A 61718-nucleotide genomic window follows, 5' to 3' on the forward strand; every position below is an offset into this window, starting at 1 on the left:
AATTTTTATTTTAATGGATTGCCATAATAAGAAATTTACGTGATTTATATGCAACTAATGTAAAAATGAATTAAATTTTTCCCTATATATAATATATTTACTTAAAAACCCTAAGAAATTAAACGACAAAATTAAAGATATTACAATGATCTAAGAGAATGAATTTGAAAGATAAATCTCAGAGAGTCAGAAGAATATTTATTAAATAATTATTATCCTAATTTCTAATACCCGAATCACCATATTGTTATGATACATATAATACTTCACTTAATAATCATGTAAAGATAAAACTTTATCAGTGTACAACTAAAAAGCTAGAACATTAATTCCCTTAGATAAATATAATTTAGTTGATATTATTTTTTCGAGTCTTTTCTGCTTTAATTCTACGTCGCTGATGTGGCTTTTTTTGAGCCTTTTGGTTTTAAAACAGATAAAGTTTTATCTAATGAATGTAATTTATCTTTGTTTTTAATATTAAGTAAATTATTTAATGTATCATGACAATCTATCGATTCGGGAATTAAATAGTTATGATACTCATTATTTAAAAAATATTCTCCTGTTCCTGAGAAGGATCTTTCAAATTCTTTTTCTTGTAACATTGTTATATCTTTAATTTTTTCAATTAATTCTTTTAAAGGATGTTGTTTCCAGTTTATATATGATTTTAAAACGTGATTCATAGATTCACAGTTGTTATTTGTCCATAAACAATTTATTATTTTATTTTTTAGGGGAATGTAAACATGTTCATATATTACTTTTTGAAATTTATTTTTTATATATGGCAAAAATACATTTCAATTTTGATTATTACAATAATTATATAAATCATTTAATTTTTCATTATATATTTGGTCGTTCCGAGAAAATACAAGCCCATTAAAAGAAAAAATATCCTGTATAATTTTTTTAGACATAACAGCATTTACACCTTGTTTTTCCGACAAATATTTTCTTATATTGTCTTTTAAATGACGCGTGCATATTAAATGAGTATTAAATTTGAATATTTCCGAATCGGTTTTACTATAGCCTTTTCTTGGTCACTACCAAATATGATAATTTTAATATTTATTTTATTTTTTAAAAATACAGAATGTAAATGAGAAAAAAAAGTATGATATGTGGTCATATCAGAATCCCCATGCAAATATATTGGTCCTAAAAATATTGGGGATTCGTCTGTTTTATATCTCTTAACTGCTATATGTTTAAATACTATAGCAGTAAGGTATAGATCACCCAAATTAAATGTTTTATCAACGCCTAATATACAGAAATCAGCTTGGTTTGACGAAAACTTTATAGTTTTAATAATAAAATGAGTATAGCAAATTATCGATGGTGTTTTGTCTTTGGTATGAATTATTGATTGGATAAATGGCGAAATAGGTAGATCATTAGTAATGTGTAAAATATTATCCGCGAAATTTAGAGGTACTTTTGTATCTTTTTTAAGCTTATAATTTAAGTTATAAATTTGTTTTAAATTTTTTGGTTTGATAGGGTCTTTTTGAAATATATAATTATTATAAATATTGCGACATGTTTGATTGTCCTTTATTTGATTTTTAATATTCGATAATAACTGATTTGATGTCCGTACATAAGGATTTACAATCTTTTTGGAATTCCCATGGCAAGCGGGACCGGGCCATTGCCCTACATATTCTACTAAATATATATCTTTAACATCATGATTATGGTTTTCAATAAAATTAATTTTTAAAATGCTGCGTTTATACTCTTTACTTCTCTTTAAAATACTATAGTATTTATAAAGAATTAAAGAACAATAATATTTTTGGTTAAAGGTTGAGGTTATATTTTATTTAAAATTCTAGAACCACCTAGGTGAGTGTCCTGCCTAAATAGGCCATCTTTAAAAATATATGGACCTTGAACATTAAGGTTATATATATTATAATATAATTTTTTTGAGCTTGATTTTGAACCCGTCCACGGTCCACAATCATCTATATATAATTTTTTATTATTATAATTTGTAAAATTCTTATGAGAAATTAAAAAATACACATTATATTTTATACCTAAAGGTATTTCGTACAAAATATTATTAGGAGAAAGCAAAATATTTATGGATTTTACAATGTTTAAAAAAAATCGTAGTTTGGATGACCTCCTTCGGCTATAATATTGTTTGAAAAAAATGGTAAAGATTTTATTCGGATATCTTTGCTACATGGTTTTTTTAGAATATTTTCTATCGAAAATGATAAATCTTTTATAGTATTGTTGTATTGGGGTTTTATAGTTAATGTATTATTATAATTATTTGGTATAAGAGATTGATTCTCAAATTAGATATATCATTTGGACATATGGTAGATGTCCACATGATTAAAATATGAGGCTTTCTCTGGCTTACTCCCCTGCCATAAAGGATATCGTTAAAAGCTTTTAATGATTTTGATGGGCAAAATATATGAATTGGTTCGGCAAGAGCTGCACATATATGCATTTGCTCAGCCCAAACATTTATACTCAGTGCCGAATCGAGTAACTCATGATAATCACTAACCCATATATTTGGATTAATTTTATAGATATTGAAAAAATCCGAATCATTTTTATCATAATATTGTGGGTTCAAAATTATTTCGATAGCCGTTATTAGTCGTAAAAAAATATGATGCATTTGAGTTTTATATAACGACATTGAAATCGCCCGGTAAAAGCAATTACCGTCAGATTCAATTTCCTGTGGAATATAATTCTTTAGGATTGGTGATTGTGCCATTTGTATTATTTTTTCACTTATAAGATCTTTTGATATTTTCTTTAGCGTCATTGGTTGGGGCTCTCTTAATTTATTTTTTTCTCTTAGGGCCATAGCTGGATCCATTTTTAATCTGCAAAAAAAGAAAAAAATAATTTCTTTTCTAGAATCTTAAGTAAATATAAAGATTGATGAGAACTCTAAATCCAGGGATTCGAATTGAACCCGAACCCAGATAGTAAAACCCGGGTTTTTAGAATAAAATCTAATGAACCAAACCTGAAGCCCGTAAACCCAGAAAAGAATCCGGAAATTTTATTTGAACCCGGGTTCAATCGAGTGTTTTGTTTAAAATCATATATTAAGATATTTGTATAATTGTAAATACAAATATTTATAATTTAAAAATTTTTTAATTTATTCTCAAAGATTCCTATTGGAATGTTAATAAATTTTAAACAATTAAATTTATTTATGCCATTTTTTAAAAAATTTTAACTAATTTTTAAAGATTATTAATTAGAGGAAATAAAAGTGAACAAGTCAAAGTAAAAATTATTATATTGGATATTGTAATTTTATTTTTTAAACCAAATTTATGTTTAGTTTTTTTAATTATGATTTAAATATTTAATTTTTTTTTTATCAATTCAAAAATTCCTAAACCCGAGCTGAACTCGGAACCAAACTCCACTTCAAAAATATTTCCCTGAACCAAACCCGCTTATTTTTTTTACCTTAAACCGAACCCTAACCGAACTGGGGCAAATTTTGCCGGGTTCGCATCCCTGCCTAAATCAAATAAGATTATAAAACGTAACAATATCAAGGTTTTATTAAAATTGACTAAATAAAATTTATTGATATCAAATAAAGTGACCAAATAATAAAAAACTTTGATTTCAAGATTTATGAAAAAGTGAGTTCCCTGAACTCTTGTGCGAATATTCAGAGTCGGCATACAACACTGGGTAAAATTAATATTTTTTAAATTCATAAACTACCCTATGAGTCTAATTTCTAAAAACAATGCGATTTTTATTCAAAATATTCAAAAATCTATTTGATTATATCATTCCTGAAAAATAATTTAATCCCCTGGTATTTATCTAATAAGTAGGGCTACACCAATTCACAATTATTTCACCAATCTAATTACCCCAAACGTCCCCGATGCCTATATTTACATTGTCATAATTTTAAGATAATGTAATAAAAATCTGTTTATAAATAAGCGTTTTAATCAGAATATTCATTAATCCTCGCTCTTAAAATTTAGAAAAAAGCTCAGATTTTTTAAAATTCTTAAATTAATTCTTATTTATACATAAATAGTAGATAAAGGTTTATATTTATAAGATATAGAGTAAATAATGTCCAATTTTATTAAATTATCGCCCTAGAATGTAATATATAGTTCTATTTTTTTTAAATGATGATCATCAAAAACTCCAAATGATAAATATTTTTATGGTAAATTCTAAAACTAAATATAATAAGATTAATTTAAAATAAAATTATGTATCTGTTATTTTAACTAAATTTTACAAGTCTTTATTTTTCTGGGCACCTAACCTGAACCCGAACTTCAGAGATTTTTTGCAACCTAAACTCGAACACTTTTTTTTAGGAGGGTTCAAAGCCCTTAAACTATATTATTTGAATGAAAAATAGAAACCATAATAAAATTTATAAATCACATAGTGAAAGAAAATCTGAAGAGTAAATGAATATTAACCTTAATAAAGCATCCTCTATTGAACCTGAATTCAAAAAAAATTGGTGATATGTCATAAATGATTTTATTTTGAAATAAACTTGTTTGACGCATCTGTCACTGTTATTTCAATTGATATATTTTATTTTAAGTTTCTGAAAATTATTTATCTCTGTTATTTCAATTAATATATTTTATTAAGTTTTTCTGAAAATAATTTATTTCATTCCGAGAATTAGCCTTATTTCCTGAAATCAATTTTTATTATTTTTTTTATTTAAGATATTTCGCGGAAAAACCTATTTTAAAATTTAGGTTCAGGGTCCAAACTTTTTTTTAAAATAATTTTTGTTTAATTAGCAAAAAGGAATCTTTGAGAATAAATTATAAAAATTTTGAAAAAAAATTTATTATGGAATTTTGAAAATATTATAAAATTTCAATAAAATTTTAATATTTGTATTAGTATTTAGAATTTATCTCATTAAGAAAAATTTAATAAACCCATTTATTATTTTTATAATTTTGGTAAAAATAAATAATATTGACGCCATCTAGCGGACAGAATATTATTTTTTTTACTTTTATAAAAAAAAGGATTATGATTAAATTAAATTTTATAAAAGTATTGAAGCTAAAATATCTAATAGAAAATTTTTTATACCTGTTCAAATACTTATTTTATTTATAAAAATTAGTTTCTCAATTAATATTAAGAAAATGAAAGCTCTTTAGAATATTATTGTAAAATATATAAAATTTATATATTGCTTAATGAGAACTTAAGGTTCTTTAATGTTCAATCTAAAAATAAATATATAAAATTATAATATATTTATTATTAATTTTTACTTTAGCTTCTAAAATGCTCAAATAAATCTTTAGATTCTTGAATGCTTAATGAGAAATCTTTAGGTTCTTTAATGTTCAATCTAAAAATAAATATATAAAATAATAAGATTTATATTTATTATAAATTTTTACTTTAGCATCTTGAATGCTCAAATAAATCTTTATATTTTCTAAAATAAAATAAAAATTATAGTGTAAAATATATTAATATGAATCTATATTTATTTTTTAAAATGGAGTTTTCCGGTATCTCAGGAAATTAATAATTAGATCGATCTGTGGGTGTTAGGTAGTGTTAACCATCACCCAATATTATATTAATCATAACTATAATATAATATAATCTTATAACCAATAACTCATAATGTAAAATTTTTTATAAAAAATATTAAGGCCCTGCCCGGGTTTAACAATCAGGCCCGGCCAGGATATATTTTTAAAAAAAATTTTTAGGCCCGGCCCGGATATGTTTAAAAAAAAATTTTTTAGGCCGCCCGGCCCTGCCCGGGTATATTTAAAAAATTTAAAATACGGCCCGGGCCGGTCCGGGCTTAGGGCCGGGCTTGCAAATCTCTGATATAAATAAAGGATTATTTATAGCGAAGCTATATAGCGATATTTAGTAATAAATGATTTATTATGTGGTTAGCCGAGAGACATTTCTCAGCCGAGCGACATTTCTCAGCCGAGCGATATTTCGTAATAAATGAATTATTATGTGGTTAGCCGAGCGACATTTCTTAGCCGAGCGATATTTAGTAATAAATTATTTATTATATGGTTAGCCGAGCGACATTTCTTTGCCGAGCGATATTTTCAGCGAGCGATAAATAGACCCACCGTTTCATTGTAATAATATATACATTTATCTAAGTCACGACTCACGAGGGTATATTGTATTGGGAATTAATTTGTTTAAATATGTCTTTATTATAATATGCGTTAATCATAGTCGATTATTAATAAATCTTTATTTACACAGAAGGAAAAGGGGCTTATAAAAAGAAGAAAAAATGAAGAATTATATTATTATTATTTTGTTAAATTATTATTTCCCATCCAAAAAAGGAAAAGTCCCATTCAAAAAAGGAAAAGTGTCAAACAAAAAAGGAAAAAGTTCAATCAAAAAAGGAAAAGGTCCGATCAAAAAAGGAAAATTGTCAATCAAAAAAGGAAAAGTCCCAAAGGTTAAGGAAAAGAGTCAATCAAAAAAGGAAAAGTGTCAAACAAAAATGGAAAAGGTTCAATCAAAAAAAGTGTCAAACAAAAAAGGAAAAGGTCCAATCAAAAAAGGAAAAGTAAGAAAATTCCCAAAAGAAAAGGAAAAGAGTCAATCAAAAAAGGAAAATTCCCATTCAAAAAAGGAAAATAGTAATTTTTTTAAAAAAATATATAAACTTTTCAATTTTTCTTAAATTTATTTATTTTTGTCATTCCTTCTTATTTTATTTCTAACTTTTTGCGATTTCTTTACTTTATTTGTATCTTTTCTCACTATATCTTTTCTCAATTTGACACTTTTCCTTTTTTGATTGAACCTTTTCCTTTTTTGTTTGACACTTTTCCTTTTTTGATTGGACTTTTTCCTTAACCTTTGGGACTTTTTCTTTTTTGATTGACAATTTTCCTTTTTTGATCGGACCTTTTCCTTTTTTGATTGAACTTTTTCCTTTTTTGATTGAACTTTTTCCTTTTTTGTTTAAACTTTTTCCTTTTTTTTGACACTTTTCCTTTTTTGATTGAACCTTTTCCTTTTTTTGATTGGGACTTTTCCTTTTTTGGATGGGAAACCCTGTATTATTAAGTATTGTTAGGTTTTAAAAAAAAAATTCTTAGATTATTAAAATATTATTCTTCGACTTTTATAGAATTATTATAACCCAAAAATCATTTAACAACGTAAAAAATAAATAAAAGATTTCTTATTTGCGTATATTAATTATTGCATATTTTGTGGTCTCGAGTTCTCGTGTGTTTCGTCGTATTTTTATATTGGTGGCTAAGTCGTAGTGTATGGGATATTATTTTTTGTGTAATTTTGAAAACTAATTAATTGGGAAAGTGTTGTGTATTAACGTTGAGAACTAATCAGAAGGGAAAGCTTTGTATATACGCAATAACGTTGAAAGTTTGTATAAAGCCTGGGGTTTTTTTTAACAAGGGAAATGCACCGTACGGCTGAATTACACGAAAGTGCCGCCCGTTTTCGCTAATTTACTTCTAAATAATAAATTTTATCGTACGGAAGTGCTGCCCAAATTTTTGTAATATATAGACCTATCGTACGAAAGTGGTATTTTTTTTCATCCTTCAAAGAAAGATATTGGGAAAAACCGTCGTATATGTGAATTATAAAATTTAAACGCGTAAATTTAACCACATCTAATCGGAAATAAGATTATTTTGCTTTTTAAAAAGGGGTGGATGTATAAGTGCATCATTGGACTATTTACGCTATCTGTTGACAATACAAATAACAAAAATATTTATTTTGAAGTTGATTATATAGCGTGGTGATGAATATAAAATACTGGGAAATTCAATATAATATTTTTGAGGCATTGATTGTGTTACTAATATGGATGTGTAGCTTAGTCCTGGGAAAAAGGATTAGAAAAAGCCGAAGCATTAGGAAAAAGGGGCAAACTTTGACGATTAAAGGACACGATGGAGAAGAAGATATAATGGGCCGGGTAACATGGTTAGAGGTGCAGGAATTAATCAAAGGGTAGATTGATAGTAATGTCGAAGGATTAAATAGGAATGAAAAGATAAATATCCAAGATAATGAAAATCGATATAGAGGATCTGAATATAATCAAAATGTTGGGGCTAGAGGACGGAGAAAAAATTCACAGGGAAAATAGATGGAGATGAGAAGGGGTTTCGATGCGCGCAGAAGAAGGAATATGAATTTGAATTGTTATAATTGCGGTAGACAAGGACATAGGGTCCGGTATTCTCGGGAAACTAAATTTTTTGGATGTGAAAAATTTAGTCAGGGTAAACGAAAAAGTTTCGCTGTGCGGGTTGCGGGAGATCACAATAAAGAAGAATGCAATACTGGAAATTATGACACAAGAGGAGGTTTTCCACAGAGAGGAATGGGTCAAAATACTTCAAATGTGCTGACTATTGGGAGTGGAAAAAGTGCAAGGATCATTGTGCCTAATATGAGCAAAATATGAATGCTTTAGATACCGGAAGAGGGGACATGTGGTGAGGGAATGTGGAATTTTTTGACTATATGATGGCATTAAAAATACACGGGTCAGGGCGAGGAGGTTAAAGGAGATAGGCAAAGGATGTTCTCACGAAAAAATTTAGGGGATACAAGAAAGAATAGTACATGACCTTTGTCCTAGAGTAATGATAAATTTTAATGGGAGTATGGTGCCAATTATATTTAACACGGGAGCGGCTATTTCGGTAATTAGATGATAGATATCGGAATCTATGGCGCGATGAGATGAGAATACGGCAATTCAACTATTCCCAAGTATCGGTAATGGGGATAGTTGAAATAAAAATAATGGTGGGAGAAAGATAGGAGATATTAGATTTATGGATTTTTAATCGAAGAGTTGAAGCGGTGATAGGGTGGGACCGGATAACCCAAATAGGGCCATGATATAGTTTTTGGGGAGTATTTGCTTGGTGGGGCATGTTTGTACCCATAACTAGACAATAGACCTATTCAAAAATAATTCGAATATTCGATTCGAATAATTCGAATCTAGTTGAATAATTACGAATACGAATAATAAATTATTTGTTTTATCATAAAACGAATTATTCGTAATATTTAATAAATTGTTTAATAAATCGAACATTTGTCATTTCTATTTGTTGACCTGCCAATCCTGACAGGTGATGTGTTTGTGTTTATAAAAATTCTAGCACAAATTTAAAAATTTCTGAAGTGAAAATTTAAATTTTTATTTGCCTCATTTTTTGAATCTCATAATAAATTATATTAAAAATTAAACAAACCAGAGGTATATAAAAATATATTACATCTCTACAATAATTATTGTTAGCTAGCCTAATTGTGTTAGAGGAGAATGCTTCTGATGAAATTATGATTGATGTTGAAGATGAGAAAATTTCCTCACAAAAGAGAGCAATCATATGGGATCAATATCAAATCCTTAAAGACGGTGAAAAGGCTGCTTGCAATCATTGCAAGTGTATTATAAAATGTAAAGGCAAAACAACATCTCCTCTTATTAATCATTATAATAGATTTCATTCACACCTTAGTAAAAAAAATAATAAAATTGACATTTTTTGTCTACATCAAATTCTTCAAAAAAATTAATTTTAAGGATAATTTATTAAAATTATTCATCAATAATAATATACCTTTTAAAATTATTAATTCAAATGAATTTAAAAATTTTTAAAGTGATCTTGATTGTTCTGTAAAATCAATATGCTCCAATACTCTTAAATTGCACATGTATAATACATTTGCAGAAAAAGAACAGTTGGTAAAGGAAATAATATCAAAATATAAAAGTCAGATTAATTTTTCATCTGACATTTGGACTAGCCCAACACAGGTTCCCTCTTTAGGGCTAACAGCCCATTTTATTGATGATAATTTTAAAATAAATAACATAATTTTGGATGTCAGTCCAATAAATGAAACAGATTCAGGTGAAAATATATTTAAAGCCTTTGTTAAAATAATTAAAAATTATAATTTAGAGAATAAATTTTTTTATATAACTTTAGATAATGCAACTAATAATAAAACATTTATTGATACATTTCCTTTAAAATATCCATTAATAAAAATAGGGCACATCGATGCTTTGCCCATGTAACTAATTTAATATCCAAAGAAATTTAAAAAATTTTAGATCCTTCAATTCTAAAACTAAGAAACATTATTAGAATGATTCGTAATTACCCTAAAAAATTAAATTTATTAAAAAATATATGTAGTTCCCTACACCCCTCCCCTAAATTTTTTAAAACCAAAATTGGATTGTGAAATAAGGTGGAATAGCACCTATCAAATGATTGATAGGGGCTTATTGTTAAAGCCTGCTATAACAAAATTAGTTAATGAAGTAATAATTAATATTAAAATTATTCAAGAAAAACAAATATCAGAGGTAAACTAATATTAAAATTATTCAAGAAAACAAATATCAAAGGTAAACTAAAATTTATAATTAGGTAATAATATAATACTTTGATAACATATAGGAAGAATGGGAGGATCTTATAAAAATTAAAGCTATACTATTGCCTTTATATGAAACTACAAATATGGTATGTGGGGAGAATTATCCTACTTATAATTTGGTTATACCTTATTATATTTTAATTCTTGAACATCTAAAAAATGAAATGGTTTCCATAAATCCTTTAACAATAGTTTCAAAGTAGCATGTGATAAATTGTTGGGCTATTATAATTTAACTGCCGATGATGCAATAATAACCACAATATTAGATCCTAGGCTTAAAGTAGAATATTCTAAATCAATATCTGTTGATTATGATATTGATATATCCAAGTTAATGGACAAATTTAAAGAGATTTACAATAGATATACAGGTATTTAATTTACCTCCATTTAAATATGATTTTATTTTATAAGATCATAATTATAACTGTCAAACAAATAAGGATAAAATTCAACAAAACAGGCTAGACATTGTTTTTAAACAAAATAATATCCAACTGTGTGAAATAGATTTTTATCTGAGTGAACCAAGAGCAAAGAGTGATACTGACCCGTTAATGTGATGGAAGGCAAATGCATATCGGATCCCCATACTCTCGAGAATGGCAAGGGATTATCTATCTATACAAGAAACATCAACTTCATGTGAAAGGCTTTTCTCTGGAACTAATTTATTGTCAAAAAACCGCATGTCATATAAGGAAGAAAATATAAGAAAAACTCTGCCTTAAAAATTGGATTAAATTATAAATTAAATTAATAATATACATTTTAATTTTGTTTATAACTTGATTATATATTATTTATTATCAGATTATTGATTACATATTATTATAATTTTCTCAGTTTAAAATCAAATTTGTAATAAAAAAATTTGTCAATATATTTGAGCATGATTTATTTTATTAAAAAAATTTATTCGAATAATTCGAATCGAATACAAATAGTAGATTTTATGTACGAATTCAAATAGTAAATTATTTGATTCGTTTATGAATAATGCACTATTCGATTCGAATTCTTTTTTGAATAGGCCTACTAGACAAGATGTGTATGGAGACTTATTGGAGGAATACGTGCAAGCATTACCAGAAATCGAGGCAGCGTTTAGTGAGAATAGGGAGGGAAGAGAGCAAGGAAGTATCATAGAGCTAAGGGTATAAGCTGCGAATGAGAGGAGAGTATTCTTAGGAGATGCGAGAATAAGGGAAGTTAATTCTAAGGGGAAATTAGGGGGGCAACATTCTAGGGAGAAAATAGGGGGGAATACTTCTAAGAGAGAAATCGGGGAAAGTAATCGGAGAGACTCAATGGGGAGTAATCGGGGGGACTCATTTGGGAATATTCAGGAGAGAAATTGGGGGAACTGTTGGTGGGAAAATAGGAAAGACCTTTAGGGGACAATACGATGGGAATTCTTTAAAGGAAATAGAGTAGTCAGATGAATGAACGGTAAAGACCGAGGAAATGGAACGAAAAGGTAAACGCTGGTATTCGAGGAGGGGAGATGGAAATGAATCTGTATAACGACACGGAATTGCGGAATAAAATATTGGAATTAGAAATGATTAAAGTGCAAGAAGGAGTGCGTAAATTTGTGGATAATTATAAAGAGATTTTTGATAAAGGGTTGGGGTGTCTGAGAGATTATAAAATAGATATTAAAATGAAGGAGGGCTGTGTGCCAAAATTTTGTGGATTGCGACGAGTACCGTTCGAGTGGCGAAGAGAAGTGGAAATAGAATTGAATCAATGTGTAAAGAAGGGAATTGTGTGTACGGTGGAATATAGCGAGTGGGCAACGCCGTTGGTGCCGGTGAAGAAGGCCAACAGAAACCTCCGTTTGTGCGCAGATTTCCGGGTCACGTTAAACCCGTGGGTTGTCGAAGTGAAATATCCCTTGCCGAGAATTGAAGAGATATTGGTCATTTTAAAGGGTAGTGCATATTTTTCAAAGGTGTGTATTTCCAATGCCTATTTACAATTGCGGGTGAAATCAGAAGTACAAAAAATACATACTATTACTCCGCTGAAAGGGTTATACGCATTTTGCAGGTTGCTTTTTGGACTTAGCGTTTCGGGGCGAATTTTTCAAACGAACAATGATAGCCGTTTTCCAAGGTCTAGAAGGGTTTTTTTTATATGGATGATGTATTGGTGACGAGATAAACTCCTGAGCCACATAAAAATAGGTTGGAGGAGATGTATGGTAGAATAAAAGAAAAGGGTTTAGGGGCAAGCGCTAAGTGTGTTAGGAGTGTCGGAAGTCATACATTTGGGGCATAATAACACTGAAAAGGGGGTCAGGCTATTGGACATAAACATGACTGGGATCACGGGCATGTTGAGACCAATTACTAAAGTGGAGGTGCAGGTCTTTCTTGGAATGGTAAATTATTATCACTGATTTGTGGAGGGTATCGCCAAAATTAATTGTTATAAAAAGGAGAAAAATTGGAATGGAGGAATAAACAGAAGAAAACCTTTGAGGGATTGAAATCTAGGATCTAGAAAGAACCAATTCTAGTGTGTTTTAATAATAATTTAGTGGTGTTAGCCGTAGATGACTACAATTCCAATAGAGGTGTAGGAGGAGCGTTATTACATTATGTAGACGACCTGAAGAGACCTGTTTAATTTTTCTCAAATATTTTTAGGGCGGCAGAAAGTAGATATTTGTTTAGCGAGCAAGAAGCGTTGGTTGCCATTTTTGAACTGACAAAATGCTGAGAGTACTTAATAGGGCGTATTATAGTATATATGGATCACAAACCGCTGGTGCATCTTTTTAGGAATGATAATAAAGAGCTAATGTCGCCTAGACTGCTGAGATTGTTATTAATGATAGGCAGTTTTGATGTCCAGCTGAAATATCGGCGATGAAGGGAAAATTATTTACCGAGTATTCTTTCTAGATGTGGAGCGTGAAAGAATATCTAGGAGAGTAGGTCAAAAGATATGGATAAAGAAGATGAGCACGGATTGATTAGGGCGATGGTATATTTAATGAAAGACCGGTCACGTTAGAATAACTTAAAAAGGCCACTTTAAAAGGTCGCGAATCGTGTCGAAGCATGCATGAAGGGGTGGAAAACATGGCGAGACGGTGACAACACTTTTAAATATATAGAAAAAGAATGTGTGGTTGGTACGAGCGAATAGAGGTATGGTACAGCTCAAATTAAGGGATGCTGCATTGACAATGATGTAGGGCACCAAGGAGTGGAGAAGATGAAGCAATGGGGCCGAGAATATGTGTAGTGGCCGGGGTGAATAGAGATATTGAGTTTGATATGCAATATGTGGGCCAAGATGCCCCATAAAGACAAGAAAAATGTTTGGCCAAGGGCTACCCAGCCATAGGAGCAGATACACATTGACTTCTTCGACTTTGAAAATAAGATTTAAATACTTGTGGTGGAAGTTTACTCAAAATGGGTGAAGTCGAAGAAGTAAGAGGGCTAACGACTCAAGTAGTAGTGAAAATGTTTAAAAATCTAAGGGCCAGGTTCTGAGTAGCTCGAACGATAGTATCGAATAGAGATCCAACTTTTATCAGTGAACAGTTTAGGACGTTTTGCGTAGAAACCGGGGTAAAACACACTTTAGTGCCGTCCTATCTTCCAAGCTCAAGTGGTCAGGCAGAGAAGATGGTGTCGATTGTCAAAAACTGGTTAAAAATCAAAATATGGAAGAGGGAAAATTTGGATAGCAGTGGCATATTACAACAATAGTCAAAAGGGGGAAGAACAATCTCCAGCAGTTAACATTTAAGATAGATAAGGATTAAATATTTTAAGATATACCCTGATTCCCCTTAAACTCTAAAAGAATTGACACAAACTTCAAACGAGCCTGGAACCTAAACAGATGTGTTATAGATCATGGCACAAAATAAAAGTTTATCAACGGGAAAGTTGCTCCAACTAGATCTCAAGAGTTCCTGAATAAAAAGTATAAATTATTATATTAATAACACATGGGAAAAGAAGGGAGATTGCGTAAAAGTACACCGAGATTTTTATCTAAATTTTGAGGAAAATCTGTATATTTTACCATCATTGTTAATAAAGATTTATCACTGTTTTATAAAAGTAAAATATTTTGTTAATTCTAAGATAAGAATCTAAGAATATTTAAAAAAATTAGAACATATTAAAAATATAATTTTTTCTACAAAATAATGAATCCAAATGATGTAAAAATTATGAAAAATTATGTTTTAAAGAGTTTGGTAAGAAAGATAATATTCTGTCAACGAATGATAAAATTTTTGGTGCGTATCCGTATTGGAAAAATAGAATTTCCGAATTTTGCTCTCGAAGTGGAAAAAACAAGAATGTTCTTGCTATCAAAATCAAAGGCGACGTCCATGGCAACCAAGTCTATAAAAGCTATTCAAAGTGATAAAGGCAACAAAAAATTGACCAAAGGAAATGTAAATGAAGCATTTGCAAAAAGCAAGAGCGAAAATACGATTGCATGGAAGGATAAAACAGAGTCTCCGTGTCTTTCCCCTTCTGAATTAGAAGTAAAGAAAGAAGAGTTTGCTGCTGAGCTTACAGGGTTTGACCAACCAAAAACCTCTATAGATGATAAAACATTTTTCCAGCGAAGAAGAAGCAAAAAGGTTGAAGCAAAAAGAGACTCAACATTACCCGATATGAATGTAAGTAACTTTACTGAAAAAGAAGCCGATGCTGGGAGACAACGAAAATTATTGAATAACCTCGTTCAAATTACCAAGACTATATCTAGATTTAAGCATTTATTATCTAAAGTCGCATCAAAAAAAAGTTTCTCTGAAGAATTAAGTTTTAAAAACACGCCTAGTCCCACTTTATTCGGCGGTCGAACCAGTCCCAATTCACCTGTCAGAAATTATTCACCCATAATGCAAACTTTACTACCAAATATACATGATAAATACAATTTCGATTCCGATTATTACAAAAATAAGAATACAAAACAAGAAAACAAGGAGGTAGACGGATCATCATCTAGTAGTGGACGTTATTCTCCCCGTAATCAAAGTTCTGTTCCTACACATATAGATGATATTGTTCCCAAGGACGAGTACAGAATAGAAGAAATTTTGAGGAACGATTTAGTAGGCAAGTTGATCAGTAGCGATACATTCAAATGGATCACTCTAATAGCCATCATCATAAACGCGTTAATCGTGGCCCTACAGACAAATGAATCACTCGCGATTAAATACCACGTAATATTTTTGATGGTAGATTCATTTCTAGTAGTATTGTTTGTGTGGGAAATTCTTTTGAAATGGTATTACAGTTTTTCAATTTTTTGGTGTGACGCGTGGAATGTTTTTGATTTTATAGTTGTGTTTTTTATGGTCATAAGGCCTATCGTCATTGAAATGCCTGGGAGTCGCTTATTCCTCTTTTTGAGAGTATTTAAAGCGGTCAGAATCCTGAGAATTATAGGAATGGTTGATGGACTAAAGGTTGTTGTAGATGCTACCGTGCAATCTATACCTGATGTATTAAGTGTGGTACTCCTCATAAGTTACTTGATCCTCATCTTATCTATCTGTGGGGTCAAGTTATTCGGTGAAATATTCCCACAAGAGTTTGGTGACCTATCAAGTGCGGCATTTTCAGTTTTTACGGGAGTGACCCAAAATGGGTGGTTAGACCTATTGACAAAATTTAAAAATGAAACGGAGACCGGGGGTGTTTCCAGTATATACTATGGAGTGGCAAAAGTTTATTTTGGAATAGTAGTAATTTTGGGGGGTTTTATCCTAACCAATTTATTGGTAGCCGTTGTCATAACCAATTTAGAGGTCGCTATAAAAGAACAGAATGATCCCGTTGTCATTATGGAAAAGGATACGACAAAATCGGATATCAAAAGCACTTCACGTTCTATAACCTCTCCCGTTAACCCTAATAACAAATCTCAAGCTAATCCTACGCAATTTAACATTATCCCGCCTACCCAACATGTTAAATCGAAAGATGAAACTTTCTCGGTACACACTGATTTGGGAGACAAATTTAAATTTAATAAAAAGTTTTTACAAAAATATCCGCATTTTAGTTCGAACCTCAATACTGATTTGATTAAAGTTCTAGAGGTATCATTAAATGCTTTAGATGAAAATAAAAAAGAATATTTTAATATAATGAGAGATTTTAAGAGAATTTATGAGTTGATAAAGAAGTTAAATATTCAAAAACAATATTTGACTCCTCAGTCTCAAGGAGCTAGACTATCACCGCACGGGAAATTATTGTCTAAACAGCAATCTGCCTCTTCATTATACAAAACAATATCGGCCACTCACCTTTCCTTGTCACCTTCCAAAGCCAACGTAAAAAGTACATCTAAAGATAGTCAAGCCTCCAACCATTCAGCACAAGGAACCGACGTCTTATCTAATTTAATGATTCAACTCGGTAAAAGAAGGAATAGCAGATTAGGGAGGCCCGAAAAATTGAAAGGAGATATCACCCCCAATCCTTTTGATAAAAATGATAATCAATTTTAAATTATCATGTTAGTTATTTTATATTGATTAGATATTTGGTTCATTATGCGATAGATGTCGAAAGTGGTAAAAACTGTTCAGCAATTTATAAAAGAAATTCTGCCTTGATCTATATAAAATAATATTTGCCTCATATTTGATAATTTAATAGAGTTTCGAAGAAATATTCATATCCTTTTAATTTAAAATAATGAGAGTAAGAAGAGGCTCTTTGTTTTGTTTTCAGCTTATACAAGATATCTACTAAATCCAAGGCCAGCATACCAAATTAATTATTATATTTGGCTCATGATTTTTTAAGCCTGTTCTAGCCCATCTCATAATTATTTAGATAACCTCAAAATATAAAAATATTTTGTATTTGGTTGTTTTCAAATCTTATTTTAATCATATAGAATACGTTTCCAAATCCAAATTATCAAATAATCAAGCATCAACTAAAAATATGAAAATTGAAAAACATCTTAGACTTATACTCTTGCGGAAAATCTCAAAATTAAATTAAATTTTTTTTTATTGCATCAGTGCTAATTTATAAAATAGTATTAGAAAAGCGTCTACATGACAGTATATTCACTGGATGCAAACCCCCCTCAAAAATATATATCTACCCCCCTAATATACCAAAATGTTATCCATAGATAATTTAAAATGTAATGGAAAATTTTCTAGATCATTATAGCCTACATCCTACCCCCTACCCCTTTATAGATATTAGGATGCAAACTGTTCCTACCCCCCCCCCCCGTTCATGTAGACTCTGATTAGAAAGTATGTGACATTTTTAATATTTATCATTTCTTTCTATCATATGTCGTTCATAGCAGTCGGCGAAAAATAATTCCCCGAAAAAATAAACCTCTAATTTTTCTTCTTCTTGTAATAGAAAGGGGGGAGTGGGCTCTTTTCGATTTTTTTCGGATAATTATTTTCCGTTATTCGCCACAGCAAGTTTTAAAGTTTTTTTTATGCATTCCTTGTTTTTTTATCATAATATTTCTCATCTGGCATCAATATTTGTTAATCCCACTCCCTTTTAAAAAATATCTGAATATATATTATATACGGAAAAAATATAATCAGATTAATGTTTAATTTCCCCAATTAAATATATTTAAAATTCAAATCATCTTGACATCGAATTTTATTATATTTCAGATTTCGATTAAATATGGAAACATATTTTTTATATAATTTTTTAAAAACTCAATTTATTTTATAAAGCATTTTACCATCTAAATTACCTATATATTTCAACCCGATTAAATGTTAGAACACTGGGAAAGAAGTCAGGTATAGCGAGAGGGGAAAAATAAGGCGCTTTGGTGGTTAATGGATTGCATTTATTTTATTTTACCCGTTTTGAGTGAAATTCTTTTTTTCTAAGACGGGACTGGACCGTTAAGTCAGATGGAGCCAGAACATGGAACCATCAGTCCAGTTCGCCCGGTCTAATCTAATATAAGCTAAGCACGATAAAAATTAACGTTTCTAAGGAGGAATTAAATCAAGGCTATTGTTGTTACACAATGACTGTTAAAAAGAACATTTTTTTTTACTCTTTTCTCTTCTTTATTTATGCTTATTAAATTACGAAAACCAGGAAGGAGCTAACAAAACTAGCTTGTTCTCATATTTAACAAACAAACTAATGTCATACATATTATATAAAGAAACATACTAAAATACCAAAAAAATCTATGGATTCTAAAAATAATCATTTTAATTCAAGACCATTCCTTTATCCTATAGATAAATGGAACAATAAATTTAATATTGTGGCAAAATATACAAAGGAAATTAATAATTTGCAATTAGTGAGTAGTGGATAGCAAGAGCAATTATATGATTAACAACTTAAATTTTATATTTGTAATAAATTTTTCTAATGATCTTAATCGGTATTTGGTTGAACCAGACCGAACCGAACCTTTGCGTTAGTAAGAAGAAACCGCATTAGACCGAACCGTCAGTCTGACCGGGTGGTTGACGAAACTACCTATAGAAGTTTTCCCTGAGATATATGGAAGCAAATAACTCCTACCAATTATGAAAACTGTAGATGGTGGCTTGTCCGAGGTCATCAATCATTTCCCTAAATTCCCAATATATCTAAATACTTCCCTATCAAGCCTTGTTTTTAATCTTAAAATGATCAAATTCAGTGAAAAAAAGATGCATATAATCTAAAGATAAAAACAAATTATAAAGTAAAATGTCATTATAAAATAGGCAACTGGTTGGGTAAAAATCTTAGTTTTAACGATGCCTAAATTAAATTATGGAGGAGTTATGTCTACGATATTAAATAAATTTTAGTGTTATATATTTTTTTATATTTTGATGGGTTCGGGAATATGAAATTAACTTTGTTTAGGTTGGAATAGTAAAAATACTTTTTCCCTATAGGTTGCATGGGGAATTTTTTTATCTCATTCAAGGCTAAACTCTCACAAATGAAGGAGTGGAGACTAGATGTCTGCATTGAGCGGGTTTTTAGACCACCCGAGGCGAACGGGTTAAATTTTTTAAAGAACGGGCGGGCGGGTTAAAAAATTTACAACTTTTATTTGTTAATTAAAATCATTTATGTAAATATTAAAAAAAATGTCCCATTAAATTTCAACATTTTTAATACCAATCGATATCTGAGGATGTGTTGATATCGAAAACATGTATTTTCATGGAAGAATATAAAATCAACGTGGATGAAAATCTAATTTTACCCGTATCTCTAAAAGCTAAGAGAATTCAAAAAGGTATTAAAATTATAAATGCAATGTTTGAAATAGATAGTATCCACGTCAAAATAGAGCAACAGATGGGAAGATGTGCATGTTACAGAGGAGAGCACCTTACCTAAAAACATAAGAAAATAATTAAATCATTAAGTAGCGAGATTTTGTATAATTTAGCAAGGTTTTAGACTGTTAAGTTTAGTCGTTAACCATTTACAAACAATTAATTTAAATTACTTTATTTATTTATCATTAATAGTTTTACTTTTTATTTAAATCTCACTTAAGTAGATGATATACTTCAAACGGATATCCTACTTTGGTGGAAACGACAAGAAAAATATTTATCGAAGCAATCAAGATTAACCAGTGCTTCTTCTGAAAGAGGAATTAACAATACTGGAAGGTTTATAAAACAAAATGGAATATACGTGAATCCAGGAAATGTGGATTCATTATTTTTATTGCATTATAACTAGAAATAATAAATATTAATTTTATATTTTTTATATAAATAAAATATATTCCTTAGCCGCAATTTAAATTGAATATTTTTTTTGCTTAATATAGCATTTCCTAAATTATAAAACTTTTTTGGGTGTAGCGCTTGAAACTGAATCATTTTATAATTATATTTTAAAAAAATTATAAAGAATGAGCTTATTTAAATTTTATGGGCGGCATGGGTTAAAAATTTATAATGGGGGGGCGGTTAAAATTTTTAGACTAATGGGTGGGCGGGTAAAGAATTTATAATCACAGGTTGGCGGGTATCTTTTCTTAAAAACTATGAGCGGGTTAAATTATTTTAAAAATATTGGACGGGTGTGTTTGTGGGCTAAAAACATATGCATATGGCGAAAACGTTTTTGAACATAGTTGCCATTGCGAAAAAAAGATACATGACTATTTGTTGGATATTCTCGTTAAATTAAGCAGTTGACTTTTATTTTTTTTAAAAATATTATTTAAATTTTGGGGTTGCTCATAAAAATGATGTTTAAAAAAAAGGCTTAAATTGCATATTTTTTGTTTTATTTATAAGTGTTAATAAATGTTTTGGCCACTTTACTTTCATTTCAATTTATTTAAATTCAGAGTTTGCAAATGATTTCATCTTGAAGGATTTTTTCCTGCATCAAAATTTGCATATAAAACGTTTTTTAAAAAAGATTTTGGCCATTTTAGATAAAATTTGATCATAAATCTCTATTCCTCAAAAAAATAATAGAAACTTTATTCAAACTCTAAATCTGATGGGAGCCAAGAGAAGAGATAAATTTTTTAGACGTGCTGATTTTTATTGTAGAGATGCTAAGCACCTATTTCCCCTCCCTTTTGATGCAAATGGAATGAAGATATTCATCGAATTGTGAAATAAATTTTCAGAATAAGAGGACTAAGAAAGAGCAGAGAAAAGAATTATACAAAAGGATTCTAATTTATCCAAAATTATAATTCATTTTATTTTTCAACAAATTTCCTTAAACAAGTTTTGAAAAAATTATAATGTTCAAGCAATAGTTTAATAAAAGCTGTTTTTTCCTAGTACAAACAATTAAATTCCAAAATCGCTGAACTATAAAAATTATAGGGCTGTGCCAATCCACAAAGTTTTCGAGAAATCCAATCTTTCTACAAAACTGATCTTTAGATTAATTTTTATTTACCATATATCTTTGAATCAAATCAATACCATAAAATATCTTCTAGTCAAAAAAAAATATTCATGATATAGTATTTTTATATTCTCCAAAAGTTAATATCTCATTTAATATATGGGATGTATCAGTTATATATAACCTATTTTTAAAATGCCTAAATCAAGTTTAAGCAAAGAATTACTACCTTAGCTTCGAAATTTCCCTAATAGATGTTCCAAACCTTTTTGGCATCTTTATGATTAGCTGCTTGACAAAACTTACTGAATGTGAATAGTTAGATATTTTAATATCAAATTTTTAGCTACTTATCTTTTAAAATAATTCAATTTTTTTTAAACATTACAAATAAATTGAATTTTGGTTCCTACTATTCTAAAAAAATAATGCAAAATCCAATCCATAGTTATCTAAAAATAATTAAATTTGAACTATAATAAAAGTGATGATGCAATACTATATATAACCAATTTATAACCATTTATAAAAATCGATCGTATCATTCATTTAATATCAAATATATTTAATTTAATATTCTAGGAAATAATAATGTTATAAAGCGTCAAATTATATTATACAAATATCATGTACAATTTAAATGACCAGTGCTTTCTACTAATTTAGACACTAAGACAATATTTATACAATATATTTGGGTTATATATATTTAATTATAATAAATGGAATCTGCCAAAACCCCGATTAATCTATATTATGAGCTTCTATGTCATCTTCCACATCAGAAATAATTTTTTGACTTGCATTCTCTAGAATTTCATTTTTTCCCAAATTATCATCCAGGGGAGAATTGGAAAAACTTGTATCTTCCTGATTTAAATCCTCATTGGCATGCACCATAACTGACTCCAAATGTTGTTCCCTCGTTGTAGTAATAATTTCATTAGTAGGGGATAACTGAGAATCTTCTGTGCCATTGGGGGAACCTCTATTTAATTCACCTACTTCTCCAGTTATATTTTCCTTGCTAATTGTAGTTACAGTACTTTCTTTCAATCTTTCACTTACAATATCCACCACTTTTTTATCCTCACCATTAATGTGTATCTCCTTCAGATCCAAACTGACCCCATCTTTTGATTCTATTTCCACCTTTTTGGTAGTTTTCAAAGTGTCATCAGTTTTATTTTCCTGGATCTTTGTGTTTCCTTTATCTTGATTTTTCGTGACCACCACTTTTTCATCCCTCTTTCTCACAATTGGACTTGCATGGCTGCTTCTACTGGACCCAGAACTATGGCTGATACTTCTTTTTCTCCCTGAATTTTCATGTGTCTTCCTTCCCTCTCTTGAACGTTCGGTTTCAGTATCCCTACGTCTATCCCGTCTCATTCTCTCTCTATCACTTCCACTCCTGTCGTCTCTATGTCTATGAGAAGAATTTCTGCTATATTTATCTCGATAAGAATTGCCCCTTGACTGGGAACGGGAATAACTATTGCGATTAAAGGATCTAAAATACAAAAAGAGTTAAGAGAACGTGATTTCAAAACGAGCCAATCCTATTAAAAATTTATAGATTAATTATACAGAGCTATAAAAAGTGCACAATAAATAGGCCTGGATGACAATTTGCTATTTTTATTAACTCAAAGTATAAATATATTTAACTCAACATTAAGAATTAAATTGGTCCTTGAATAATTTTTTTTGAAACATTGAAAAAGAAATCAAATGTTGTTATTTAAATTAAAATAACAATTATTAGATTTCTTGCCAGATAAAGTTACAATATATTATTTAAAACTTTTGAAAAAAATAATATAATCAGCTAATCATTATACTATCTACATCCACAAAAAAATAGGTAAGATATAAATTAGAGTCAACACTACTAATAGAAATAATAAGATACAAAAAAGACATTTCCTAGGATTCCCAATATTAAATTGTTTACCTATTTATATTATAACTGTTATGCGTTTTTTAATGAATATAAATTTGGGGTAAAATAAAGGCATCTACAATTAAATCATATTTTTTATGTCATATATTTTAAAAATAAATTTGGAATTGCTGATTTTAAATGTGGAGATAGAATATAAGACAATTTTTTTAAATTGTATATCTTCGAAGTTTAGTAATGGATAGATTGACAATTACTAATTTTTGATGAAATTTTAAAATAAAAATTCCTTTTACCATTTTGAAAGTAGGATATTACTTCTTAAATCATGTTTGTAAAATTTTTTAAAAAATGAAGAAATAGAATAGTATAATAATTTGTTGATAATATCTCTATATTGCTAATTTTGCATTCTTAAAAAATTGTTGTCTTTAAAATTTAATTAAACACAATATTGCATTGTTTAGCAAAAGGATATTAATATTTTGGGGTTATATTTTAAAATTTATATAAAAACAATGACAAACCTTTTGTATACTTTAGAACATTCCCTTGAAAAATGCCCTCTTTGCCCACATGTATAACATCTCATATTAGGATCAAACATGCTGCCTCTTTTAGTGCCTCTAGTCCTTGGTCTAGCAATTGTTACTCTAATTTTATTGCCAGCTATATACCTATAGAAGAAAATAGTTAAAATTTAAAAAAAACAGTGTTTATCTAATCTGGCATATTTTATAATAGAAAAAGTAATAAATATTAATAAACATGCTATTTAATAATCTAATGAAGCAAATATATATAAATAAGTTAATAAAATAACTATATTTTAAAATGCCTTTAGGCTACAATTAAAATTCCATTACGTATTATCTAATTTCCTTATGGCTCTGTCTGCTTCTTCCTTTTTCTTGAAAACAACAAAGGCAAAACATGGTGGATTTCTAGCAACCCAAACTTCTCTCAGAGTTCCACATTTTCCAAATACATCTTCTAATTCCCTTTTAGAACAATCTGCAGTTAAGTCTGAAACATGGAGCCTTATACCATTAACCCGTTCATCCTCCAAGTCACGACTTCTTTCTCTTCTTCCCCCATATTGGTAGCTTCTACTCCTCCGCCTTTCTCCTCTGATCTGAGGTGATATGGTAGATCTAGAAGCTTCTGAGCCAGATTTAGAATGTGACCTTGATAACGCATTTTTATTAGGTCTACCTTGTTGTTTATTAAACCTATCCCTTCCCATTGAACTGCCTCCACTGGAATATGAAGCTGATGAGGATCCTCTTCTCATTCTTTTGTCTTTAAAATCATCATCATGTAAATCTGATCTATATCTAACAGAATTGTAGTTATCATCATCTCTAGGCATAGTTTAAATCTGTAAAAAAAATTGTTAATGAATTTTCAAATAATAAAAGGTTAAAAATTATATAAAAGAAAAAAGTTATAAAAAAGGGAATAAAAGAGATATTACAAAAATTTTAAATTATTAAAGTGTATAATTCAAACATTAAAAATCAAGCCAGGATATTTTATAATAAGTTAGCTTATTTTAATCATATTGGCCCCATATCATCCAATAAAATTATCACCATTTTCCAAATTTAGCTGTTCCTACACTACATGCTTACCATGACCACTGAAACCAATACCATAATCCTAATTACATATTTATCAGCGAGCATTAAATTTAAATTTTATATTAGATGCAAAATTTAAATAAAAAGCTATAAAGGGTATAAAATATTTACCTTGTTCAATAGTGAAATAAGAATTTTAATCACGTGATAAAAATATAAATTTGTTTAAAGCGTTCTAAATTTAATTTCTAGAATTTAATTTTTTTAATAATAAATTTCGTTAAATAAAGTTGTTTTTATTTTTAATATGGATATGGCTTCTATTTAAAAAAAATTTATATACGAAGCTTAATTTTTTATAACTATGTGATTACTACTATTAAATAAATCTAGTAATTTGTTTTATTACAATTTGTTACACTTTATTAGTTGCTCTATATTATATTTATATCTTTAGGGCAATTTTATAATTTAAATTTAAATTTATTTTTATTTAATAAAATTATTTATAGTTTTTTGATCCTAACAGATTTTATTTTACTTTTATTATGTAGTAAACGGAATCGCTTTTATGTCAAAACATTTAATATCAAAATCTCATATAATTAATTATTTGGTTATATCAAAAGAATTGAATACTCAAATATGGTAGAGAATAATTTGCTGGGTTTTCAGAATATCAAAAAAAAAGATCGAAGATAGTAAAATATATATAATAGACTTCTACAAATATACGTTTAGGGTTAGTGCCACCCTATGGCTTACTTTAATAACGTATTGCCCATTGGCAGATAAAAATAACTTATGCCACAAAATAAAAAATTTTCAAAAAATAGAATCAGTAAGAATATTTTTTCGTAAGACTTTATTATTAAAATAATACATTATCCATATATATATTTTAAAAAAAAAAAAAAACCTGCTTATAAAAAAAATAAACCAAACATAAAAACCAACAATCCCTTATTAATATCAAAAAAACAAATATAAAAAATTTTAGTGTTTTTAAAAAACCCGTATTTGGGTCTATTTTTCAAAATGGTCGGATTAGTTTTATCTAAATAATAATATAAGCATCAAGATTTGGGAAATAGATATCCAAGCATTTCTGCCATCTATGAGCAAAATTTTTAGGCTTACAATGTTATTTTGGTTAATGGGGCCGTTTTTTAAGACTCGAATCGGGCTTTTTATAACAAAATATAAAGATTTACATATGAGAGAACATAAAATAAAACAAAAATATCACCCCCCTCCCCCGGAAGAAGCGACTAGTAGATTAATTAAAAAATGATTGCATAAATATGGAATCAATTAATATAAATCTAAAAAATATCAAAAATAAAACACTGACTTACCCTCCATTTATGAATTAATAAATAGCTTCAAACTATTTTTTAAATAAATGAATATAAACAACTTTTTAAAATTTTATATTTAATAAATTTTTTTAATAAAACATGTGTCTCATGCCGGAATTCTGTAAATTGAAGGTTAAGAGGGCGTTTATAATTTATAACTTATTTTTAAAGTAAACGGAAGAATTTCCAATAAATGATATAAATATTTTAAAAAAAATTAGGATGAATAAATCTCCAACAAGCAGTTATCCGAAGCATTACCTATAGCTCTACCAGCAGAAAAGTTGAATTGTGTTAGATAGACTCCTGTGTAATCTAAAAGGCGGGTCCTACAACAACTCAAATCACTTAGGCGACTCCATATCTTAAAGTAATTAGGTGAAGGGCAGAAGAAGACTTTTATTTAATAATCAACAAATATTTAGCGAAAGATAACTATTAAATACCAACTTTCGGCGATCTGGCAGATAGTATTGCATAGCGTCAATGTGACAGAATATTCACTATATACATACCCTGCTCAAAAATCTTTACCAAACCCCCTAAAATATTTTCCCACCTTCTATTTTCACATTATTAATTACACCTTTTAATTATAATGGTACTCTCTTCATAAATTTTAAAACGAATAATTTAAATTATTATTGCTCTACTACATAATATCAAAATATTGTGAATGTAAAAGAGTTATTTTTCAGGACATAAATTTAATTATAAACCCCTCATTTATAAATGCATAACCCTTTTAAATTACTTTTAAAAGAATAGCAGAGAATTATCCTGAAATGTTTTATTTAGAAAATATGAGCATTAAATAGATTTGGCTGATGTTTAGCAATATAGTTGTATTATAATAGGTCTATAATAAAAGGATTAATTTTTACAGCAATAAATTTTGCTCTATTTCATTTTAAAATTTAATAAACAACCCTCAAATAAATTTATCTTGCCCATAGCCTATCTCCTACCCCTCTTATACACCTTATCTCCTTAAATGCCTACCATTAGAAGCAAACTGTTCCTAACCCTTCCTCTTCCCGCTTATGTCGCTGGGATGGCAGATGGTAAAATCTTTCTACGATAGATTTAAGAGACGCAATTCTACAATTCAGAGATAGTTCAAATGTAGGGGATTTTAGTTCGTTTGCATACACGTCAATATTTTCGACTGCTGAGGAGGCTTCGGCGATAATGTTCACCATAAATAAATTAATCATTACCGGAAGTCATTTTATTTTGGTTACTGATTATAAACCATTGTAATATATTTTAGAAAAAGAGACCTAAACAAAATTGCAAATAACTATTTAATATAGTATGTTAAAAGAGTTGCCAAGAAACCAGGAACTAAACATTACTACTTAACCTTGGGAACAAATCCACGTTGATTTGACAGGTTTTGCCTCTGAAAAATATTTAAGCGTAAACGCCTTCGGCAAATGAGTTGAATTTAAAATTTAACACATATTAACTTGGCGTGTAATATATTTGGTTTACCTAGCTAAATTCTTTCAGATAACAGTACTCAGTTTACCGGATCTGAATTCAAAACGTTTCATTTAACCCATTAATGATCAACGTATTATATATATAGATGTAAAATTCCCGGGAAAATTGGTTCAGGGGAAATTTCCCCGGGAAAATTGGGAAAAAAAGGGAAAATTGGAGAAAAAACGGGAAATAACGGGAAAAAACGGGAAATAACGGAAAATTAAAAAATAACCACAAAATATACTTTAAACCTTTCAATTTTTTTTATGGAATAACTTTATTAAATTTGGGGAACTGAGGGAAAATAATATAATTAAACAATAAAGACAAAAATAAATACACTATAAACATCATCTTTTGAATAACTTTATTAATTACAAAAAGCATGTATCAGAAATTACATTTAAAATTCTTGGGATGCTAATGAAATAGCATCAATATCTTCATGGGATGAAATTGAAATATCATCATTATCACTTGATATTGATAAATCGGAATTTGAACTCTTTTGATGATATCCCGAACTTGATGTATTTGTATGATCCTTTAAATGTATGTTATGCCTTATTGATATTAATTTTTCGACTCTTTCATTCTTTATTCTATTTCTCGTTTTTGAATAAATTTTTCCAAATGCTGACCAGACTCTTTCTGACGAGGCACTTGAGGGTGGTATCAAAGACATCTTACTGCCACTTGACAAAGGGGTTGATTTGTACACAACCCTTTCCACCATATGAGTGGTTTGGTATGGATTGAGCTCTCCCATATGCCCGTTCCTTTATAGAAACCTTGTTTTGAACGATATTCTGCTAAATTACCCATAATTTTTCCAATATCGCAATTAATTTGGCCTGAAATAATATTTATTATATTTAAAGCTGCTGTTAATTCACGGTCTGTTAATTTCACACCATAATATCGAGGATCCAGAAGATTTGTTGCATAATGATATTCTCGGCAACAAAATTTCTTTCGTTTTTTAATATGCATCTTAACACTTTTCAAATCATTTTCATTAAAAATAAAAGTTGATGAATTGAGTTTATCTTTTATGTCCCAAATTATTTCTGGAACGTCAGATAATACCGCTGAATCCGATTCTACAAATATAATTTTCTTATAAATAAATTCCAAAAAGGTCAGTACAGACTCTAATTTATCCCAGTATCCTTCTTTGCCTAATATAATAAGCCTTCTTTGTTTGTTTGTAAATAAACTAGAAATTGCAATTTCTTGCAAAACTTCCTTATTTTTCACAACACTTTGCAACATTATAACAAAACCTCCCCATCTTGTCGGACTTCGAATTTTTAAGGAAGATTTATATCCTTTCAATATTTGCCTTTCTTTAAAAGTTGCTAATAAAATACCATAAAATTTCATATATTTAATTATTTGCTTGGTTTTTTTGATGATCTTTTCAATAAAAGGTATTTGGCATAAATCTTTAATAAGCAGATTCAACCCATGTGCGGCACATCCAAAGCATTCAATATAATTATATTTTGCCTTAACAAGACTCCAGGCCTTTTTCATATTCTTTGCATTATCAGTTACTAGTGAGATAAATTTTTGACAACCAATTTCTTCTATTACCTTGATCAACTCAGATGCGATATATTCACCAGTGTGAGCACAGGAACCTGTGTCAATGGATTTAAAAAAAATTGGTTCTGGAGTCATTATTATAAAATTAATAATGGACTCTCCGCGAATATTTGTCCAGCCATCGCTTATGAGAGTAAAATCTTTTAAATTATTGAATTTATTGTTAATAATATTTTTCACTTTAATGTATTCAAAATCTAGTAATGTTTTACTAATTGCATGTCTAGAAGGGATTTTATAGGCTGGACGCATTAATTTTAAAAAATTGTTGAAATATTTATTTTCAACTAAATTAAAAGGGCAATTTGACATAAAAATAGCCAATGCCAAAGCACTGTCAAGTTGCGTTTGATTTTGTTCGGTTATAGTGTCGAAAAAAATTTTAATTTTAGATGTGCCAGCATTAAAATTATTGGTATTTTCTTTAAAAGTATTTAGAATGGTTTTATTTATGTTTTTTTGGGATATAATTTTATTAGGATTACTGAAATCTGGTAAACATACTACAACATTCTCTTCAGTAGAATTATTATTATCACGATCAACTTCATTAGTAAACTGTTTATACCCTTGACATTTTTTGATATGCTGAGACATCTTTGTTGAATTTGGGAATTATATGTTAATTGACAATATTTGCATATTGATATATATCCTTTCTTGTTATTAGCTCTATCTTTAATAAAATGTTTCCAGATATTGGAAGATTTCCGAGGCATCTATAAAATATTGCAATCATATTAATTTAAATTAAACATCAATAAATCATTATATCAGTTATATAGTATGATTAAAATATATTAAACATCATAAATCATTATATCAGTTATATAGTATGATTAACATCAGGGGCGTCGCTAGCCTTTACAATCTCAGGGGGCTCAACTAAAAAAATTTATGGGGGGCTTCGCCCCCATACCCCCTAATTTGCGGGCCTTCGGCCAGGTTATATAGTAATATATTTTTAAAAATTACTAAACTCTTGAATGATTATTCTTATTTTCATATTTTGTTTTTTATTATATTATACGTACAAAATAAACTAGAATATAAATAATTAAGACTAGAATATTGATCATTAAGACTAGAATATAAATATCATTAAGACTAGAATATAAATATCATTAAGACTAGAATATAAATATCGTTAAGACTAGAATATAAATATCATTAATACTAAATATAAATAATTAAGACTAGATTATAAATAATTAAAACTAGAATATAAATAATTAAAACAATACATTTCTACAAATTTTCCAATACAAAATCGATTTACTACAGTATAAAGTATTTTAAATTGCTGATATTTCGCGTCTAAAGAATTACAAGTGATAAAACCGATTAATTAATTCATACATATGCCTCAATTGTTAATGTTTTTAAAAACCCCATAAGGCAATATAATTTTAAGCAACTAACATTAACAAAAGGTCATGAAACTAATATAACTCTCTCTTACCATTTTAGACAAAGTTTTATAGAATGGACTAATAAGGAAAAATTTATAGGCCTAACCAAATCAACAATTCTTGAAGAAGAAAATATACACGACCAATCCAAATCATAAAACTATATGGTGGTTAGAGCTTCCTCTTAGATGACATGATGGAAGCTAGATAAGTAATCGAGAAAATTATTGTGAGATATTAAATTTCTAAAAGAATATCTTCCATTTTTAATCCTATATAAACTACTGGACAGTTGATCATTGTTGCTCATCTTAATTATACAATCATATGCTCTCAGCAGCTGTAGTAATATTCTTAAATTACATAGCCACACAAATAATAGATGCTGGTTAATTTGCAGTCATAGCCATGACACACGATGTTGACTCATATCAAAATCTAGTATGTTAGATATATTGATAAAGCAAAAACACCTAAAATCTTGGAAGAAATTATGCAAATATATTGAAGCCTTGAGTTATTTACAATTTAAGTGTGCCAAATTAGAAATAAATAATTTGGGAGCTAGAAAATAAGTACCATAGTGATATGATGAACAATTAAAATCTTATATATTATTGTATTGTCAATGTATTCAAATATTTTTAATTAAATTTTTCAGAAACTTTGGTCATATCAAAAGAAAGCATTTACTGTTTTTTTCTGATTTTTTCCTATCTCAAAAAGAATTTTTTTATAAGCACCATGTCTTTTAGGTAATTTTGGTTATATATAAATAAGCAAACTATTCTAAATTTATTTAGCATTTTTATTAAAATATAGTTTATTATTAAGTTAGGATAAACAAATAAATATATAATTATCAAATTATGAAAGAATAATTGAGTAAACAATTTAGCCAATATTATCTTTATTAATGTAAAAAGAATAATAGTGTATGATTTATTAAGATATTGACTATTTATATAGAAAATATTTACTATGTTTAATTTAGCTAATATTTTGACATCACCTTATGTGATTATAATAGAAAAATTTTAAAAAAAATTTCCATTTCTAGTGTCCTGCTCCTGAAAGGTGAAAATATATTGTAAAGCAATTTTTGCTTAACTTGAAAACTAAAGAAATCAATATTGTTTAATACTCTGGTGAAAAATGACTTAAATAGAAATTCTATAGAAATTAGGCAAATTTGGGAGGAAATAGGAAAAACATATAACTTCAATTATGATCAAGTGAAAAAGAAACCTTCCATTAAAATAGATAATTAACTAATAAATTTTTATTTTTTAAAACTTAAATGTCCAAAGTGTTTTGTTATTAATTTGTGAAAATTTTAAGGATTTTTTCAAAACATTTTGGACACAGACTTATATATAAATTTATTTACCTATTTTCTTTCTTTTAACATTTTAGTTTTCAATATTTATATCTTTTAAAACTACAATTAATCGTCTTTCAACTAAATCAAAGTTTGAATTTTAAAAACTGTATAAAATATACTTTGTTCATCACCAGCTTTATTATTGAATCCTCTTCTTTGGTCCTCAAGATTATTGCTACTTTTATCTTTAGTTTTTTTCATAAAGTCTTTAATGCTTAAATTTTTAAATCGCAAAGATTTTATTTAAATAGTGATTTTAAACTCGGCTTAAAATATTAAATTTGTTAATTTTCAATTAATAATTTATTTAATTAGGGTTATATAATAATTTAATTAATAAAAATCAATTAAACTTCAACTGTTAATGCTAAATTGATATTTAAACATTATGCATGGTATTGATATTTTATTTTTAACAAAGAATTTGATTGCAAGCTGACATAGTGAAAATATAATTTATATGTATTAATCTAATCTAATAAAATTTAGATAGTCTTATTAATTTTTAAATAATAAAATTAAATCTATATATTACTTAATAGAATTATAATAGACAGGGGACAATCAAAAAAAGTTCTTTTTAGTTTAAGGGGATATTAAGGAACCATTAAAAAAAAATTTTTTTTTTGCTTCAAGGGGCTATTCAAATTTTTCAGGGGGCTTGAGCCCCTGCGCCCCCCCCCCATAATGACGCCACTGATTAACATATAATGATACTTATAGTGCGCACAAATTGAGCGTTGCAACTCTCCGTTTTAAAAGCTAATATGGTAGAGTGCAGCTTGGATTTTTTTACGGCAAACGTTAATAAAAAAGCAAACTGGTTAGATTTTTTTTTCTATGTTTTTTTAATTTTGCGCTAAAATTTAAAAATTAATTCATATATTAATTGATATTATATTATTTAGAATATATTAATTGATATTTATATAATTTTAGAAATGATTATTTATATAATTTTGGAATTTATATTTAAATAATTTTAGGATACATATTATAATTTTAGAAGGGATGATAAGGTTACTAAAAAAATTTGTACCTTACTGCAAACTCAACAAATGGTCTGGAGCCAGCAGCGTCCAGACCATAAGAATTCTATATTGGTATTAGATGGTTTATTAACCAGTAGTTTTAGGTAAATATATATAAATAATGATAAATTATATTTTTAATAGCTTGGGGATGGAATTTCCATTGCATGATACAACTGTAGCATGCATAAAGAAGAAGTTGCAAAACTTTAAAGACCAAGACAATTGTGCAAGGTTTCAGGAGCTTCTGGCTCTAAACTCTCATACAGAAGGTATGATTACATTAAATTCATGGAGCCAACAATAGAGGATAGTTTTAGTCCTTAAGAAATTATACCAAAGGAAGGCAAGTGGGTTAAAATTAAATGCATTGTTGGATATATTGACTCTTTTGGAAAGAGTGCCTTGAGAGCCAGTAAAATATATATTTATCTATAAATTTAACATTATTATAGAATGTTTCTCTATAAAATATAAATCAAACAAATATTTTTTTAAAAATGAAGTATCTCTATTGTATTATACTTTAATGGAAAATTGAATTGTGGCCTCCAAATTCAACAGATATACCTGCAAATCAAACCTCATTATTTAATGAAATTATATCTATGAAAATTGATTTGTTTTTTTTTGTAATTCTATTTATTTATATATAATAAAGTTATATTATTCCATATTCTAGTGTCCATTTTTGAAAAATATATTTAAAATTATTTTATTAAATAAGACATTTAATACTCTTATTATGGTGTACATTTTCATAATTAAATTGAAAAATGTAATTAAAATATTTTGTAAAATATATATAAATAAGCAACTATTCAAAATTTATTTAGCAATTATTAGATAGATTTAATCAAATTATATCATAAATTTTAAATTTGATTAGCAATATTTCTAAATCTTTTATTTTTATATCTAGTGTCTTGAAAAAAATATAAAATATATAAATATGCAAACTATTCAAAATTTATTTCACATTTTTATTAAAATATATAGATTATTATAAATATATAAATTAAGGTAGGATGAACAAAGAAACATTTATATACATATGTTTTGCATCCAAGGCCACAAAAAAATTGAAAACCCTGATTGAATCATAAATTCTTAGGAAATCTAAATAAACAAATATAATTAAACTTCCTTATTTTATCTTAAGGTAATAAATAAACTCTTTTTGTTTAAGAAATTATAAAAAAAACTTTAATAAAAAACATACTGCTTTCAATCTAAACAAAGATGCGTTACATTAACAAACATACTGCAAACGCTCAATTTGTGCGCACTATTATATATCAAATCTAAATATATCATTAATTATTAATAATTCTATAATATATCACATTAATATTATGTATGAGAATATAATGTGAAACATTATACCTTTATTTTTGTACTTTTAAAATTATAGATTTGAAAAATTGCACTCAATAATTGCACTAATAAAAAAAATAAGTTTAAAGACTCACGAGGAAAATAAAAATTATTTATAAATTAAATTATTAATCATAATTATTGAAATAAAATATTATATTTTATAAAATATAAATCATAATTTTTGCAAATAAATAATATATTTATATTAAGGGAAAATTAGGGAAATTTCCCGTTATTTCCCTACCTTTACATCTCTAACCATATATGCAACAACATTTGTTATTTATTAATTTTTCACACAGTGACGAAGCTTCCATAGAAGCAAAGGAAGTATTGCTTCCCTTGAAATTTTTACTAAAAATTCTTAAATAAACTTAATATAATCTTTATATGTTAAAAAAAACTAAGTAGAATTAATTTTTTTAACGTTAAAAATATTAATATTATTATTACTACTTTAAAAAAATTAATATTTTTTTTATACGTTAAAAATTTATATTATTTTTATTGCGTTAAATAATTTAATACCCTAAAAAAAATATACACGAGGGAAGCAAATTTAATATTGCTTATTTTTTTTAAAATAAATGCATCATTTTTGATCAATAAATGTATTCACTGCTTGTGTGTGGATCAATCACATAATTATTTCAAACAAAAAAATAAACCAAATTATATTACAACCGCGTCAGAGATGAAAAGATTTATAGAAATTCTTTTGCTGATTGAATATCATTCCTTACTGCAAGAAAGATATATTGGTCGAATGACAATGATATTATTATACCAATCGTTAGGAATTCAATGATACAACATACATTTCGCGATATCAAAAAGAATCTACATTTATCTAATAACTCAAATGATGAAGAAGATAATCTTTAAATAGTCCGCTCATATTCAAATTTACTAAATAAAAGTTTCAACAATTCGATATATTTTTACCATAATTTATGCATAGATGAGCAAATGATACCATATCAAGGAAGACATTCCTGTAAAATATTTAACAAAGGTAAACACATTCAATTTGGATATAAATTTGCTTCCTCCGATTGTTATATATTTGCATTTAATATATATTAAGGAAAAAATAAAAGCCAAATAGCTTCGAATCTTGGAATAGGAGGTACGGTTGTTACAAATTTAAGCACTTTCTTTGCATTTTCACTTCGAGAATTTTTTTTACATCTCTATGATTTTTCGAAACTGGGATTATAAAAGAAAATAAACTTAAAAATTATCCCCTGGAAACAAGTAAAGTTATGGCAAAAAAGAGAGGGGCTACTACGACTACCGATTTGAAAAGGCATATGAAATATTTGTAGTTCGATGGAATGATAGTTCAATGATGACAGTTTAATAAACATGTAAAGCTCTTAGCCATCTATGAAACATATCAAGATTCTCAAGAATGATTTTCTCAAACTTAAAAATTACACAACTTAATCTAATAAATTCCTATAATTCCCATATGGGTGGCGTTGATCTGTGCGATAACCTAGTGACAACTTATAGAATAAATATGAGGTAAAAAATGGTAGTGGCCTAAGTAATTTTATTAATGTAGTGGTAGTAAATTCATGGAAGTTATGGAATTGAGTGAATCCTGATGGTAAAAAATTATTACCAACATTTCGGCGGTAAATATCTACGACACTTTTGAAGACTCCCCTGGTAAATAAAAAGATGAGTACAAGTAGGATCCAACCTAGTGAATTTTCTTCACTAAGTGAAACACCTGAAATTCTTATGACAACTATTATTTATCCATAACAAAAGATGACGTTGTAAGCTTTGTCATAGTCAGGCAAGATATGTTACATGTGTCAAATACCAATACATATTGATTGTTTTAATTTTTTTTTATAAAATATAAAAATTACAAATTTGTAACTTATAAATATAAAATATGTAAATAGATTTTAAATTATCAATCGTATTTCAATTTTTTGCAATAATATAATTTAATCTTAGTTTTATACCCCTAATGGGCAACATCGCAGATACGCAACGGTTCAGATTTCCTATTTAGGATAATTTTTTTTGTCAATTTTTTAAGATTTTGTAGTTAGACTAAAATAAATAAAATATGAAAAAATCAAGAATTTTCATCGGCAGGAAAAAGTGTGACCATTAATGGGATAAATAACACGTCAAACATTTTAGGTCTGTCCCTACAGCTCCAAATTGAAACATTTGGCTGAGCTAGCATTTACATGACAGGATCTTTATTGGATGCAAACCATCTTCAAAAGTCTATACCTATCTCCCTAAATAATTTTCGCCACCTTCGGCCGTGATGTTTCACATTATTAATTGTACCTTTTTAATTATAATGGTACTCCTTTTATAAAATTTAAAAAAAATTACTTAAATTATTTTGGCTCTACAACCAATTAACATAATATTGTGAATATAAAAGACTTATTTTTTAGATCATGAATTCAATTTGAATTATAATAGTTTCTTTGGCATAAATATGAGTTTGTTGAAAGTCTAACCCTTTTAAATTAGATTTAAGAGAATAGCAAAAAAATTTACTTGGAATATAATGTCTTATTTGTAATATATAGATTTGGTCAATGATCAGCAATATCATTATATTATAAAAGGTGTATAATAAAAGTATAATTCTACAGCAATATATTTCGTCCTATTTCATCTAAAAATTTAATAGAAAACTCTCCAATAAATTTATCCTATCCCTCTTACCACTCAAGAAAAATAAGATGCTAAACCCCCCCCCCCCTTTCCTTGCTCATGTAGACCCTGGCTGAGCGCTTACGAGACGCGCTTCTCCCTGGCTGAGCGCTTACGAGACGCGCTTCTATACTGGTAGGAAATGTGGGAGTTCCTAACCCTAGTCAATGTTTTAACAACTCATTTAAATAACTCTTAGATCGCTCAAGCGGACCTTCGATCAGTAGAAAATTATCAACGTGAGAAAGGAAAGCGCCACATAGAAATAAAAATATTAAAAGATGGGAACGTTGAGCCTTGTTGAATTAGAAAATAATCAGTAGGTTTGTATAATAAGCGAAAGGATTAAGGGATGGCATGAAAGGTTGGTTATTCAACTTAAAAGTGCGATATTATATGATGTCGAGTCTAATGGCATAATAAAAACAGGCATCCCGACTAACTGAGAGATGTTTGTGTACAAGCAAAGGAAAAACCAATAAAAGTGATATATCGATGTTTTAGATTATATATATATTAAAATAAGGCTATTAATGCAATCGATTGTTTCTTATCTTAGTAAATGACATTTTTGTTGATGTTATTTTTGATTATATATATATATATCATTCATGTGAAGATTTATAACATTGAACATTAATTTTCTACTCAAATTAAATAATTTTTTCCTTCAAAATCTTTCATTAACGATAAGTTAAAGATACCGAGAATATTAAATTATGCCAAACAGAAACATCAAGATAGTTCTAAAGAAAAGTGAAGATGAAGAAGCACAAAAATTTAGTTTTGGGTATTATATAGGGGCGTTTTTTAGCACATTACATGCATTCATTTTTGCGAAAAATTTAAAAATGAAAAATTTGATGTCAGAGCTAGAAGCTTTATTTAATCTAGATGATGAAGAAAATAAGTTAATAAATTCTATAATAAATTTGGAAAATAAATCATTTACGAACGATTATAATAATGATAACTTTGAATTTGATAAAATGGCAGGAGAAATATGGATATATCCAAATAATTTTCCTATACGAGATTATCAATATAATATTGTCAAAAAAGTATAATGACAAACTAATTTTTATCAGTATAGTATATTTTAGGCACTTTTCAACAACACTCTAGTTGCTCTGCCTACTGGTTTAGGAAAAACATTCATTGCAGCTGTTGTCATGTTTAATTATTATAGATGGTTTCCAAGGGGGAAGATTATTTTCATGGCCCCAACTAGACCTCTCGTTAATCAACAAATTGAAGCATGTCATAAGATAATGGCTACCCCAATTATTGACACAACTGAAATGACAGGTTTAGGGAATATGTTTTATAATCTTCCTATGATAAAATATACATATATATTTACTGTTATATATATTTTATGAATATGATGCTAAATTTTAAAATTCTGAAGCTATTTGAGTTTAGATATTAAATTACTATAATTAACAAGGTAAAACAAATCCTATAAAGCGAAAAAAATTATGGGCACAAAAAAGGGTAATCTTTCTTACACCACAGGTATTAGCAAATGACCTTATAAATCAATTATGTCCTGCTCATTTGGTTAAATGTTTAGTTGTTGATGAAGCTCACAGAGCATTGGGAAATTATGCTTACTGTCAAGTAAAATAATATTTTTATAAAATGAATTTTTAAATTATTTATCAGAATAATTGACTTTTTTAGTTATTATTTAGATAGACTATATATGAGAATTGATATTAAGCTTATAATTTTGGTATTTAGTTCTGATATTTATCATTACTTAATTTTTTTTACTCATATATCAAATTATACTAAATTATTATTTTTCAAATTGTTATTTAATAATCTCTTCTTGATTCTTTCTCTTTATAGCATACATCATATATTAGTCAAATATTTTTTTAAATATGGTCTGTTTAGCGTCTTTTTTGAATCCAAGCAGGAAAAAAATAATCTTAATTCTAAAAATATTGAAAAATATATTGATTAATTTAAATGACCATAATACATCATTTGACATTAATGTTTATATTCTATTTATCTGAAAATAGTATAATGTCGGTTCAAATAAATATAGGCCTGAATTGGAAGACATTCTTAGAAACTAATTCATACTTTATCAATTATTCTTATGTGTTTGTTGATTTTTGGGTTTAAAACACTGCATATTTTAAAAATATATATAGAAAATAACACTATAGTGTCATAATTACACCTGACTATAAAACATCCTTCTTAATTATAAAATATTTTAGTTATACAAAAATTAGTTTAATGGATTAAACAAACTTTGGACTAGTGTTGTTAAACGGCTCATTTTGAGCCGACAGCTAACAAATATTTTAGCCAGAAAAATATTGCCTAAGCCTCAGGATTTCAATAATAATATATGTCTAGCTAGACCTTTGTTCCTTCTATGAACAAAATCTTCAGGCTTGGGTGATATTTTTCTGGATGAAGTATTGAGTTAGCCGTTTTTAAAAATTGGCTCAAGATGAGCCGTTTAACAACACTACTTTGGACCTTAGTAAGAAGCAACATCTTTTGTCAGTTTTTATTTTTAAAATTATATTATAAACAATAATAATGTTTAAAAAAACTTACTAAATTTTCAAAATATATAATTTAATTAATTTATTTTACTTTTATAATTTTTTTTAAAAAAAATAGGTTATCCAAGAAATGCTTAAAGTTAATCAGGAATTTCGAATTTTGGCGTTAACTGCAACCCCTGGACGAGATATAAAGGTTTGTCTTTTAGGGCTCTGCCCATCCATAAATTTGTCACCAATCAAATCCGATAATTATATTGATTTTTTATTTTACCATCTATATTTGTGAAGTCACATAACTGACTTTTAAAAATGATTTTTTGTTTTCTCCAAAAAGTAATCATCTTATGATGGGAAATGTTTATGGGATGAATGTATTGTTATTAAAGATTTTTTAAAACAGTGAAATCAAGATTTTAGCTAAAATATACTTCTAAGCCTCGATAATAGATATCCAGACCTTTCTGTTGTCCGTGGACAAAATTTACAAATTTGACCAAAATCTTGAGTTAGCCGGTTTTAGATACTCTATTTTTCTTAAAATGTTGGTTCCTTTAATACAAAAATGTTATATATCATCTATATAAATCATTAAATAACTTTATTCTTCATCATCATTTAGTGTCCCTTTTCCAGGTACCTAGATAGTAGGCCATTTTCCCTTTTATTGCCTTCCTCCATTTTCCGCCACCCTAGGCATCATCACCGTGGGTCAAAGCTAACGTTTTCATGTCCTCTGGGTCTTGTTCCCTCCACTTCCATCAAATGGAATCTATTCAACCATTTATCCTTTGCCTTCCCCACTCAATATGTCAGGATTTTGGGGGAGATCATACATAAAATAATCAAAAACAATCAATATAGGATATCGGCCCGATCCGATATATTTTTTAAAAATGCTAAATAATTTCTATCCGGTATTTAATATTGGCATAACCCAAGTTATTTTATTTATGCATGATCACCTGACAAATCACCCAGTGATTTGGACGACCATTTTTAAAAATAAAAACATTTGGTATGGGGAGGCTGAATAGATTTTACATTTTATAAAAGTTGAAAACTCTAGCACTAATGAGAACCGGAGTTATGGGCCTTCAAAGTCCAATAAAGGCACCATCTTGGTTTATATGATCTCAAATTATAAAATAAACATTTTGTCAATAAAGTCACAAATTATATATCACATTTATGGCCCTTATAATTCTCCTTAAGAAAATACCAAAGTTATCCTGAGAAAGGCCTAATTTTAAACGACAAATAACTCACCAAATATGTTTATTACTAATATATTAAATATTTAAGTTAAAATATTAATGGAGAAAAATTTAAATTATATTTTTTAAATAAAAAATATTTCCATTTTACATTATAAATCATTAATATTTATATATAATTATAATATATACTGCTAGAAATTTGAAAAAAAAGACTTTTTTTGCTGCCACAATTAAAAGAAAATATATTCTAATAATTAATTAATATTTTTATTCCTAAAATTATAAAAGCTAAAATAAAATTTGAAATTCTTATTTTTTTTCTCTATTAAATATTTTTCTTATATATTTTAAATATATAGGTAATAAACTTAAACATATTCGGTGAGGTTCATCGTTTCAAAATTAGGCACTTCTCAAAACAATTATTTTTCCGTTTTACCGGAAATATAACGACACTTAAGATATTTTTCAAAAATAATTTTGGCATTTTCTAAAGGAGAATTTTGAGAGCTACAAAATGATATACAATTTATGATTTTGGACTAAAATTATTTTTGAATAATTTGAGATTCGTTAAAATAAGTAAAGGCTCTATTCTGACTATAAAGGCCCATAATTCAGGATATATTTGAGTTAGATCTTTAATATTTTGATTTGCGTAAAAATATACATACTATTATAACCTATATGCCGAGGTTTATTCATCTTAAAAATGGTCGTCCTAAAATCGCGTTATGCCATTCGATATGAATGTCTCGGAATTATCCATATCCACGCATATACAATTATTAATTAAATAATTTTGTATATTTTAGACTATAGAATCGGTTCTTAGCAACCTCTTGATATCTCACTTAGAATTTAGAACAGAACAGTGCTTGGATGTTCAACCTTATACGTTTGCCAAGACTATACATAAAATCGTTGTCCCGTTAACCCCTCTCATGGAGGGTTTCAAAGAAAAGCTAACTAACGTACGTTTTGTTGATATTTTTTTATTATCTCCAATAAGAAGACAGATCGATTGTACTGTCAATCACTTTTTGTTTTCCTTATTATAAATTTTATGGGCCATATATACAAAAATAAAATAATAAAAAAATTAAAAATATAGGTTTAGAAAATTCAGCAATACGCAGTCTTTTTTTTTTTTAAAAAAAATCACTTATATAACGCGCGTTTTTCTAATTTTCAAAGGCGGATTTTTATCGGATAGAGTTCCTACCTACCATGTGGATTTCAAACAATTTAGCCATAAATTTTTGTTGTATTTTTAAAAAAAAAAAATTTATTTAGAAGAAAAATATAAATTAAGTGTATTATAAAAGTTGACGGCAAAATTGTCAAAAATATGCAGAATAGATGGGAGTTATTATACCCTTATGCGGATATACCATAAATCCGATCTTTTTCATTTCAATATATAATATATGTTCACTTTTTTAAAAAGATTTTGGATATTTGTTCTCGGCGTTTGGTAGAGCAAAAAGTACTTTTTAAAACGGGTGACAGCATCGAAAATATGAGTAAATTTAGCTTGATCCAGGCCAGGGCTAGATTTCGATCAAGCAACAATCAAAAAAATGTAAGAAGATAATAAAGCATCAAATGTAAAATCGAATTATTCGCTTATTCATGTCCGAAATTATTTGTATCCGAATACTAATAAAATTTTTTAAAAATATTTATATAGAAATTTATAGGTGGATTGATAGAAAGAGATTTTGCCGTTTGTATCACACTTATCCACTCATTGGAACTAATCACGTTTTATGGTTTGAGGTGTCTACACACCTTTATCAAAGTTTGTCTTGTTTTATAATATTGTTAGATATATAATTTAAGCTGGTTGCGATATTGTAAAATTTGCAATAAAATTGGTAAATTATTTTTTTCCATGAGGATTGTAATAGTATTCAAAAAAAAATAGGAAAAAAACCAACGATTGTTTTTTTCGTTTTTTTTTCGGGGAAAAAACTGTTTTTTTTTCGTTTTTTTTCCGAGAAAAAAACTGTTTTTTTTTTCTTTTATTATAAAAGATAGTAAATATACTCTGCAATTGTTATTACAAACTATTTTGCCATTTTCTTTTTGCTGTTTCGCTAATTAAAAATTGTCAGGTACACTTTACCTATACAGTTTAGGACAGCTTAATCGTGACGTTTCGGAATAGGCCGATTCCTCGAAAACGTTGGAACTAGCGGATAAGTCAGCTGAACTGACGCGATTTTCTTTTTTTATCAGCTTTGTCTCTTCAAGATTGAACCGTTTTTTTTAGATTAACCCTTAAGACTGAGTCGATAGCTTTTCCGCTAAAACTTGGCTAAGGCCTTCTTTGGTCAAATAACGCGATTTAAGTGGTACAGGGCCGTGACAAGCTTAAGGTGTAGTGTTTTAAAACTATATCACCAAATAAATATGCTAAAAGCTATGTAGGCCCATTAATTAATTTTCCAATATTCACAAAACCAATTCGTACCGGATAAATTTTACGGAATATCCAAAAAATATTGGATCGGGTGGATCGGCACAGCCTTAAGATATAATGCATTATTATTTTAAAAAGGTGGTTTCGTTTTAACAATATTTAGGTATCGGTTAAAATTAGTTTTGTTAAAAGGCTCGTTTTAAGCCGATTTTTAAAAACGGCTAACTCAATATTTTAGCCAGGAAAATATTGCCTAAGCCTCGAGATTTTGCTAATAGATGTCCAAATCTTTGTTCATCCTACAAACAAAATCTTCAGACTTGCGTAATATTATTCTAGATGAAATATTGAGTTAGCCTTTTTTAAAAATCGTCTCAAAACGAGCCATTTAAAAACACTAGTTAAAATTTATCGGGCCCAATACTGATACCACGCACCCCTCTTTAAATGCGCATACCACTCCCCGTGGAATGTAATAATCTCGAAATTATAAAATACTCTTTCCGAAGGTTAAAAAAAAATTACTCTAGGGATCCATTACTTGTGATGATGTAACGAAATAATTTATAAACAATACTGAATTCTTTTTAAAAAGACATAGCCCTTCTATTCAACTTAATACAAAATTCGAGTCAAAAGTAGCGCTTGATCTGATATCAGAAAATTACTAGTGTTGTTCGGCTCGTTTTGAGCCGATTTTTAAAAACGGCTAACTCAATATTTCATTCAGAAAAATATTACGCAAGCCTGAAGATTTTGCTCATAGAAGGAACAAAGGTCTAGGCACATATTATCGAAATCTCGAGGCTTAGGCAATATTTTTCTGGCTAAAATATTAAATTAGCCGTTTTAAAAAATAGGCTTGAGCCGTTTAACAACACTAAAAATTACCCCGAAATATTTAGATACGCCTTCACAGGAAAATATGATTTTTTTAGTGGATAAATATTTTTATTGGAGAGAAATACCATTTGCAGGATCTAGCCCGGCTTTTTTTTTTTTAAATTTTCAAACCTGACCCGAATTTTTTGTGCTAGCAAATAAATTTATACTTATTTCTATTAAAGCTAAAATAATCATAATTCTGATCACCACTAATAAATGTGGAAACTTTATGTATAATTATTCTTTAAGGACTTTAAGCTTAATAAGATTAGACATCATTTACTTTATATCATATAAATAAAAACCTTTTTTATACAAATTTAAGGACATTTTTTTAGAATTTTAAGGCTTTTAAACTTTTTTTTATTCATTTTTTAAGGGCCGATAATGAATATTCCTTCCTTCTTTCCTTCCTTCCTTCCTTCCTTCCTTCCTTCCTTCCTTCCTTCCTTCCTTCCTTCCTTCCTTCCTTCCTTCCTTCCTTCCTTCCTTCCTTCCTTCCTTCCTTCCTTCCTTCCTTCCTTCCTTCCTTCCTTCCTTCCTTCCTTCCTTCCTTCCTTCCTTCCTTCCTTCCTTCCTTCCTTCTTTCTTTCTTTCTTTCTTTCTTTCTTTCTTTCTTTTCTTTCTTCCATTATCTTTTATTATATAAAATAAATGACAAAAATAAAATCAACCTAAATATTGGAATCGGTTCCATTTTAAATAAATATCGGACCGGATCGGTGAAAAAAATCGAGGATCGGTGCAGCCCTAGTATTTAATAAATATAAAACGCAAATCAAGAACTCATTGAACATGGAGCAAACCAAACCTCAAGTCCAATTATGCCTCGAGGAATCATCATCTTCGCTTACGAATAACTCACGTATCCTTACATATTCAGACGAATCAAACGAGCCCCAAAAGTCATCTCACGCGAAACCCGAAAATTCTACGAATAAAAATAATAAAAAGGGTTGTAATGCGACCAAAAGCGTACTAACCAAGATTCCCCAATTTCAAGTCATGTATGCCGAACTTGACGATTTTATCGACAGGACTAAAAAACGCAAAAAATGTCGGGGTCTAAATGTGGTTGATCATACCGGAAAAAAAGATGATGGCGATGATGATGATCGGATCGAAACGGAAACCGAACCTTATTTAGAGAGTCATCCCAAATTGGGTAAGCTTAAGGAACTGGTGGAGAAACATTTCGCCAAACATGCCCAGGGATCTACGAGAGGAGGTTATAATCGCATATATTGTATTATTTACTTCATATTTGCCACCTGAACCAGTTAAATTATCTAATACACTAGTCTTGATAATTCTAGCTCTACTAAACATAACCCCTCATTCACGGTTAGCACGAATTAGTGTTGAAGTATACAAATATGATTTACACTTCACCACGAATTGGCGCTAACCCTGAATGCAGGGGTAAGCTCTTCAGATTTTTTTTTTATATCAAGCTTTCTGAATTTTAAATGCGAATGTTTACCTTATTTAACTTCGTTAGGCTCAACCTCAAGCAACGTAATTATATTCTCTCAATACAGGGAAAGCGTTATCGAGATAAGCCAAGCCTTGAGTAGATCCCTATATCCTCTAGTCAAGGTGGGGACATTTCTGGGGCAACAAAATATGGGTAAAGCTCCTAAAAATGACTCGAAAAATTCGGAGGATATCGCGAATACAGGTTTTGATTTATAAAATTTATGAGATATTTTGTTACCCCCTCCCCCCTTCATATTATCATATGTAGTGTTGTTAAAAAGTCCGATTCGGATCGATTTGTCGAAACGGCCTGGTAAGCTTCGAGATTTGGCAAATAGATGTCCAAGCATTTCTGCCAGCTGTGAGAAAAATCTTTAGGTTTACATAATGTTATTTAGGTTATATTGGGTCGTTTTTTTTAAATCAACCCGAATCGAGCTTTTTAACAACACTAATCATATGAGCTAATTAAGAAATCGATTTAATATGTTAGAAGTAACATTTGGTTAAGAAATCATGTAACATAAAAGGAAAGAAAGAAAGAGAGAAAGAGAAAGAACAAAAAGGGTAAAAGATAAAATAAATGCATCATTTACACTAGTCCAGGGTTTAATAGAAGGAAAATATCAGAAAACCTCAGTGCAGGAACCCGGTCCGGTCCAGGGCTAGGTTTAAAATTAATTATTTTTTTTAAAAAAAGTTATAACAATTAATCAGCTGGAAAATTATATATAGGCGCGTTAGCCATTCATTTTACCTCTTCTTAGGTACGAATTTCCCTTTGAAACAATTTGTAAAAATTTAGCCAAAATTTATTTCCAAAATAGCGAAATTTTTAAAAAATTCCGAGCCGGACCCACAAAATGATCAAAAAATCTCTGACTCGGCCGTAGTGTTGCTAAACGGCTCATTTTGAGCCGATTTTTTAAAACGGCTAACTCAATATTTTAGCTAGAAAAATATTACCTAAGCCTCGAGATTTTGATAATATATGCCTACACCTTATGTTCCTTCTATGAGCAAAATCTTCAAGCTTGCGTAATATTTTTCAGGATGTAATATTTAGTTAGTCGTTTTTAAAAATCGGCTCAAAACGAACCGTTTAACAACACTACCCGGCCGGGAGAGAAAAAAAGGACATGAATTTTATTTTTTTTAAAATCCTTGCCTAAAATATCGTTCTCTACAGGTCTCCGACAAATATATTGGAATACATGTGTTGAGTCGTAATAGTAAATTTTGAAGTCAGTAATCAATAATTATTCTATATTTTTTTATAATTAGAAGAAAATAAAGACAGTTTTTCCGGGGAAAATAGTTTTCTAAACGATTCATACATGAATTTATCGGTGAAAAAATGCAAAACGGTTACTCAAAAGGATCAACTTAAGGTGTTTTATAATCTTCTTACATTTGCATAATAATCTCATAATCAATATCCATATGGAATATTTTCAAATTTTTTTTTATAAAAAAAAAGGTTTTAGCTAAATTCCGATCGGGTCAATACAATACTCTGGTATCGACTTGCGTTGGGGAAGAGGGCTTAGACATAGGATCGGTTGATTGTATATTCTGTTTCGATTCTGTTAAAAGTCCCGTCAGGTGATTAGTAATTTTTTTTATAAAACACGATTTTGAGAATGAATGAAATATAAGTTTGCTCGTTTTTTTAAATGTTGACCAAATGACCAGAATTTCTTATTATATATAGATTTTTTTTTGTTCTGGGACATAGTATGACTTTTTTTTGTAGGTTATAGTCAGGATTTTCCCAGTGGGGGTTAGGGGCATTTTTAAAGGGGGAGGTCGTCATTAAACTCCCCTACCCTTGGGTTCCGTTAAAGTAGCTGAATAAATTGGAAGAACTAATTCTAAAATCTATAGGGCTTCGTGATTTATTAGTACCTATGAGTACTCTATCCGGTATAGTAAGCTAGATTTATTTATGAAAATTTTATCAATATTTAATAAGCGGCTGAAAGCTTTTTCTCTGAAAAATTTTTTTAAGGATAATCATGGGATTTTCTTGATCAAATTTAACCTAAAATTCTGAATCTTTTGAGATTTTTGTGCTTAAACAAATCTTCCATGATAAAATCACAAATTTTTTGTGCTAACAATTAATTAAAAAGCTTGAAAAAGTTAGCAATTATGACTATTGTCACTTTTCTATAAGGCATGTCACTGGGATAATTTAACTCAGTTTACATTATATATTTTAACCCATTTTTGCTTCAAATTATTTTATTAAATGATGATTTATTAAATTTGAACATACTCGCATTATAACCTACAAAGATAAGAATCGAATATTTGCATTGTTCATATTTGTAGGAATCAAAAATGATAAAAACATTATCCTATTAGATTCGTCGATTTTCGATTATATTTAAAAATTAAATTATTTTAAAATATTTTCAAAAAATGATAAAATGGATTATTAAAATTTAAAAATCGAATTATTATAGATGTGGAAAAAAAGAAGTTAAAAAAAAATTTTCTTCAAGGATGCTATAAATAATTGGAAATAATTTCAAATATTCATGAATAATTTTAAATTATAAGAATAATTCGATCGAGATAAAAAAAAATTTAGATCTAGAATCGGATTGTCAGATAAATTTTTAAATCAGTATCATATACTTTTATATCTTGAATAGATGGTCAAAACAATTATCTTTTTATTCTCAATTCTTGTACATATGTATATATATATATATGTAGTATTCCATATCAAATCAACTGAAGATTCAACCCGACCCTCTTCGATTTTTTTTAAAATTTGCATGATAGTAGTATATACACTAACTAGCAATAATATAAAATTTTAATTCTCAACTCAGCTTACTTCATGAGAGGCCATCTTTAGAAACGCGAAAAGTTCAAAACACCATATTTAATTTTAAATATCTCAAAAAGTAATTAAGCTAAAGGTATAATTTAAACTTTATTAAATAACTCTAGAATAGCCCTTTAATATGATATAAAATTTATTATATTAAAAATAATTTTATTACCAAAAACCGGAAATAGAAAACCGGAAATGGTTATAAAATAAAAATTGCCCTCTTTTCTTTCAAAATTTTTTAACAAATAGACATTATATATCTTAATATTTGTACAAAATCCTAGATTGGGACCATTACTGGGCCAATAGTTATTACGCTTTAAATATAAATAGTATGGCTTAAATTCTATATTATACGAAATGAGTAATTATTTTTTTAACAAAAGTGATAATATTTGTGAATAATAGTAGTAAACTGAAATCCGAACCCCATCTTAAGATTTATATTCGCCCCCCCCCCCCAAAAAATTTCTTCTTAAATTCGAGATTTTTGACCTGGCAATTCTATGAGTGAATTATGTATATTATTTTCTTTGCCGGATAAAAAATTATCTTTGTGATCGTCAGAAATATATTTTCATAAAGATTATTTTCTACTTATAATTAATTATCAAATAAAATAATTATAAAAATCAAATTCAATTCCAACAGCAACAGCCGTCATTTTTATTGATTAATTTTATAAAGCCATTTTTCTAAGAAAATTAAATTATCGGTTATTTTTATCCAATTTATTTTTAATTTAAAATAATTATATAAAATTAATAGCTATCTTTTATTCCTTACCAAATGTCTAGAAAAGTTATTTCTATTCCAGTAAAGTGCTGTAATCCCTTTAGAATAAAATCTCATTCAGTACGTTACGATCTTAGAAATGTTTTACAATGGATGATAGAAGTGAATTCTAGCTTATCAATTTATCATAAAATTTGTAGCTCTTGCCGGAAAAAATTAAAAAAATATTCAACAAATCTGATCTCACCTTTTACTTCTACGATCGATCACATTACCTTCTATTTCTAACTTACCTTCTATTTCTAACTTACCTTCTATTTCTAACTTACCTTCTATTTCTAACTTATCTTCTACCTCAACTATTAATGAAACATTTAGCGATTCTGAACCTGATCAACCATGCAATAATCTCGACTCTTATACAGATTAATACTTCAATTTCAACTTTAAATGAAACTTTGCCATTTTTAGGGGAGACACCTATTAAAAAGAAAAGGTTAAATGAAAAAAAATATCCTGTAAATAAATTTTTGAAAATTCAGGGAAAAATTAAAAAGGTTTTTAAAATAAATCTAGAGGATCAAGCAAAAAAAGATGAAGCCGAAATCATAAATCAACTGAAAGAAAAATTTGCTACAAGTTCTCGCAATGAAAAAATACAAATTTTAACAGTTTTACCAAAATCTTGGACTCTTGATAAAATTGAAAAGAAATTTTCAACCACAAATTTTATGGCCCGGACAGCTTAACAATTAGTTGAAGAAAAGGGTGTTTTGTCAAACCCAAATATCATAAAACCAAGTAGAATAATTCCGGATGACATTGCAAATAAAGTAATAGAATTTTATACAAACTAATTCCCGGGACACAAAAATATCATTCATTTATTCCAATGGAAGGAAAAATGAAAGTCAAACGTTATTCTAATTCATTAGATAATTTAATGTATGATATTATTTAATTTAATATGTTTATAACAATATTAATTTTCCATTTGATATTCATGTAATATTAATAATTAGCTAAATAAAGTTATAAATATTTTTACAAATATTTTCTCTCTAAAATAAATTCGCTAAACTTATATGTTAAATATGACATAATGTCTACTAGTGGGCTCACAGCCCGAAACATTTATAAAAAAAATATAATCGGCCCCATCATAAAGGAATTTTCTTTTTATTTGTTTCGTAAATTACAATATATTTGGTATAATTTAGGATTTATACTATTTATATTTAAAGCGTAATAACTATTGGCCCAGTAATGGTCCCAATCTAAAATTTTGTACAAATATTAAAAAGTATAATGTCTATTTGTAAAAAAAATTTGAAAGAAAAAAAAGAGCAATTTTTATTTTATAGCTATTTCCGGTTTTCTATTTCCGGTTTTTGGTAATAGACTTTTTATTAATAAAAAATTTTTTATATCATATTAAAGGGCTATTCTAGAGCTATTTAATAAAATTTAAATCATGCCTTCAGCTTAATTACTTTTGAGATATTTAAAATTAAATATACTGTATTTTGGAATTTTCGCGTTTCTAAAGATGGCCATATTTCATGAAGTAAGCCGATTTGAAAAGTAAAATTTTATATTTTTATTAGTTAGTGTATATACTACTAACATACAAATTTAAAAAGTCGAAGGGGGTCGGGTTGAGAATCGACTTTTTTTGGTTGATTTAATATGGAATACAACATATATATATATTATTTTATAATTATTCAATTTATATTCCATAATAATTCACGTTTTTATATAATATTAAATTTAAGTACGTTATATTATTGCATGAAAAATATATTTCAAATAACGTTGAATATTATAACCTTTTAAAATATAACAATTACAATTAAAATTCAATAAAATTTTTGTGGTATATAATATATTTATTATAAAAATAAAAAATAAATAACAGGTATTTGCAAAGGATTGGTAGGACCGCCAGAATGAGAGCTGGCGACGTTTACGTATTTTTGACAAAGGGAAAGGAGGAAAAGGTAAACCTTTATTTACAAGTTTAAATCTATTTATTTTATATATGGAAAAAGGGTCTATATAGCTAATTTTTAGTCGGTAAAATTTAGTTTTTAGTCTTAACCTTTAGCTAAACCTTAGAGGAATTTTAAATAAATTAACTCGTTCCTCAATGCTTAGCTAATTTTCTTCGACACGTGACAGTTAATTGAGCCGGTTTTTAGCCCAAGTTTGGTGATGAGTTAATTAGAATGATTTGGTGGTCGAATACCTTGTCTACCTCTTTCCAAATAACTTGATCCAACCTAATAAACTATAAACATTTTCTCAACTGATTATGTGGGTAACTAATCTTTTCTATGCTACCTCCCCCCCCCCAATAAAAACAAACTTATCTCTATTTAAATCAAACCAAAAATAGCCTTATCGCCTTTGAATAGGGTAGAGAAGAAGACATCCACTTTTATATATAACAACAAGTTATTGAGCCCCTCTTTACTAACTCCATTGAAAATATAACATGATGTTTTCTTTTTTTTGCGTATCGTGTTCGTATTTAAAATGATTACACTGAGTGTTTTGAGTTGAATTAGCCATTTTTAACTCAAAGATATACAACCAAAGTTTGAGCAACAAGAAAAGCGTATTCAAAGCGCTCGAACAGCAAATTCTGCAACGTTTCAAAGACAAAAACAATTATAACCATAAAAATCATCGCAGTAACCCCAAAATTTTACCGCCCGGAGTCAATCCCAAACCTTGCTTAATGTACATAGGAGAGCTAGCGGTCTCTTTGCCACTCGATAAAGGCCCACCCGCAAATGATAAGCAAAAGTCAACCCCGAGTAAAAGTCGTAAAAATTGCGGCAAGGAAAATAGCAGCTTAGATAGGTACCCGGAGAAAAAGGAAGACTCCCATGAAATAGAATCGAATAACGCGCTCGTCCAACTTTATGATCGCGGTGATGATATATTCATTGGTATATTTTTTTATAAAAAAAAAATTTTATGCATCATTGTATATTTGATTTTATGATCATTTCCGGTTTTCGACATTTAAATTTTTTTAAAAACAATATTTAACATTAAATCTCTTTAAAGGCCTACCATTAAGATATATAAAGAAATTTAAATGACTCTCTCATTTATATCCAAAGATTTTTAAAATTAAAGAATGTGCATTTTGCCCAAAATGCACAGTTTTTTCTACCTTTATAAGGCCTCTCAGCTATTTGATAAAATTTTATTTTTTTAAAAAACTTTTCTAAATATTTAAAAATCTTGTGGGGGTCGGGTTGTCATGAAATTTAACATATAGGAGAGGGATTTTAATGAGGGTGGGAAGTAGAATATTGCCGAAACCAAGGTAATCGGCTTTTGAGGGTGAATAACAAGCCTTGGTCGAAGATTCCTTTAGGCGCATCCGTTTAGTGTTGTTAAACGGCTCGTTTTGACCCGATTTTTAAAAACGGCTAACTCAATATTTTAGCTAAAAAAATATTGCCTAAGCCTCGAGATTCCGCTAATTGATGTCTAGACCTTTGTGCCATCTATGAGCAAACTTTTTTATGGCTTGCGTAATATTATTCTGAATAAAATATTGAGTTAGCCATTTTTAAAAAGCGGCTCAAATCGAGCCGTTTGACAACACTACATCCGTTATTATTTGAATGCGCGAACAAAGTAAACTTTAAAAAAATAAACAGTCAAATATTTTTAGTTATTATTTGTATTCAAATATTATGATCGTCAGAGATTTCCAAAGAAGCTCCAGAATGTTAGGAATTTGGTTAGGGGGGTAGGGGTGATGGATCACTTAGAATGGTTATGAACATAGAATTTTGGAATTAGAAACAGCTGATTTCGCGCTCCTAGGATCATGGCTGTGAACCCTAGAAAATGAATTCGTGTTTACGTTTTAGTGAAAATTTTCTGAACCAGGTTCGGGTTCGGTTCCTTGTCCAGAAATTTTTTTTTTTTAATTTACATATAAAATTGGATACACAAAAAGTAAAGAACATTTCCACGGAAAAAAATGATTTTCACAAAAAAATATTTTCACACGCCCGGGTATATAAAAGAAATTCGGTTTTGATTTTAAAATTTCGTTCTTTCTTAAAAGAATACTTATTCGGCATTTACGGTTCATTTTTCAATTGAAATTATTTAATTAACGAGTGCCACATTTAAAAGTATCATCCATTAAATGAAGATTATTTTTTCATTTTAAATATCAAATTAAAAAGAAGTGAATATGTCTAAAGTGTAGGTATAAAATGAATCTTATTTTAATGCAATATTCTTATTAGTATCCCGATCATTTATATCAACTAACATTTTTCGGTTTTTAACCTTTCTCTTGTAAAGTAGTTATGATATAAACCTATCTTATCTATGTATAGTTAATTTGATATTGTGATAATTTGACTTCAAGATATAAATATGATTAAGTAAATAATTTGAAAACTATTTTATTTTTCTTTTTATAAACTGCTAAGTATTTTTCTTTAGATAGATATAAAACTGCATTGTTAATAGAATCCTACCCTACGCTATTTAACAGCTGAGCGATTTAAAAAAAAAATCTTTTAATGGGGATCAAATTTTTCTTTATTTAAAATCAATAATTTTATAAGATTATTATTATTATGAGTAGAAATAAAAAATTACTATTAATAAATAAAATCTTTCATAAACAAATTTATATATATATATATATATATAATATTCGTAATTTAAAATATTCGGCCCAGCCCGGGTTTTATATTTTCGGGTCGGGTTCGGATATTTTCCAGGCTTTTTAAAAAATATTTTTTTAGGCCCTTACTTGGGTATTTGGTCTGTAGGCCTCTGATTTAATAGTTAAGAATTCAGGATGGTATACTACCTAAATTCTCGGTTTTTACTTTTGGAAATTTCGGTGATGAAGCCATATACCATATTGGGGAAAATTCAGGATAAAATACTTCATTTGCCTTTTGTATACCACATTATTGCGACTTTCAAGTTCGAATACTGGCTAAAACAAATCAATCTTTTACCGATTGGTAAAGGTCCAATCTTTATATTTCTTTGCGATAATTATATCGTATCTTCTTTTGGTTAACTTGTTAATAGAGGGTTTTTTTCTTTTTAGCTTCTAATTATGCTAAAAAGTACAGTTGCTGTATAATTATTAAAAGTACTCTATAAAATTTATAACCCAAAGAATTAATAATTTCTGTTACAGGTAAAGATGGATAGAGTCTTTTTTTGTCGTTTCACTCAATGAATCGAATGAACAAAATTTAATCCACAATTTTCCTGATAATTTGTTGCAAATTTCGTTTATCTTTGGATATTGTCACCTTTGGACCATGACGGGATCAACTAATTTATTAAATATTGACTCTGATCTTTTCTCTGCTTAGGTAAAATAATTTTCGGCTCTGGCTGAAAATATTGATTCCTTCTTCATGTATCAAGAATTTCTTCTGCGCAATTGGATCAATTGGAATTCCACCAGGCATTTAAAATTGAAATTAAAATATAATTGTGAAAAAATAAAGTTTGAAGTTTTACCAGATGATCTTACCTTTATTCTAACATTAGTTATGACCCGCATTTGCAACATTGACTGAACACGCAATTCAAAAACGGCGTTATTTTTGAATTATAATTTTTTTTTCTTCTATAAATTGCCATAATTTAGAAAAGTGACCTAAAATAAATTGTTAAATCATCATTGGAATCTTGAAAAAAATTACCATTATCAAAATATTTGGGTCAAATTATAACTACATTACTATTACGTTGCCCGCTTACTCAGACTGAATTTAGATACTACAAATGATATATATTCAACTACTTTATTTATAATATTTCCACGACTTCGATAACAACAACTTTATTAATATTTCCACGAATCAAAATATTATTTAAAAATATTATAATTTTATAAAGCGAAAAAAAAAATCAATTGAAAAAAATTACAATTTAGCTTCCCCTTTATAGGGAAGAAAGCAATAATCATCACAAATAAATAATTAAGCTAAAAATAACTTTTAAAATTTACAATTTCTCATAACATCATGAGCATATCATAACTAATTTTTGTACATCTAAAAATAACATATTAACTCGATTTAAAAAAAATATAATTAAATACGCGATCATAATGATTCCAAATTTAATTTTTATAATCTAAAAATAAAATTAAAATATAAATAAATACTTATTCATCAATTAGTTTCTAAAATAACTGAATATATATCGACGTCGTCATCTCCCCAAATACTGACTCACTTAGAACACATACAAAATTTTGCATGCAAAGATTGGTAAAAGTGACAAAAATGTAAAACCGGTGTAGTATTTGTAAACTCAATACCATTTAAAATCACTTACGGTATTGATTCTTCAATATTGTAGTGATAATTTATGATCGATTGATAGTTAATGCTACGAATTTTATTAATGTAATAATTTAGGCAAGGTATGTATAACTCAATAATAAAATTCAATTATATCATGATATTATGGCGATTTCAGCAGATATAATCAATTTTTAATGCTATAATATTGAGAACAATAAACGCTACCTTGCGGATTAAACATTACAGAATTATATTCTCTTTTTTTCTAATTTAAAACTTTTCAGTTTGGTTTATTGGTTATATTTATAAATATCTAAACATTGTTTTTACCTTTTATCACTTTCTATTTTTTTTTCTTAATTTTTATTTTTTTCTTACTTTTTATTTTTTTCTTACTTTTTATTTTTTTCTTACTTTTTATTTTTTTCTTACTTTTTATTTTTTTCTTACTTTTTATTTTTTTCTTACTTTTTATTTTTTTCTTAATTCTGAAGGCAAAAGTTTCATGTTAGGTAATATATATACGTTTCCCTAACTTTCATATAAAAACCTTTCATATAAAAAATTGCGACTGAGAATAATTGCGACTTTTTTATGATTGGTTGTGATAATTGCGACTTTATACCCATTGGATATAAAAAATTAAACGTATTTATAATATATATTTGAAAAATCGTGATTTTTGGAAAGCCTCTATGGCCTAGTAGGCAAGAACTTGGCTTACTTATCCCATGGTCCCGGGTTCGAATCCCGGAAATGGTCATGTTTTTTTTCTTATTCTAACTTGGTGGTTCCATCCTTGGGGGGATGATATATAGGAGGCCTGCTTCGACCACGTGATTCCGTATTAATATATTAAATAATAAAAGTTTTATTACATTTTAATATATTTTGGTCGGTATTTAGCAAATTAGGTTGGTATTTAGAATATTTCCATACATTCACTCATTAACTACATAAAGTCGCAATTATTTATATGAAAGGTTTTTATATGAAAGTTATACCAACCATATACATATATAGTAATAATCTTTATTATTGAAATTTCCACATAATCCTAAACGAGGAAATAATATTCAAAATTAAAAATAAATATTACGTGATACGTGATAAAAGCATTTTCGCCCTCTGGTTGTGGATACAATAGAGCTACGCTAGGTTTTCCTCAAAAATCCATCAAACTGGATAGTTAATTAAGAGGACTAAAATGAGGAACCCTTCACACGTTTGTGGGCAAGCTGCACCTACTTGTACGCGCAACAGTCCGAGAGCTGTTGCTTAAACGTCTATAGACTAATAAACAAAAAGAAATGGGCAAAACAAAAGCCTATTCCCAAGAACTGCAAAAATAATTTAAATACTTTAAGGGTGGGTTGTGGCTAATTTTAAGTTTAATTGATAATTACTATCAATAATTGAGAATGTGTTCATATCGATTGAGATTATAATTTATTCATGAAAATAAGAAAAAGCTAATGGGTTACCACAAATTGTTTAAATAGGTGAAAATTCTAGTGAATAGGCAAAAACTAGTCAGTAATAGGTTTATGACTATCCAGCAACGAACACCACACAACAAAGTTTTTTTTTTCTTTTTCCAGAGAAACAAAATACTCTATGGAGTGATAGATAGATTATATAGCGAAAAAGGTCTTGATAATGATAAAGATATGAGAGAAAGGAACTATGGCGCAGAAATAGGAACCAGTTCCTTAAGTTTTAGGAAATGGAAAAGTAATTGTTGGCCAGGATTAACAAAAGGCATTATGGCTTGATTGTTATATGATAGTCTATCACTGACGGAAAGACTCTACCAACAAACATAATTACAAACCTCGCCACCCCCCCCCCGTCGACTGGTTTCTCCATAAATGAAATAACAAGTGGTCAAAGACTAAGAAAAAACAAAGCTCCGGGGCTAGATAATATCACAGCAGAAAAACCAAAAATAGCACCTATAACAATATCGCTACCTATTTGCCCTCTTTCAAAAAAATATGGGAGAGCGGAACTACTGCAGTGGGATGGAACAAATCCTACCTAAGTAACTACCCAAAAAACTAAGACCACAGAAATTAAAGGGTTATTGAGCTATAGCCATCACATCCTGTAGCATGGAAAAATTTTTTTTGGTTTACTCAAAAAACCACAAGCATATCACCTACACTGAATCTCCCCCCCCCCCCCCAAATACATAAGTATATACAGGCCAAGAAAAGAAAATACTGGAGCCAAAAATTTCAGAAAAATAATCATGCAGAAAAAGTAAGTACAAACCCCCTTCTACTTTACATTTGTAATAGCAGAGCTATTGATAATGTTAACCATGCAGCTTCGTTATCAGAAAAGGGAAGACCCCAACATCTTCCAGATCCAGAAAACCACTAATACATGTTTGGATGCTTCGAAATCAATGACGAAGAAAATCCCCTACCTCCAAGGTAAAAAGGAGTAAAACAAGGCTAAACTCTCGCCACTCCTAAATAAATAAAAATAAAAACAAAAGAGAAACACTGGGAACGACCAATGTATTATATGTAGACTCCAACTAAGATGTAATGTTTTGAAAAAGAAAAAAGTTAAAGACGTTAAATCTAGTTAACTAGCAATTATAAAGAAAAATAATGAATTGAATAAAAAAAACAGTTTTCCTGCTTATTTTTTCCAAGAAAAACATGTAACCACTTCAAAAACTTATAGTTAGAACAGGGTAAATGTAGTCACAATGTACTTAGGAAACATACTTAATAATAAAAGTAGTTGCAAAGAAGAAGAAAAATTAGAATACAAAGGCGAGTGGAAACTTTTAAACGTATACAAAAATTATGGAAGATAAGGAGAAATCGGTATTTTCTAGACTGAGGGCACATCCACTATTCCTATATTAGAAATAAAAAATAAATTAAAAAAATAAAATAAAAGTAATAGATGACTATAAACAAATAAATGTCTCATAAACAAAAGAGGATACCCTCTACCCCAGAAACATTTCGAACTCAAAAACTATGGAAAAATACAAAACATACCCAAAAACGAAGTTAAAAAGAGCCAAAGATTAATTCTAGCCCACATAAGAAACGCAAATCACAAACTATTTCTCAAATGCCATTAATATATCTTAACTCATATAATGGGAAATGTATAGAAGTACAACAACACCTAAGACATTGTATATGTAATTAAAAATATGGGACGGACTGATTTAAATTAGTACATTAAGTCAATAAGATAAATAAAAGCTAATGTCAGTGAAGTAAGTAATTCACAGAAAAGGTGAAAGACAAAGTCAGGAGGTAAATTGAGAAATGAAGAAATTAAATAACCTGAAAACAGAAATAAAAAAAATAGAAAAAAAAAAAAATATGAGAGGTTTAGGTAGTTCGATTTAATTTTTAGTAATTTCTTTATAGATTTTTTGTTTTTATTTAGCCTTAGGAACTGCTTCAAATTTAAGTTTAGATCCATTATGTCCTTCAAGGTTCTGTAGAACCATAATGTCTTATATTTGCAATATGTTTTCCCATTAAAGGAGTATAACCAATTAATGGCATCAATAACGAGGCTATTGTTACTATGGTTGGGCAAAGATAGTAAGACGCCTCTTTTTTAAAGACTGAACTTGGGTATGGTTAGACATCTTCCAAAGGTTTTCATTTGAGATAATATTAGGGTAGAAAATTCCATTTATTATTCTTAGGCATTTATTTACAAACGTTTGTAATTTCCTAGTTTCGGTCTTGGTAATCTCCCATGTAACACCGCCATAAAAGAGAATCGGGATGATGGTTGAGTTGAAAATACGGAGTCTTGTGAAAACTGATATCTCTCTAGCTTTCCACAGTTTAAAAAATTTATAAAAAGCCGCCCTAGCATTTTGTATACGAATTTTTTGTTCCTCTTTACTACCTTTATTGTCAATGGTTACACCTAGATATTTAAAGGATTTCACCACCTTAACCAACTTTCCCCCAACCGCCAAATTATTCAGAAGAGGCGCCTGAGATGAGGGTATTATCACTGTTTTATCAAAGTTTATATCCAAGCCAACCTTAAAACTAAAGAAGTTCAATATAGAGATCAAATTTTGGGTTTCTTCCAAACTTTTTGTTATCAATACTATGTCATCAGCATAACATATCACCCTATTTTCCAAGAAGAACGACTGACTGGACCTTGTTTCTAAGAGATTCGCAGTAGCCAGAGCATCTACTATGATTTTATTCATAAGTATATTAAACAATAGCGGGGAAAAAACACACCCTTGTTTTACCCCTTTCTTTGTCCTAAAAGATGGAGAAACCTTATTATTAAGGAGGCAAAAAGACTACTATAATGTGTTTTAAGGATCCTTATAATATTAGAGTCAATGCCACATTCGGTTAAAATCTTCCAAAGCGCATCATGGTTAACGTTATCAAAAGCACGTTTAAAGTCGATAAAAATAAAGTAAAAAGGTAATTTATACTTCTCACATTTCTGCATTATAATCTTTAAAGCTAATATTGGTTCGTTTATATTTCTACTTGGACGGTAAGCACAAATGTATTTAGACAAAAGGTTTGGTGTAGAGGAAAGAATGCGGTTTTTTAAAAGAACCATAAAAACTTTTGATGCAATAGACGTGAGAACAATGGCTCTATAATCCTTGAATTTAGATGGATTTGGAATTTTCGGGAAGTTGCAAAAGATAGTCCTATTCCAATCCGCTGGCATCATCCCAGTAAACCATATCTTGTTTAAAAAAGGCAGTAAGAACCGAGAGATCGCTAAGGGAGCTGCTTTCAGATGTTTTCCTGTAATGTTATCCGTACCCGGAGATTTATTATTCCTAAGCTTCTTAATAGTGGCCACAATTTTAGCCAATGAAAAGTTTGCGTCCAATTGTCCAACACTTTGACTAGTGGATGAGATTAAGGTATACCTCCTAGAATCAAAGACTCCCATATAGTGATCCAGCCATAACGCCATCTGTTCATCGGGGTCAGTAATTAACTTATTATTATCCAGCCTTATAGTTGGAAGTGTCTTGAACACTTTGACTTTACAAAAGTAATTTAGTTTCTTGTAGGCGTCAAAAGTTATATTCTCCCTCATATTCCTGTCTATCTCAAAAGCTTTTTTAGCAATAAAAATCCTTCTATCTCTCCTTAGGAGTCTATGAATTGAGGTCCATAAATGACCATCGCGCTCTCCTTGTAGCTTGAGTGAGCTATCATGCGAATGATGTCATCGGATAGCCATTCCTGTCTTGGTGGAGAAATGTTGATGTTAGGGAGATGATTGCAGGCATCAAACAAGTTGTTTTTGAAAGACGCCCAACATTCTTCAACAGACTGAGACTCCGATGAAGATAAGAAAGTTGCCTCCCTATCATTTAAGATTAGATCGAGCTGTAGTTTGACTGCAGGACGTTGCAGGTGTTTTGCATTCCGGAAAGGTATCTAGGCTGGGGTTGAAGAGAAGGACGCCGAGAGTTTCCCCATAAATTTCTCACAGTAATACTGGCTCTGATTAAGTTATGATCAGAAATATTAATATTAGGCATTGCTTTTACATCGATGAACCAGCTATGAATGTTCGAGATGATAAAATCGATCTGAGATTTGGTATTATTTCTTCTGAAGGTTAGGGTGTTAGATTCGCTGTGTGAAAAGAAAGTATTTTCAACCTTGAGGTTTATACTCCTGCACATCTCCAATAACTTCCTACTGTCATCACTGTTTAATTGAGAGAGAGCTGCATTCCCAATTACCCCATCTCTAATAAAGAAGTCATCTTTTCCGATCCTAGTATTTAAGTCCCCAAGGATTATCAAATTACGACTCCTAGGAAGAGAGCTAACAATGTTTTCGAGGTCATCAAGGAATGCGAGCCGTTCGTTTCTTCTAGGCGGGGCATAGACATTAACTAAGATTGTTTGTAACAGTGATGACAGTAGGAAGTTATTGGAGATGTGCAGGAGTATAAACCTCAAGGTTGAAAATACTT

At 28.7% G+C, this 61718-nt stretch overlaps 4 protein-coding genes across 6 annotated transcripts; 1 reads left to right on the forward strand and 3 right to left on the reverse strand.

Annotated features, from left to right (window-relative positions):
- Positions 1-22002: 22002 nt before the first annotated feature.
- On the reverse strand, positions 22003-25129 carry LOC135923672 (uncharacterized). 3 transcript variants are annotated; one of them, XM_065458544.1, is made up of 5 exons: positions 25059-25075; positions 24900-24966; positions 24171-24685; positions 23832-23981; positions 22003-22911 (listed from the first exon to the last, which is right to left on the reverse strand). In XM_065458544.1, the coding sequence occupies exons 3-5, from the start codon at positions 24674-24676 to the stop codon at positions 22143-22145; spliced, it is 1425 nt and encodes a 474-aa protein (XP_065314616.1). In that variant the 5' UTR covers positions 24677-24685; positions 24900-24966; positions 25059-25075; the 3' UTR covers positions 22003-22142. The 3 variants fall into 3 exon arrangements, with proteins under 3 accessions (XP_065314616.1, XP_065314618.1, XP_065314615.1); XM_065458546.1 differs by lacking the exon at positions 24900-24966 and having other exon boundaries at positions 25059-25129; XM_065458543.1 differs by lacking the exon at positions 25059-25075 and having other exon boundaries at positions 24900-25006.
- Positions 25130-28414: 3285 nt separating this feature from the next.
- Positions 28415-29947, reverse strand: LOC135924008 (uncharacterized). The gene has a single exon (XM_065459052.1). The coding sequence runs from the start codon at positions 29945-29947 to the stop codon at positions 28415-28417; it is 1533 nt and encodes a 510-aa protein (XP_065315124.1).
- A 2966-nt stretch (positions 29948-32913) lies between these two features.
- On the forward strand, positions 32914-52511 carry LOC135924009 (Fanconi anemia group M protein-like). Its single transcript, XM_065459053.1, has 17 exons — positions 32914-32949; positions 33133-33281; positions 33322-33449; positions 38131-38321; positions 38364-38568; positions 38711-38883; positions 39916-39993; positions 41833-41991; positions 42468-42602; positions 42711-42821; positions 45114-45558; positions 45832-45948; positions 47151-47200; positions 47290-47414; positions 51317-51398; positions 51986-52355; positions 52477-52511. Exons 1-17 carry the CDS (start codon positions 32914-32916, stop codon positions 52509-52511), a joined length of 2589 nt encoding a protein of 862 aa, XP_065315125.1.
- A 6025-nt stretch (positions 52512-58536) lies between these two features.
- On the reverse strand, positions 58537-59955 carry LOC135924010 (uncharacterized). The gene is made up of 2 exons (XM_065459054.1): positions 59444-59955; positions 58537-58609 (listed from the first exon to the last, which is right to left on the reverse strand). The coding sequence occupies exons 1-2, from the start codon at positions 59953-59955 to the stop codon at positions 58537-58539; spliced, it is 585 nt and encodes a 194-aa protein (XP_065315126.1).
- Between the last annotated feature and the right edge of the window lie 1763 nt (positions 59956-61718).

The sequence above is a fragment of the Gordionus sp. m RMFG-2023 genome, chromosome 2, assembly GCF_954871325.1.
Source record: "Gordionus sp. m RMFG-2023 chromosome 2, tfGorSpeb1-WG-v2, whole genome shotgun sequence".
Classification (NCBI taxonomy): domain Eukaryota; kingdom Metazoa; phylum Nematomorpha; class Gordioida; order Chordodea; family Parachordodidae; genus Gordionus; species Gordionus sp. m RMFG-2023.

Bases quoted from the DNA above. Each gene is read 5' to 3' on its own strand.
- LOC135924010 (XM_065459054.1), bottom strand. From the start codon at position 59,955: ATGAATAAAATCATAGTAGATGCTCTGGCTACTGCGAATCTCTTAGAA. The intron at 58,610-59,443 runs GTTTGTAAATAA...TTTCTAATATAG, and splicing joins GAAACTAGGAAATTACAAAC to GAATAGTGGATGTGCCCTCA.
- LOC135924009 (XM_065459053.1), top strand. From the start codon at position 32,914: ATGGTAGAGTGCAGCTTGGATTTTTTTACGGCAAAC. The intron at 38,322-38,363 runs GTATAATGACAA...AGTATATTTTAG, and splicing joins AATATAATATTGTCAAAAAA to GCACTTTTCAACAACACTCT. The intron at 51,399-51,985 runs GTAAACCTTTAT...TTTAACTCAAAG, and splicing joins CAAAGGGAAAGGAGGAAAAG to ATATACAACCAAAGTTTGAG.
- LOC135924008 (XM_065459052.1), bottom strand. From the start codon at position 29,947: ATGTCTCAGCATATCAAAAAATGTCAAGGGTATAAACAGTTTACTAAT.
- LOC135923672 (XM_065458546.1), bottom strand. From the start codon at position 24,676: ATGCCTAGAGATGATGATAACTACAATTCTGTTAGATATAGATCAGAT. The intron at 23,982-24,170 runs GTAATGGAATTT...TTTCTTCTATAG, and splicing joins ATAAGGAAATTAGATAATAC to GTATATAGCTGGCAATAAAA. The intron at 22,912-23,831 runs GTTTGTCATTGT...TTTGTATTTTAG, and splicing joins TGTTCTAAAGTATACAAAAG to ATCCTTTAATCGCAATAGTT.